The following is a 71,404-nucleotide window of genomic DNA, read 5'->3' as shown; positions in this document are numbered from 1 at the left end:
CATTTCATTACAATTTTAAAACTGTGATTCTGCTACTGTTATGAATCACAATGTAAATATCTGATTGCAGGATATCTGATATATCACACACACACACACACACACACACACCAAAGAGGTCATGAGAACTACTGCCTAGCTCATTGGATGAAGCAAGACATACCTCAGGTTTTCAGGGAAGGCAGGGGCATGCAGCCTGCTCTGTCGCTATGAAGAGGAGAGCCCAGATCTGCTTAACAGCCTGGAGATCACTGTAGGCTTAACCAGAAGAGCAGCAGGGGAGCCTCTGTCAGAACAGTAACAGAATATAAGGCAGAGCACAGAGATTGACCTAAGCTAGTCATTTCCAGGGTCTTAGCAACCTCTGTCACTAGCTCTCCGCTCTAACCGACAGATGAAACTCCCTGTGATCAACAGAGTCAGACTCCAGGCTGCCTCAAGCTTAGCAGGGCAATAGGTTAATATCAGCAGAAGCCTCAGCCCTCCTGCGCTCCCCGTCCTGAGCAGCAGTCTCCTGGTCCTTAAGATGAAGATTGTGTGGCTGCTGGATTTTGTTTCTTGTTTTTCCTGTCTCCTGGCTCTTAGTATGCTAACATTGGTGGATGGATGTGGAAGGGCTCTGGTTACAAATTGCATGCGTTATGAATGAGCGCCGGGGCTTTTATGACTCACTGCTGAATTTGAAAATGTTAATTGGTCACAGGCTAAAAGCTCCCTGGACAATTTTTAATCACTTCATTTTTACACTTTTAAGCGGCCAAAGGCTCCTGAGATAGCCCATTTCGAAGAGCTCGCTCGCAAGCCTTTTTAGAGGTCTGAGCTTGGCTCCCTTGGCCCCATTCCCCTACCACCCCTTACACAGGAAGAAGCCACCCATGTGACTTCAAAAGTCAGCCAGACTCTGGGTGTAGAGATGTGCACCTCTCATCCCAGCACTCAGGACACTGAGGCAGGAGAGCGGATCATGAGTTCAAGGCCAGCTGGTCTGGGCTACACAGAAAAATAAATCTCAAAAAAGGGGGGGGGGAGGGGAGTTGGTCACTGTGTCTAATACATTCTAGGAGGGTCATACTTCCTCCTGACGGCACTGGGCAGCAGACTGGAGTACTCCGCCATCTCCACAGGTCAGAAAGCAGACGCTTAGCCAAGTGAAGTAATGTGGCATCTCACTGGGTGGCACACGCCAGTGCCTACCCTCAAAGCTGAATGCTACCAGGAATCTAAGGCTTTTGACTCTCAGGCTGACTCGGTGAGAACATCGGCAGCCGCCTCCTCTCTCACCTATGTCTCTGCTTGGCTTAGTTGCCATTGCTAACGCCTCCAGTTGGTACCTGGGCCTCTCAAAGACAAGGCTGCCTCTTCTCATGTGGATGAAAGGTCCCATTGCTGGGGGTGTTGCTATGGCATCATAGGAAACCCAGGGACATGGGACAGCCAGGGTTCCCTCCCCACACCATCAGCTACTACTACCTCTCGGACCCAGGTGGATTTGTGAGCCTCTCTTACATCTGTTCGAATCATCTGTAAATCAAAATAAAGCGATGCCCACAATTAGGGTCCCGAGGAATCAGGTGATGACCCAGGTATGCTAATTAATGCAGTGCTTGACTTCACAATAGTTTGGAGGGTTTTTGGGGGGTGGGGGAGTGGGACTCTGAGTCCCCAGAGACTATTTCCGTAAGTCTGGTTAGCATGCAGGCCACATTCTAAGGGCAGTGATTCCCAGCTGTGCTTCTTAACTTTCTGAGGGTTCACACAAGCCAAGGGGGCACCGCAAGTCATGCCCCCAGGTTGGTTCTTCTGCCGCTTGGTGCCTGGGAAGAGCTATGCTGAGTCGTCTCCCTCCCCTTCGTATGTTCTCCCATAAAGGTCACGTGGCCCGCGCTGAGTACTGCAGTAGGAGAGCAATGAGGCTGAACTGAAATCAGCTAGAAACCTTTACTTCACCCCGACTATCTCGAAGTCCAGCAGAAAGACTGAAACCAGGGGCATCCTGAGAGCACCCCCAGAATCAGGTGAGACCTGGGCAACAGCAAGCTGGCTACAGGCGCACTGACTGGGCCACAGGGCTGAACTGGTTGAAGACAGCAAGCAGTAGAGGGCCATGATCCAAACAGTAGGTTCCTGAGCGCGGGCTCAAACCCTGCCTCTAACATGAAGTGGCGGTGTGACCTTGAGGCTTACTTAACCTTTCTGGATAGTGTTCATCTCCGCTGTAAAGGCATAGCCTGCCCTTATAGAAATTAAATGAGATCATGGGGTTCCTCCAGAAATCTACCCCTAATCTGCAGTGAACAAGCAGTCTCCTTAAAAGGACAGAGAGGTAGCCACACTTGGGAGGCAGAGGCTAGAGGATTTCTGACTTCAAGATCAGCCTGGTCTATGGAGTGAGTTCCAGGACAGCCAGGGCTACACAGAAACCGTGTCTTGGGAAAAAACAAAAGGGCAGAGAGGTAAGGATGCAATACAGAGCATGGCTTCCGGCCTGATCTATGCTGTGTCTCCAAAAGTCCCTGAGACACTGGGCTACCCACTAAGGAAGAAGATATGGGATTTGCTCTCCTATTGGCTATTTTCTGGCCTGGGCACAGCTTGGTGGGGCTTGGGGGTCATCTGATCCAAACCACTGACTGGCTCATTCTATAAACAAACATTGTAGGGTGATGTGGTTCAGAAAGTGACCACTCAAGCCAGAGCCCCACCACCCATGGATATGTCACCTTGGGCAGGGTGTAGAACCTTCCCATGTCTCCGTTTTCCTGCCTGCAGAATGGGGGTGGTAGAGTGGTGGTCAGGCCTGCTTTCTTGGCCTGTCCCAAGGATTACCTGCTCGCAGAAGGTATTCAGGGTAATTCCTGGCATTATTCCTGCGTATCACTGTTTTGTTTTTTAAAACTGTTTCAGGCTCTATTCTGTATGCTAGAAACAGAACAAAAACAAAGACATCCTGGTTCCTACCCCTAGGAACTTAGACTTCTAGAGATATTAGGCAAAGGCAGACACTAAACCAGTAACCTATCCATCACCAGGCCGCATACTCTATGGTGTTCTAGTTACTGCAGTTTGTGTGACAGTAGGAGTCCCAGCCTGGGATCGATACTGAGTAGGTAGCAGAACTGGTGCTCAGTCCTGGTGGTTTTTACTGCCTGTCCTGTGTTCTCTGCCAACCCCATGGCCTCCCTGTGCCATCTGATGGGGCAGGTTGTAGTTCAGAGAGGCCTCACAGCTTGTCACTAACTGATCTAGGATCTCAGAGAGACGCTAAGACAATGACCGTATTCTGATGCCTCATCCAGGCATGAGTGCTGGAATGCCTGGATGCGGATCAGTGGGGAAGGAGGGGCTTTGGGTGATCGGGGTCACCCTAGGAAATGCCAGATGTTCGGAGGCCCAGGGAGAGAGTCTCAGTGGGTGCATGAGTTAGATAGCATCCTAAGAAAAGTAACAATAAAGCAGCTGTGTGCCGCTGCTGGGGACCAAGCTGAGTGAGCATCCTACACATAGTCCTGCCATTCTCCATTGCATCAAGTAAGAAACTGAATGTCAGAGATACTCCCAGCTGGAGAGAGGTAGAGGAGGAAGACAAGGGGAGATCCTAGGAGCAGAATTTGAAGAAAACACAGGTCAATGACCGCTCTACTTTCTTTAGCACACCAGGGCAAACAACCTCTTCTGAAGACTAGTTTCAAAGTAGCCCTTCCTCTGTCCATCATCCTGTGCACTCCTCGGAAAGCAGGTATGCATGATCTGGAGACAGGAACAAGGCTGTAAGAATCCATTTAGCCCCTTTTAGCCCCTTCCCAAGGGGTTCTGGGCATGCTGGCAGCTCAGTGGGTAAGTTCACCTTTTAAGTCACCACAGAAGGGTGACTTAAACATAGTTAGTGGAAACAGTATCCAGTTTTCCTAGCAATATGTGTCCTTGTTTGAGAAGCCATCCTAAGAGGACTTCAACATTGCGAGCTCCTGAGGGGGCCCCCTTTCCTCGGGAAACAGGCCACCTGCCCGCCAGCAGCATTTGCATGCACTTAAGCCACACCTCCCAATAATGGTTGATGGAGACTCTGTAGCGGTCTTTCTTCTGGAGTTTCCAGGCACCACACCACCATTGCTCCCTTCTCCAGCAGGTCAATCATTCCCTATTACTTGGTAAGTTCAGAAAGTGTGGATAGCCTGGGCCTCTGCCTCCTTAGCTGACTGTCCCGGACATCAGAACTGTCTGGATTCTGTGCTCCTAGGCAAGAGGAGGACGTGGTCACAAGGACAGAGGCGGGGTATTTCCTGTCGTGACTCTCCAAGGAAGATAACAGATGCCTCTGGGATGGAGTCCTACGAGCTTTGGGCTGTAAGAGAACATTTTCTTCATTTATCGGCTGCTTCCATGAGCCGGCATCCAAGGCCTGGCCTGGTCTCGCCTCTTGACAGTATAGCCTGGCCAACTTGTGGCGTTCATTCACTCTGTTTGCTATGGGGCCTTGATAGGCAGTTCAGGCTAGCCTCAAACTGTGATCTTTCCTCCTCCGTTTGCAAAGAACTGTGATTACAGATACATGACACAACATCTAGCCCAGTATCAACTATGGATCCCACACTGATGGGGAAGACAGGGATCTCTTTATAATTTAATTGATTTCATAGGTTCACATACAAAGTCATGGGCTGCATCTGGTCATCTTCACTCAGATATGTTGATATATTACACCCTCATTGTTCCCGTATTCCATTGGCTCCCTGCACTCTCCCAGATCCAGCTTCTCGCTGCTTCGATATCCTGTGGATACTCTGTTACACTCTATTTCCCACCTCCATTACAATCTCTTCCTGTCTCTCATAATTCTCTCTGGTTTCATGACCTACACACACACACACACACACACACACACACACATACGGAAACACCCACACACACACACACCTGTAACTTTAAATCCAGGTCGTGCCTATGTGAGAAGATAAGGTCTTCGTCTGTCTGTCTTTCCCAGTCTGGCTTATTTCACTTGACATCATGATTTCCTACTTTACCGATTTTCCTGCAAACATCGTGACTGCACTTTACGGCTGTGTGACATTCCCTTATGACTCTGTACCTGCCTTTTCTTTATCCACTCATCTGCTGATGGATGTCCAGGCTGGTTCCATTTCCCAGCTAGTGCAAATAGAGCAGCGATCAGCATGGGTGTGCAAGTGTCTCAATATGAGTATGCAAGTGTCTCAATGTGGGTGTGCAAGTATATCAGCATGGGTGTGCAAGTGTCCCTTTGGTGTGTTACCCTGGAGTCCTTCAGGGAAATCTCCAAGAAAGAAAGAAAGGCATAGCTGGGCACTGGGGTACATTCTGGTTTTGCTGTCTTTGAGGATGCTCTGTATAGATTTGAATAACAGCTATGCAGGCTTATATTCCCAAGAGCAGTGAAGGGTTCTTCTCTCCCCACAGCTGTCTCCCACCCCCACCCTCGCCCAGTGTCTATCAGCATTTGTTCCCTTGATAGCAGCCATTCAGACTAGGGTGAGACCATCTCAAAGCAGTTTTAATTTGCATTTCTCTGGTAACGAAGGATATCGAATATGTTTTTCAACTATTGGCCACTTGTGTTTCTTCTCATGAGAAATGTCTGTTCAGTTCATTAGTCTGTGTACTGGTTGGCTTATTTAGTTTTTAGTGTTTATTTCTCCAGTTCTTTATATATCCTACATATTAATTCTCCCGTTGGCTGTATAATTGGCAGAGATGGTTTCCCTTCCCGTATGCTGTCTCTTCGCTCTGCTGATTGTTCTGTGTAATTCTGTTGGTCAGGTCAGCGCTTGCAATTATTTCTTGTGCTATTGGGATGCTTTCCAGAAAAGCCCTGCTTATGCCTGTCAACAGAGCCCTGGCCCCAAGTTTTCTAGGGGAATGTGTCCTGGATGGGTGGCTGAGAAAAAGGACATAAAGTATAGGGACAAAAGCCATGTCTGTCTTGTCCTTTGTCTATCTGCTGGACCTGAGACAGACTTCAGCATGCCTTGTGCATCTGCTGACAAGACACAGCACATCCAAAGGAAACACGTGACATGAGAGCAGCTGGCTCTCTCTGCAGAAAGGACTCAGAAGGCTCTGTGGAAATGAGAGCCTTTGAGCAGGGCCTTGAGAGCAGCTAAGATTTCCTCCAGGGACCTGGGGTAAGCCAGCAATATCAGAAGACAGAGCTTAGAGTAACAGTTGGGGTGGGGAGAGGTATTGATGAGCTGAAAGATGACATATATGTGGTGATCATAAATATGGATAACACAAAGGTGAGGGTCTGGAACATGGGTGTGTGAGCCTGGAAGGGGGACCGTTCGAGGGTGGAAGGCAGAATGTGAGAACCCTTGAGTTCTAGAAGCTTGGTACAATTGGCTTAGACTCTTAGGAACACACCAGTTGTGGCCCACTTCAATGGAAGGATTTGGCTGCCAGTCTGTAGTTTGGGCTTGAGCCTCTCTAAAGAAGTGAAAGGGATTTCTAGGGGTAACAAGAGGAATGGGACCCCAAAACTGAGGTAAGAGGTTAGGTTTGAGCCCTGACTTGTGTGATGAGTTTATGGTCTATCTAGTATAGGTCCAGCTAGGCCCACTTAGCCAAGGGATGGCAATCCTTTGAAACATGATGTAGGGTCGGGGGATCTGGCCAGGTTGGGGGTGAGAGGCTCCCAGGATGCCAGGACAGAGCCAAACTGGCATGTCTGGGACAGTAATTAGTTAAGTTGCTAGCTCTTAAACAGATTTCATTTCCAACAGAGATTATTCTGGTCAGAGACCTGTATTTCAGCAGGGTTCCTTGGGAACTTCTCTACTCCAAAGGCGTGGAGAAAGCTAAGACTCAGAGCATTAACTCAGATACTCAAGGCGTTCAGCACCAGAACAGCAGAATCATTGGGCCTGTTAGTCTGTTTGTGGCTCTCTGGGTTATGCCAATGGGGCTCCAGCTCTGAACCCAGGCCTAGCCACATCCAGGCAAATCCCTGTCTTTGTTTGTGCTTACTGTTTTTCCTTTTGGGGCAGTGGTAGGAACAGCACAAAGGTGCCTGTCGGTCAAGTGCTCTGCCAATATTCTATATCCTTTCTAAATCTCTTTTTAAAATGCCAAACTCACCGGGTGGTGGTGGTGGCGCACGCCTGTAATCCCAGCACTCTGGGAGGCTGAGGCAGGTGGATTTCTGAGTTCAAGGCCAGCCTGGTCTACAGAGTGAGTTCTAAGACAACCAGGGCTATACAGAAAAACACTGTCTCAAAAAAAAAAAAACCACCACCACCACCACCACCAATAATAATAGTAATAATAATAATAATAAAATGCTAAACTCTCCCTAGCAAGGGAGTGTGGACACCCCTGAGCTTCAGGAACCCTGATGTGGCTACTAGCCACCCTGCCTGTAGCAACTGGAGATGCAGGCTCCAGGAGTCTTCTGCCTGCTCCGTTCTGTTCCCATTGCTTCTCCCGTACTCAGTATAGACTGAAAAGCAGCCCAGGACAAGGACAACAGACTGTGGAAAGGGAGCTGTGCCCATCAAGATTGGCCTCTGGTAAGCTGTGACATACTAGGACTGAACTTGTAAAGTGAACCCTAATAATGCAGTTGGCACAGAGAACCATTAAGGTAACCCTCTGAGAAATCTTTTTCTGAAGCAAGCCCGACAGAGGACAGTGGGACCAAGGCAAAGGAGTTACAGCTAATGCTCTCAGAGAAGTCATCATTTGTCATGATAAATGGTTGCAGCACCTTGGAATGATAGACAAGGGCACATGGAATATGGAAGCCGTGGAGAGAGAACATCAGAAGGACAAGACTGTCCAGAGAGGCCTCATGGGACTGGAGAGTCAGCACAGCCAGTAGTGGGTGCGCCATGGAATAAGGAAGACCTGGTTTTGATTACTGGAACCCAGGTGTGGTGGTTTGACTATGCTTGGCCCATGGGAAGTGGCACTGATAGGAGGTGTGGCCTCATTGGAGGAAGTGTGTCACTGTGTAGGCGGGCTTTGAGGGATCCTATTGCTCAAGCTCTACCCAGTGCAGGAGAGACCCTCCTCCTGGCTGCCTGCAGGAGATAGTCCTCTCCTGGCTGCCTTTAGATCAAGATGTAGAATTCTCAACTCCTCCAGCACCATGTCTGCCTGCATGCTGTCATGATGACACTGGACTGAACCTCTGAAACTGTTAGCCAGCCCCAACTAAATATTTGTCTTCATAAGAGTTGCCTTGGCCCTGGTGTCTCTTTACAACAGTGAAACCCTAACTAAGAAGCTGGTACCAAGGACTGGAGTATTGCTGTGATGGGCCTGACTGTATTTTTGTTTGGAGGAATATGGATTTGGGGACTTTGGATTTGGAAAGCAATGGGATACTTTAAGTGGGGGTTAATAGGCCATCCTAGTAGGAATATGGAAGATATTGGTGCTGAGGGTATTTGAGCTCTGGGAGCCCGTCTCAAAAGGTTTTAGAGGAGAAGAATTTTAGTACGTTGCCTAGAGATCTTTCTTGTGATATTTTGGTGAAGAATGTGACTGGTTTTTGTCCTTGTCCGAAGAGTCTGCTTTAGTATTAGGTAAAGAGAGTTAGATTGATTGCATTGGCAAAGTAAGTCTTTGGATTTGGTTTTTTTGAGACAGGTTTTCTCTGTATAGCCCTGGCTGTCCTGGAACTCACTCTGTAGACCAGGCTGGCCTCAAACTCAGAAATCTGCCTGCCTCTGCCTCCCAGAGTGCTGGGATTACAGGTGTGCACCACCATCACCCAACTAAAGAAAGTCTTAAAAATGCCTAGTTTAGCCTTTATCCTGTAGTTCACTCTTTTGAGGAACATTTTGATCAAGTATAGCAAGCTTAGAAAGGAAAAATACATCATGCATGGTTCAAAGAGTAAAGGAGCACCAGGAAGTAGAGTGAAGCTAAATCTGGTGTTCAAAAATATTACATGGAATTAAGGGAGTGGTGACCTCAGGGCAGGATCCCACCTAGCCAAGCTTATTGTTCATGTGTTTGCAATTGAACAAGGGATAGTTATATTATGTTAGGTGTTATTATGACCTGGTTATTGTCTTCATTTAGACATAAGGAGATAATGATTATGTGTCAAATTGACAAAGAATGGATTGTGATGGCTATTCTAGGTTGTCAACTATATCTGAAGTAAACTACAACCCAGAACTTATAAAGATCTTGTGAAAAAGTAAAGAAAGGGTTAGGTCCAGGTGTGGTGGTACACGCCTTTAAGCCCAGCCCTCAGAAAACAGAGGCATGCAGATCTCTGAGTTTCAAGGTCAGTTTACAGAGTAAGTTCTAGGACACCCAAGCCTAGGCAATGAAGAATGTAATAGATTAAGGGGGATCATATTCCAGTCCCATCAAACAGAATTCAGCCACTTCATCCATGTGACTCTGGGTTTAGAGTCAAGAGTAGAAGGGATTACTGGGACAATTGATGCTGGTTAGTTGGAGCTAAGAAATTGCAGTGATTAAGAAGAGATTAGTATCATTGAGGTGAAATCTTCTGGGAAGTGCTTTCTGAGAGCACAGAGAAGCTGTGTTCCAGAGACAGACATTGTGCGGGCAGCTGGACTTAGTAATGTGTAAAAATCACCAGACAGTACTGGTTTTGCAGGCATGAAGGGGTCATGGAGAGCAGCTGAGGCTTGACACTGTAAGGGGACAGGAAAGGCCAATGGTGAAGGTGCAGCCTCAGTTGCAGTTGACAGCCCAGGACAGAAGGGGCCATGCAAAAAAGTTGAGGCATGGCACCATGAAGAGAGCCTAGGAGAAGCTATTGGTGAAGCATAGTTGCAGCAGAAGGCCCCAGTGTATTGGAGATGCCAGTGCCATGGGATGATCTCCAAGAATAGCAGTGGCAGTAGAATGGATCAACCTGAGCTTAGAGTGCTACAGAGGGCAGAGCTGGAGAAGTGACTCCAGCCCTTTGGTGGAGTCCAGAAGATCCTGTGTGGATCCCCGACATTGAAACAAGAAGCTGTAAAGTTGAAGTTGCCTTGGATACCCCAAGATATAAGAGATCCCAGAGCCATGGAATATCTGCTGAGGAAAGCTACTAACAGGAAGTAGAAATAGCCCAAAAGAAAGAATTGTATTGCAGTCAACAAAACTAAAAGGACTAGAACATCAGACATGGAGATCCAGAGTTTGGAGTCTAACCAGCTGGCTTTTGGTCTTGCTTTGGTCCAGTATTTCCTCACCATGACGTCTTTGGAAGGGTAGTATATATCCTGTGATGTTGGAGGTATGTGATTTGCTTTTTTACTTTATAGGGGATTGCAGTTAAGAGATTACAAGGATCTCAGAAGAGACTTTGAGCTTAAGACTTTTTAACATTGTTGAGACTGCTATAGACTACGGATACTTTTGAAGTTGGAGTAAATGTATTCTGCATTTTGCTATGGCTAGGTACAGCCCCATAGAGCCATGTATTTGAATAAGCCTATGGGGGCCAGGGAGTGGTTTGAATATGCTTGGCCCATGGGGAGTGGTACTGTTAGGAGGTGTGGCCTCATTGGAGGAAGAACTCTTAACTCCTTCAGCACCAAGTCTACCTACACACTGCCATGATGATAATAGACTGAACCTCTGAAACTGTAAACCAACCCCAATTAAATATTTGCCTTTATAAGAGTTGCCTTGGTGGGCAGTGGTGGCGCACGCCTGTAATCCCAGCACTTTGGGAGGCAGAGGCAGGCGGATTTCTGAGTTTGAGGCCAGCCTGGTCTACAGAGTAAGTTCCAGAACAGCCAGGGCTACACAGAGAAACCCTGTCTCAAAAAAAACCAAATCCAAAAAAACCAAACAACAACAACAACAACAAAAAGAGTTGCCTTGGTCATAGTGTCTCTTCACAGCAGTGGAACCCTAAGTAAGACACCACATAAGGCAATGGCTCACCAGCATGATGTGTATCTGCAGTCTCAGTGTTTAGGGAGTACAGACAGCCAGGTCTCTGGGGCTTGCTGGCCAGCTAGCTTAGTCAAATAGATGTAGAAGGTGTCTTTAGGAACAATATCTGTGGTTGGCTCTGGGCAACCATACTTCATATAAATACACAAACACACACTCCATACAGATATACACATAAACATATATACACATACACATACTCCAAACAGTTACACACATACACACACATACTTCTTACAAATACACACATATATACACATTCCATACAAATATGCACACTCCATATAATAAACACACAGGCACACTCCATATGGATACACATATTATATACATACATATACTCCAAATAGATCACATTCTCCATAACACACACACACACACACACACACACACACACATTCCATACAGATACACACAGAAATACAGACAGGCATACACATGCGCAGTCTACACATATACACATATTCCGTACAGATATATACACACATGCACACAAACTCCATACAGATATACAAACATACAAACCTGCACCTATATACACACCTCACACATGCCAACATGAAGGCTTCATGAAGGAGGAGGGGATGGGACAGGGCTTACATAATAAACAGAGAAGGGCAGAGAATTATCCCAGAAAATGGTTCCAGGGTGGCAAAAAACAGCCTTTGGGGGCTTTAGTGAGGAGATCGGGGTGTCTAGAGGAAGATGGACATTCAGGAGGTGACACTAATCAGAGGTGACGACCCAGTGGGGAAAGCCTTGAAGGATGTGTAAGCCTTTTTGGCTTGCCGCATTGAACAAAGGCAGTGGAGGCAAAATGGAGGTGTGTGCGCATGTGTGCATATTCACACACTCAACATGTGTGCATATTCACACACTCAACGTGTGTGCTGATGGAGAGGAGCCAAAAGAAATCAGGCTTGGGCTGAAGGACCACTTAGGACAGTGACTCTCAACCTGTGGGTCAAGACCCCTTTGGGAGTTAAATGACTTTTACAGGGGTCGTATATCAGACACCCTGCATATCAGATATTTACAGTAGCAAAATTACAGTCATGAAGTAGTAACAGAAATAAGTTTATGGTTGGAGGTTACCACAACATGAGGATCTGTGTCAAAGGGTCACAGTTTTAGGAATGGTGAGAACCACCGTGGACTTAGGAGGTGATGGAGATGGTCCAGAGAGCACAATAAAGTAACAGGTTCAGGTGGGGTAGGGACCAGGGACTACCCGGCCTTAGAGGAGAACTTAATGCAGAAAGCCACCGGTGTCTTCGTAGTTAAGGATGCAGACTTCGTGGTCCAGCTGCTTGGGTTCAACTCCAGGCCCCATCATTTTCCAGCCGTGGGATCTTGATCAAGCCTCTCACCACTCTGGGCTTCGGTATTTTGTCTATAAGAGGAATAGAAGGGGCTGGCGAGGTGTCTTAAAGAGCCAAAGGTACTTGTTGCCAAACCTGACCACCTGAGTCTGATCCCCGACGCCCACATGGTGGGAGGAGAGAATCAACCCCCTCAAGTTGTCCTCTGACTTCTGAAGGCATGCACACACATGCTAAATAAATCATCATAAACAATTATAGGGAAAGATAGAAAGAGTAGCTGCCTCTAAGACACGTTGCCAAATTTTATGTTCAAGGCACCCGGAGTAGGTTTCATCCGTTCGCCAAGCATCTGCTGGGTACCGACATCTTTCTCTAGGTAACAGATACAGACTAAACAAACGTAAACAAAATCCCACCCTCTAGAATCATACTGGAGAGGAGCGCAGAGACACGGTAAACAGAGAGCAGGGCAGAGACTCATTAAGCAAGATAAACAAAATAACATATTTGAACAGGTGTGTGAGCTATGAAAGAAACCCAGCAGGGGAGTCTGGAAAGCTGTGAGGAGTTTCAGGCCAAGCCCCCTCCCCACCCCACCCCGTGGGGTCTGAGGCTGAAGGTGTGAGAGCAGAAAGGGAGACAGAACAAGAAAGAAGCAAAGGATGCTGGGTCAAAGTAAAATTCAGGAGCAGATGCCCTCCCTGTTCTCTTCCCTCAGAGATGTTATTGCAGCCAGGATGATGCAGGATTTGGGAAGAGAGACTGAGTCAGGAGCCACAGAATGTATGACTGGAACCTTGGACATTAGAAAGGGGTAGCTAAAAGGTACCAGGGCTTCCTCGGAGAGGTTTTTCAGGGCACAAAGAGTGGGGTTCCCTGAACAGTAAGAGGGACCAGGAAAGGCGTCTGTCTCCCCCTGCTACTGAGGAGCCAGTGTCCTGCAGAGAGTACGCGCGTTATGCACATCCTAACCCCAGAAGCAGAGACCCAGGAGCTGGATGGGATGCAGGGCGTGGTAGTGCCTCTGTGCGAGAATAGTGAGATGGGTCGTGGCCAGGAGCTGGTCCAGGGACTTAGACTGACCCAGACTGACCAAGCATCCTCTGAGAAACGATGGTGTGTTGCCAGAGACTTGGGCCTTGCTGCAGGATGAAAGGGAAGTTTGTGGACTCGGTGACACACATGAGAATGGAACCTAATGACTTCAGCATCAAGGGTTCCTCAGAGAAGTCACAGAGGAATCTAGTGGCTCCTTCTCTCCCTCAGGAAGACCAGTGGCCAGCTTGGCACTGTGGATTCTGAGCGAATTCACAACGGAATGTTTCCTCGCTGCCTTATCCAGGCAAGGCTGGTTTAAGAGGCTTGGGATTTGGTGGCGGGACAATCAGGCTCCGCCTCTGCTCTATGGAGGAGAAACAGATATCAAGGGATAGACAGACAGAATAAACATTTATCTCTATCTGCTGATGAGACTGTTCCAGAAAGCACAAAGAGAAAGTCCTAGAGAAAGATGGCGGAAGGAGTTAGAAGACTGAATGGAGTGTGCACAGGGGACCGACCTCTCTGAATATGTACCTGTCTAAGTAAAGTCCCAAAGTGGGAGGAAGCCATGTCGATGTCTAAGAATATTTCTAGGTGTGGAAACAGCCAGTGCAAAAGACTGGAGACACAGGATAGCTGGAGAGAAGAAACCTCAGGAAGGTCACAAGAAAAGCAGTCAGCAGGGCCTTAAGATCCCCAGATCACATCAGGAGATTTGGTCGCATGGCTGGATCCTTACCTTCAAGGAATTATTCCGACTGCTCCCTTGAAAATCGACTCCAGGGAAGCATGAGGTGGCAAGACCCCGTCAGACTCCAGATGTTCCGTCTTACCATCTGTCTCTTGCACCATTAGCTATAGTCACACCTGCCTTGTTTCCCCACAGAAACCCAGCACCAAGTGTCCTTTCATGTGCTTGGGGACAGCTGATACTTATTCATTCGTTTTCCTTCATAAATATTTATTGAGCCAAGCATAAATACAAATAATGTCCCGGCCAGGCAGAAGGTCATCGTTTGATATTCAGGATTTCTAAGTTACCAGAGGCCGGTGTTGATGCCCTACACAGAATTGATGTAGCGATCTCATCCAGCATTTCACCAGAGACACCTGGTCTAGCACCTCAGGCCAGTCTCGTCAGTCCATCTCTCTCTCTCTCTCTCTCTCTCTCTCTCTCTCTCTCTCTCTCTCTCTCTCTCTACTTAAAATGGCAAGCAAATGATATCTCAGAACATCCCTTCTCTGACCACCCCCCTCCTTCCTGCTTTCCCTGGCCTCTGAAACTGCTCTAAGTACCTGTCTTAAAAAAAAAAATTGGTTGGTTGGTTGGTTGGTTGGTTGGTTGTCTTGAGATGAGGTCTCCCAAGCCGGAGTTGGCCTAGAACTGTCTCTGTCAGTCAGGCCAGCCTTGGCCTCACAGAAGCCATGAGTACTCATGTAAAGCCAGCTTCCTCCTTTCCATTTTGGTCAGGACCGATGCCTGAGAAATGACACTGCCCACTTTGGAGGGAGTGGGTTTTCTCTCACCAAAAAGTTAATCTAATCAAGATAATCCCTCAAACTGACTAGCACACCCCAACGGACTGAACCCCCAGCTCATACTAGATCCCATCCTCAGAGCAGGCCACAGTCTCTCACACATGGACCTGGAGATGCAGGGCTGGCTTTGCCCCTGACCTCAGCATTTCCTACAGCCTGCTGCCCAGGGGAGGCCCAGGCTGGGGAAGGAGCGGGAAGAAAGGACATCAAAGCCCAACGACCCTCCTGGCTCCTTCCAAAAGAACCTCAGACACTGCATCTGCCATGGCACCTTCTAATGTCACCAAGCTCACATCTGGGATGAAACATGTCTCTCCCGGCCTCAGCGTCCTATCAGCGAACGACCAACACCTTACTTACAAGTGCTGCGAAGAATAATCCAGACAATATGTGGTAGGCGCATCGTCAGCGCCTAATAAATTCTCACTGTCACTTGCTGTGCCTTCTTGACTTCCGGTTTCCTCTGTTACAAGATTATAAACTCCCGAGATGGATCTGTGTCTTATCCCTATATCCTCAGAGGCTAGCAGGAGACCCGGAACACTGCAGGTGTTTCTCAAGGCTGGAAAATGGATGTGAGTACGGCCTGCAGGTTTAAAGTCTCCCTCTCCTGGGAGGTTCTTATTTAAACGCATCTATTAGTTTCGAGTTTTCGTACATGTGTAGGCTGATGAGCACCCCGTTATCTCTCTTCCTCTCGCTGCTCTCCTTTGTCTTCCGTTGACAATTTTGCTTGCTTCTTTCTCGGTACATGAGTATACGCACACAGGATTGGACACAGCCACATAAAACCTGGGAACCCCAGGTGGGAGAAGACATGGCGTCTGTCTTTCTGTAACTGGCTTGATTTATTTAATGTCATTAGCTCCAGCTGCCTCCATTTTCCTTTGGGTGACTTGATCCTTTTTGGTGAATTTTAAATGTTCCATTGTGCTACACACATACACACACACACACATTCTAGATGACAGAAGGGATGGACATCGCATTGTTTTTGACTTGCATTTTTCTAATGGAGTTCAATGTTTTAAAACCTTTTGAGGGCTGTTTATGTCCTTACGCCACCTGTCAACTGGGTCATTTTATGTCTGGTTGTTTAGGTTTGAATTGTGCATAGTCTAACTCTATCTATCAGATGGATAGATTTCTCCCCCCCCCTTTTTTGGCCATTCCTTTACACAATAGTTTCCTGGGCTGTACAAAAGCCAAGGCTTTTAACCTCCTGGCATCCCAGTTTCCGGTTGTTGGCCTCACTGTGGGCCAGCACTGACTGGGTCTTTTTAGCGTCAGTCTGGCTGCTGTTACCAGGATCTCTCATCCACACCCACTCTCTGGGCGGGAGGCAGTGCGCTGGACAAGATGCCCTTGCTGCGTTCTACCCCAGAATGAACCTGAGTCCACGTTCCCTGCTCATCTGGTGCTGTCTGCGTCTCCCCACCGCCCGACCTTCTGAACAGTATTGAAACTGGGAGAGAATAAGAAAGGGGAGTCACAGAGAGCAGGGCAGGGGGTGCGAGATGGGGGTGGGGTGGGGTGGGGAAAGGATGTGTCGCCTCACTCAGGAAATGAAGTCCCGTCATCTTTGTTTGCCTTCTGCAAGAGGCCAGCCTCTGCTCTGGCCACCAAGACAGAAGACAAAACACTGGAACCTGCAGCGCACTCGGAGCTCTGGTTATCAGTCAGCCTGTCGGGAGATAAGCCCAGTTGAGAGCTGTCTGGGCTCCAGCCATGAGAGAGAACATAATTAAAAAGATGATGCTGGACTCGGGGAGAGAGGGGGTACGGGGTGGAGGGCTGGAGCACCTGACAATCTCACTGGAGACACAGACAGGACCAAGGCTAGAAGCACAACCTTCCCTAAGAAAGAGCAGAGTAATGTCTTTCATCAGACAGCTTTGCAAGGAGATGGCAAAAGGTCACCAGCCGTGGAAAGCTTTGCAGAGCTCAGACATAGAGAGGAAAACCCAGAGAGACCCCAGACTCCAACATGTATCTCACTCTTTGCCTGCCACGTGGCTACGTGGGAGGTCCGCAGAGACGTGCCACATCTCCATTCACAATCCGGAAGACTCAGCAGTCAGAAAGCCGGCCTGTGGAAAGGATGAAACAATTTGTTACTCTTCACTCAGTTGGCCAAGCAAGAATAAATTAGGTCCTTCCCATAGCCAAGTACAGCGTGTAGTTTTAAAAACAACCTCACAAAACCTAACACGTTTTACTTAACGGATAGAAATGTAACCTAGGAGGAAAACATGGGATGTGAGAGAGGAGACGGGATCAGGCATGCTGGGCACAGATAGTCTGCTCTCTACAATTCAGAAGAAAGAGAAGAAAGTTCCTGGATAAAAGACGGGAGTGGAGGGCTGGAGAGATGGCTCAGCAGTTAAGAGCACTGACTGCTCTTCCAGAGGTCCTGAGTTCAATTCCCAGCAGCCACATGGTGGCTCACAACCATCTGTAATGGGATCTGATGGCCTCTTCTGGTGTGTCTGAAGATACAGTACACTCACATTGAGATGGGAGTGGGGCCAGACTTGCAGGCAGTGTGGCAAATGCAGGACGCTGTGGAGACCCACCAAGCATGTTTGAGCTGCATGGCTGAGGGGTGGCACTTAGGCAGGGGCCCTGGGCTGGAAGCAGCCTGCTGACCACTGGCTTCAGCCAGGAAGGGTATATTTGACTCCAGGAAGAGCTAAGGTCCGGGAGGACATGGTACTTTGGGACCTAGGAGCTGGTAATAGAGAAGGAAAGCAGTGGATAGATTCAAGGGCTCTCCCCAGAAAAGTCCCAACCCTAGCCATGGCATGGGTAGGGGAATGGCAAGAAAGATACCCCCAGAAGCACGGCAGCTTCCTGATTTCAGGTGTCTTTGGCGGCTTAGACCCCTCATGACCCAAGTGATGACTGTAGTGACCTGGTCCTCTGCAGCCAGAGAAAGGGGACTTGAGGGCCTGTCCCAATACCTTTGTTTTGCAGAGAGAAATATGACGCTAGGAGATCAAAGGATTTACAGGGATGGGGTGAGAACTGAGTCCCTCATGCCCACCCAAGCAAAGACCATCGGGTGAGGGACGACAGGAAATTCTCCACTGTTTGACCAGACACTCTTCCACACTGGCCCTGACTGTGTGTGAGTGCCAGAAGGCTTCATAGCTTTCCTGCACGTGACAAGAAATGTCTAGTGACCATGGTCCCCTTCTCTCAAGATACTAACTCTGAAGTCCCATGGTGATGAAGAGCATGAATTTCCATTTTTTTAAGGCGTTCAAATGAGAAAATCAAGCTGCGAAGGTCACGGGCCTCTCCTCAGCACCTGACTGTCCTGTCTCTTGCAGACTCTGAGCGGAGCAGCCCCAGCATGCCTGGCCTGCTGAACTGCCTCACAGGGGCAGCCCTGCCTCTCACCGCATCCGACATCACCTCCTACGTCAGTGGCTATGCCCTGGGCCTGACGGCCTCCCTCACCTACGGCAACCTGGAGGCTCAGCCCTTCCAAGGTAAGAACCCCGTGTGGATTTCCTGGGTAAATTGCCCTCCACACTGAGCCTCGTGCTGTGCTTATGGGCTGGCGGACATGGGGCAAGTGTGTGACCTCTCTGTGTCTGCTCCCTCAGCCATAAAGTAGTGGGACTTCCGGGTCTGCCCCCAGAGGTTTAAGAGTGAAGGAGAACTGAGATTCGAGCGGAGATGTGGGCTCTGCGGGGGAGGGGTAGAGGAGCTGCATGGGTGGGAGATGTAAATATAACTCATCACTGGGGGGTTGCCCCCCACCCCCACCCCCAAACACCTCTCCTTCCCTAACAGGTCAGCCAGGGGTTAACTCTCTCAAACCCTTTCTTTTCTTGCTCGCTTATTTGTTTGGTTGGCTGGAGATTTTTTTTTTTGTTTGTTGGTTTTGTTTTGTAGACAGTATGTTACTATATAGCTCTATAGCTCCGGTACTAGATGGCCACAAACCCTCAGCAATCCTCCTGCCTACGTGCTGGGATTACAGACCTATGCCACTACATCCCACCAGGATCCCTTCTTAATGGAAGCAATGGAGTCTCCTCATGGCTACCCCATTCTCCCTGTCTCTGTCCCCAAACTCAGCCACCACTTCAACGCTGCCCTGGTGGCCAACACTACCTGATAGGAACCCACATGGGGACTTTATGCTCCTCAGGGATTCGGGTAAACAATTGGCCTCCCTCTTCTGTTTGAGGGAGCCTAGAATTGGAGACTGAAAACAGGGCCTACCGAGTGACCCCGGAGACAAAGTTACTGAGGAGCTTTGAGGCAGCTCCTTGGCTTTCCTCCTGCAGGAGGGACAAGTGTTCCCATTCTACAGATAAGGAAACTGAGTCTTTGGAGGACCAGAAGTCAGGGTTTGTGGAGGTCTCCCCATGGTCCCAGCACCATGCAGTTTCCATATTAGAGGGGGATGACTGGAGACATTCAGCATCACTTGGAAGCTGAAGAGAAATGCAGAATCCCAGGCTTTGTCCCAAATGAGCTCAAATCCAAATGCCATCAAGACCTCCCAAGCTGCTAGTACATTCTTCACGCTGCTCTAAAAAAAGACACCCAGGCCTGTTGATGTAAGCTGGTAATCCCTGCTACTCCAGAGCCTCAGACAGAAGGACTGAAAAATTCAAGGTCTAGCTGGGCTACGTAGCAAGTTCAAGGCTAGCCTGGGCAACTTAGCGAGGGCCTGTCTCAAAATAAAAACTAATCAGAGGGGGCAGAATGTAAGTCGGTGGTAGAGCACTTGCTTAGCTTGTGAAAGGCCCTGGGTTCAACCCTTGGCACCACAGAGGACAGATCGGGGATAAAATATGTGACGCCCATATGTGGGGCGTAGATTAGTAAACCACACCATGAGACTTGCTGTGTTTGCCTTGTCTTGTAGATGGAGTCACTAAAGGCTTAGAGATGAGTGCCAAAGTAGCCAAGTTAGGGAACAAGAAAGGCCTGGATTTGAACCCTTGTCTAGCTTCTCCACAGCCCCACCCTTTGTTGGTCCCAGTGGCAAACCTGTGGCCGTGAACCAAATTCACCACCCAGATGTGTACTATTAGGCCTAGACACAGCCTGTGTGACAGCTCTGGTTTTTATTTTCCTTGAAAACCAGACTTTCTGGCCCCAGCCACTCACACACCCAAGGGTAAGAGCTGGTGGGAACTGGACACAACTGCCCTCCTCTGCCTACTGCTACCCTCACCTGCCTACCCCCAGCCCAGATCTGCTCTGCCACGCCCCCTCAGGGCAGTAAGTACAACCCACCTGGCAGGCCCAAGGCCTGAAGAATGGTACTGAGCGCCCCGTGATGCCGGGCCCTTCTCTACCAGGTCTCTTCGTGTATCCCATTGATGAGTATACCACCGTGGTTGGTTTTGAAGCAGTCATTGCTGACCGTGTTGTGACCATACAGCTCAGAGACAAAGCCAAACTGGACAGAAGCTACTTGGATATCCAATCGGCCACTGTCACAGGTAAGAAGACCTCAGGACCAGACCATGGCGGAGGCTGCCCTGGTTTGGGCCACCTGAGCCAGAGAGCCTCGGGCACATGGTGAGGCATCATGGGGCGTGTTAGAGAGTTCTGAGCAACAGCCAGGGATGCTGAGGTAGAACTGTATGCCCTTGAGCCGATCTGCGAACTTCTGCGCACCTCAGCTTCACGGTCTCTAAAGCGGGACCTGATGAGGATTAAGAAGGGGCAGGTTACAGAACGCTCTGTCTCAGTGGCTGTGTGGAATGAGTCACACCAGGGGCTGGCTCCGATCCTGTTTTTTTCCAGCTTAGATAAGAGGCAAATCTTGTCTGAGGACTGGGGAGATGGCTCAACTGTAAGAGAGCTTGCTGCATAGCATGAAGACCAGTGCCCAAATAAAAAGTTGGGTGTGGTCGTCTGCACTTATGACCCCCAGCATTGGATGGGACAGAGACAGGGTATCCCTGGGGTTTACTGATCAACCATTTTAGCCAAAAATTCTCAGGCTCCAAGGTCTGTGAGAGACCCTGTCTCAAGAGAATAGTAGCGAGCCTGGTGTGATGGCGCACACCTTTGATCCCAGCAGGTGGGAGGCAGAGGCAGGTGGATCTCTGAGTTTGAGGACAGCTTGGTCTTCAGAGTGAGTTCCAGGACAGCCAGAAAGCCAAGAGAGAGAAGGGGGAGGGAGGGGGAGAGAGGAGAGAGAGAGAGAGAGGGAGAGAGAGAGAGAGAGAGAGAGAGAGAGAGAGAGAGAGAGAGAATATAGATTATATATAGAGAGAATATAACACACGAAGCCACCCAGCATCCCTCTGGCCTTGCACTCCCAGGTGCATGCACCACACACACACACACACACACACACACACACACACACATCTGTAAATGGAATAAATGATCAGACCCACCCAGAGCTAAACTGATGCATACCAAGAACTTGAGCCACAGTAAGTTCTGGAAGCCTAGCTAATGACTCCCACTAGAGAGGAAACCGAAGCTCAGAGACAGTGGCGGGTTCAAGGCCACATGGTGTGTTAGTGGCTTGGCCCATTCCAAGTAGGACATGATGAAGTAAGCACAGGATGCAATAGGATCGTTGGCTGCTCTGGATCCAGATGGAGCTGAAGATGTTAACGTGAGCATCCAGATGTACACTGAGGATGGTCCCTTCTGATGCGTCTGTTGTGAAGGGTCCTGGTGATGTCAGAGGAGGGGAAGGGAGTCTGAGTGGGAACCAGGGAGGTTCTCATCGGGGCAGGGCGGGGGTGGGAGGCTAGCCGATGGATGGGTAGGACTAGCCCAGTGGGACTTGGAGAAATGAGCCTTTCAGATGAAAGCAAAGTTCACGATGAGAATTGGGAGTGCTTCAGCTGGGGTCTGGGTGGGGTTTGCAGGGTGGGCATGCGATCCTCTGGTGGGGTGCTCCGTGGTTCTGAGTCTCCTGGTGGAAATCCACAACCTCCAGTGAGATCCCCGGGGTCACAGATCCAGGTCCAGAGAGCTAATAATTGGCTGAGCAGCTTAAACAAGGCAACCCTCCATGGTGGGCCTCAGTTTCCCCATTGGCAAGAGGAGGCTGCTCAAAGCTACCCCGTGTCAAGTTTAGAAGGGGGTCAGAGATGAGGTTTGAACAGCACCTAAAGCCAACCCGGCACTTAGGGAACTTTCCGGAAGACGAGATTCCTATCGCGCCGGGAAAGGTGACCTTGGATGAGGATCTGGAGCGGATTCTGTTCGTGGTCAACCTGGGGACCATTGCTCCCATGGAGAATGTCACCGTCTTCATCAGCACCTCTTCCGAACTCCCCACGCTGCCCAGCGGGGCTGTGAGGGTTCTTCTGCCGGCCATCTGCGCCCCGACTGTGCCTCCATCCTCTCCTCAGAGGTTTGGCTCCTCCAGCCAACAGCCGCGAGGGTAAGGAGGCTCTACCCAGACCAGGACCTGGGCAGGTGCAGAAGAAGGAGTCAGGGGGTCGGGCAGGGGAAGATTTGGGGCCTTCTTACTTTCAGAGTTCCAGAAAAATCTCCCTGAAAAGCCCTGTCTTGATCCTGGCAGAAGTAGAATTCTCAAGGGTTAATTTTCAATGCACCTAAGAGGGATTTTTTTTTTGACTACTTATTATGTGGTAAGCCCTATGACCGACCAAGTATTAGGGAAAGAGAAGAGAGAAAAACAACTTGATTCTTGCGGTTTAGAAACTCTGAGGAGAGCCAGGGTTGGTGGTATTCACTTTTAATCTCAGTACGCAGGAGGCAGAGGCAGGTGGATAGGTCTTTGTGAGTTCAAGGTCAGCTTGGTCTGCACTGTGAGTTCAGTTCGCCAAAAGCCAGAACTACATAGGTTGACACTCTGCCTCAAAACCGACAACAAAAATTGAAGAGAAGATATCATTATTGCCGTGCAACCATTATATGATTTCTTATGCATGGGCTTAAACACATAACTAATGGTGTACAAACTGTGGTTGGGGAGAGCTCCTTTAGGCTAAGAGGGTGAGGAAGGGGTCCTTAACCTGGTGTCCAGAGACCAGGTCAGGTTTCACTGACAGCTTGCAGTGAGGATGGGGTCCCAAGGGGGGAACTGGCTCAGGCAACAGGTAACAGATTGCAAGGCTAGGATAGCAAGGCAGATGGATGGGGCTGCCTTTTATCTAGAAGAGACTAAGGCAGCAAGAGTTATGTTCTTCTCCTTCTTCCTGCCTCCTCCTTCCCCCTCCTCCTCTTCCTCCTCCTCTTCCCCTCCTCCTCTTTTCATTCTCCTTTTCCCCTTCCTCCTCCTCTTCCCCTCCCCCTCATCCTTCCTCCTCCCCCCCCTCCTCTCCTCTTCCACATCCCCTCTCCTCCCCCTACCTTCCTCCTGAGCTGCTGGGGATGGAGCCCAGACCCTTATACTTGCTACACAAATGCTCTGCAGCTGGGGAAGCTACAGGAGTGCCACCAGGAAGCAGGTGGCAAAGGTGGACTGGGCAGGTATCACCAGCCCGTGGTCAGTTTGCAAGCACTGCCCACAGGGCTACAGTGTGGGTTTTAAAGGCAGAACCTTACTGGGACATTCTGGGCTGTAGTGGACCAGAGAGCCCTGGTGAACTAGCTGGCAGAAGTGACAGCTGGCAGAAGTGACAGCTCTGCTCTTAAGAATCTGTATCACCCCTCCCGCCACGACCCTCTCAGATGCCCAAATCTGACACAGGGAAAATTAGAAAGTCAGCTGATACAATGTTTGCTGGGCCATAGGAAGGAGAGGATTCCTGTTCACAGCCAGGGGAAAGGGAACTGGACTACAGAGCAGGAAAGAAGTTTGACGATGCTCGTCATGGGCCAATTATCCAGGGACCCAAAGAAGTGTTCCTTATGCCAGAGGAGACACAGCAAGTATGCTAGCGGCGGTGTTTGTGAGTGTAGCGGGAAGTGAGCACGTGGTGACGGATGTCCCTATCTGGCATGGAGTTAACCGCAAGCACTCCCTGAGCAGCAGCCACGCAGGCAGAATGGGTGAAAGCCAGTGTGAAGGTCACTGAGGTGTGTGACAGACCACCGACACAAGGCAGTGTGACGCTGCAAGTCATTCCTACCACAAGCAAGCAAACCTGGCAAGCTTGCCAGCTTTGCCAAATTCTAGCCCTAGGTAGGCCCTTGGGTGAGTCAGTCGCCTCTGCCTGCTGGGCCTCAGATCCTCTCAGGAGGGACGTTGAGCATTGGGATCCTCCTCTTGGGTCTGTGGTGAGAGTGACAAGGGTTGAGGCACTGGGTGGGACCCCATGCCTGCATCTTGACCCATCAACCCAGGTACTCCTTAGAGGTAGTTATAGCTGCTTTCTGTATCCAGGCCCTCCCCGGATGAATGAGATGGCAGAGGCCCTGGGATGGGAGAAGGCAGTGCTGTGCAGGCTTCTCATGCTGGCATGCCTCTGTCTGGCTTCCTCTGGCTTCCCCCTCCTCCCTCTTCCTCCCCTTCCCTCCTCTTCCTCCCTTCTCTTTCTCTTCCTCCTCCTCCCTCTCCCTCTTCCTTCTTCTCCATACCCTTTCTAGCAAAGACCCACACTGCTTCGGCACCCAGACGAAGGACTCCTATAACAGGCTGTGTCTGGCCACTCTCCTGGACACAAAGGTGACCAACCCAATGGAATATGAATTCAAATTTCAGCTGGAAATCCGTGGGCCGTGTCTGCTCGCAGGTAAGAGGGAGATGCCCAGGCACAAAGACAAGGCCAGGAGAGACAGGGCTTCAGACCCAAGGTCATCAGAGAGATGGGGGAGGGGGAAGAGCACACAAAGACCACCTAACCCAGATAGAAGTCAGAAGTCACGCTGAAGCACTCAGCAGCCGAGCAAGCTGTCCCAAGATAAACCTCTCCCCAGCTGAACCCAGCTCCATCAGGTGACTTCCCTGGGGAAATACCTTCTGGGAGTGGTAGGTAGCCCCGCCTTCTTCGGAAGGCCATGACTATAAAGCCAAGCTCTGGTTCCCACCTGAGGAATATTCAAACCCCTCCCCGTAGCCTAGCAACCACCCCAACGAGTCAGGGGTGGTGCCTCCTGCTTATAGGACATTATAAAATTCTCTGGGTAATTCTGACGTGTAAACAGGGCAGGCTGAGACCTGGGTAGGATGGTTCTCCTCCCAGCCAGCTTGGGTTTGCCAAGGGTACAGGGCATGGCTTCTTATCGGTGGGAGATTATCGCTGTGCAAGATGCCACTAAAGGGCACCCACAAAACAGATATCCCCCGTAGAGCACTGAGCTCTTCCTTATTGCTTATTAGCATTCAGGGCGCCCCAAGAGCAAGCGTCCCTCCCTGATCCCTGCTAGATCCTGTGGTCAGGAAGGAAGGACCGCTAGGCACCATCTTCCACACTGAAGGAAGCCAAGAAGGGTGCCATGCTCACACATCAACAGAGAAGTCCAAGTTAGGGCTGGTCTGTCAATCATTCCCAGCCAAAGTCTCATGCCCCCCCAACCCCCGCTCTGAGCTCCTTCCTCTCTTGTGCTCCTAAATCTGTTCCTCCTCTGTCCTGTCTTTTGTACCACTCAGGGGTAGAGAGTCCCACTCATGAAATCCGAGCAGACGCTGCCCCATCAGCACACTCAGCCAAGAGCATCATCATCACCTTGGCCAAAAAGCATACCTTTGACCGGCCAGTGGAGATCCTTCTCCACCCCAGTGGTATGGTATCCCACATGCGTGGGGTTCCGCTGCCCTTGTGGACCTGCCCTTATCTGCTGCCCTTGTCTAGTCAGTGCAAGAGTTGGGGGCATGTGGGAGATGGAGCGGGGCGGAAGAAACCAGAGACTTGCTCCCAGGGGAATTGTATCAATTTGGCAGAACCAAATGCCTAGCCCCGGGTGTCATCTTCCTGGGAGAACTTGAACCCCTAGGCTGCCTGAGGAGAAGAGCTTTTCCCTCAGTGAGTCATCTATCGCCTCCTCGAAAACTCACAAAATATCTGGTCCTGAAAAGATCCCCCAGGCACTTGGCTCAGCCCCAGCCTATTTACATAATGTATCCCTTACATAAGGGTAAACTGAGGCCTATGGAAAAAAAGTTGGTGCTAGGCTCCCTCAGCAGAGAAGTCATCCCCCGATCCCTGCCCATTCATATTCAGGGATGTCACCTTCTTCTCCAATTAGGAACCCAGCCCCACCCATGAAGAAATCACCCCTAGACTATAGCCCCTGCTACACCCCTCACACCCAGGCGAGTGCTGAGAATTGATCTCTTCTGTGCAGAGCCTCACAAGCCACACGTCCTGGTGGAGAAAGGGGACATGACCCTGGGGGAATATGACCAGCACCTGAAGGGAAAAGCAGACTTCATCCGGGGGACAAAGAAAGACACCAGCGCAGAGCGGAAGGTGAGCCACAGGTGGCAGAGCTGGGTGGCACTGGGAACTTGGTCTCACTGAACCATTGAGGGCACTTAGTTAGCCCAAAGTGGAGGACAAGACCCCCCCCCAGCCCCCACCAAGGTCACATCCTAAACTGGTGGCAGAGCCTAGAGAGGGAGCAAGAGGTGTTCCCTTCTGGGGTCCCAGACACCACATGGGGGAGGGGGTAGATGTGATGCTGCAGTCACCCCAGCTTGTTGCCCCACTAGGTCAGCATCTCCTGGTCCCCTCACTACCCATAAGCCCAGTGGGGCTTGCAGCTAACTACAGATGCCGCTTTGGCCTTATTTCTCCGGGTCACTCTGTTCCTACAGCCCCTACCTCTGCTAAGCAAGCTCCTCCTCCTTCCTCTGTCTGGGATCCTCATTACTTGTGGGTATCTCCTACAAAATGGATAAAGGAAAGACCAGAAAAGGGAGTGAAATCTCCCCAAGCCCAGCATGGAAGGGTGAGGAGGCCCTGACTGCAGCGAGGGCAGGACAGTGCCGAACCCACGACCACACACTGAGCCCCATAATCTCTCTTCCACACATGGTGCATATCCTGAACGTCTGTTGTGGTGGTGCTTCCCTTTCTACTGACTCATTTGCTGATGAGGAGTCTGGCGTCTAGTGCCCAGTGTTACCTCTAGAGTTAGCGCTGGGACTTCCGGGGCTAGAGGACTGGAAACACTCCTGGAACGGGGTGCGGTGCAACTGTGCTTAGCTGTCCCTTACCTTCCTGCTGCCCTCGATGGGACAGGGGACTGAGAAGGGACATGGACAGGAAAATGGGGGTAACCTGACTGCTTGTGTCAAACCCACTGTGGGACCCCAGTGGAAATTCCTGCTGGCGGAGACGTAGGGGACTTGATGTAGTCATTAAGCTAAGAGACAGACAGACAGACGGACGGACAGATGGACAGAGTGACATAGAAGAGAGAAGACAAGACAACGCAGACAAGGCACTTGTCTTCCAGATGAATTTGCTAGAAAGGGAAGCTGAGCTAGGTTTCAAGGACTAGGACAGATGCCAGAGGTTCCGCCATCAATTTCCCAGAACAAATGATGGTGTGGACGGGGTAAGCCCCACCCCCATCCCCAAGGCCTGGAGATGGCTGTCCTGGCTGCCAGACCTTAAATCAATTAGCTCTGGGAACGCTGTGGCAAATGAGAATTAATTTACCACCTTGGGTTAGTTATGCAAATAGCCCCGTATTCTCCCGAGTTCTGAGAAGGGGCCGTGATCAGGAAGCAGCTGCTCAGAACTGATGAGTTCATTGTAATTGGATAACGGCAGCTTGAGGAGCCGTCAGGGGATCCGGAGCCAAGCACCCACTCCGTCCCCCTAAAGGGCAAAGTCAGGTTGATGAAAGAAGCAGCCGCAGCTGACAGAAGTGGCTGGTTCTGCTTTGGGCTCTGTCCTTCAAAAAGCCAAGCTGGGCAGTGGCCTCTTGGCAAAGGGGCCCTGAGTGGGAGGGAACGGAGGATCCGCAGGTGAGAACGAAGTCAGGTCAGGGCATCCAGACGGTGAACCTCACCCAGAAAGGACGGAGATGAGCTGCCCATAGCTTATTTCCCAAAGAAAGCAGAACACCAGAACAACACCGAGTGAAGGAGGTGAAAGTCTAAAGAGAGACAGAGACTGAATCAAAGTAACCAAACTGATAGCAAAAGCAGATCAATGTCAAAAGCAGACAAGGCACACACACAGCATGGGACAGAGGAGAGACAGAGAGAGACAGGGAGAGGGGCAGGGAAAGAGAGAGAGAGAGAGAGAGAGAGAGAGAGAGAGAGAGAGAGAGAGAGAGAGAGAGAGAGGAGAGAAATGGAGAGGGAGAGTGCAATCCAGAGTTTGCTTTATTCATTCAACAAACACTAATTACCCAACAGACGCCAGGCTCGTTCCTGGTACTTAAAGGAACAGCCCTGGAAAGGATGCATTCCTGACCCCCAAGGACTTTATCTCCTAAGACAGGCAGACCCACAAGTGAGCAAGATTGGCTGGGAGAGGGGTTGGTACCATAGGAGAAACAGGACCAGGTAATATGATGGTAGGTGCTGGGCAAGTGCCCATCGGAGAACAAGATCCGGGCGGCAGAAGTTCCCCAGGAAAAAGGGTGGGCAGAGAGAACACAGGTGCCGGAAGTGTGAGCAGAAGAGCGGGATGGGGCGGAGACATTCAGAGCTGAGTGGTGCAGACTCCCAGGGCTTCATAAAGTAGAGCTTAGAGCATGGGGGGGTGGGGGGTGTTGCCAGCTGCTATGTGTACATGGACCCCAGGAAAGAAAAGGGAGGCCAGCAAGGGGTGACTGTGGGGGCGTGGCAAGAGAAGAGCCCGCCCCCAACTTGGGCAATGCCACAGAGACAGCAAACCAGATCAAGTTGAGGTGTCTGTCAGGTAAGGAGTGAGAGTCTGTGCTGAAGAATGGTCTGGGAGGAGTCTGGAAGAGAGAAACATTGTAGACAACTGCTGTGACTGTGGCAGACAGGTGAACGCTCATGCCCAGCGTCGGGATAGAGGGGAAGGGAAGGGGAAGAGGAGACTGGGAAATGGACACAGACCTGTGAAGATACAGCCTCGGGTGGAGGCAGTGGGGATGGAGGAAATAGATCCAATTCAGGGTGGACTGGGTGGAGAATCAGGGACAGGAGCCTGCAGCAGCATGTGGTCTCAGGGCAGACCCCCCCAACCCAAAGCATAAAAATGACAAAGGCCAGAGGGCAAGGGGGCATGCCGGACAAGTTGGGTGTAATCCTGGGAGCCGACATGATGGAAGGTAAAAGCTGGTTTCTACAAGCTACCTCTGACCCCCATGTGCACAGCCTTGTATGTGTGCACACACACAGCAGTCATAAGAATGTATCAATTCAAAGGTAAATAAGAGTAGAAACTGGACTAACGAGGGGTCCAGTGAAGTATCTGCTGTGGGAGTCCCATCACCAGCACTGACATAAAAGCCAGGCACACAGAGGTCAAAGGCTTGTGAACCCAGATATGCCCACATCTGATAGGTAATGACACATACATGTGTGTGTGTGTGTGTCTGTGTGTCTGTGTGTGTCTGTGTGTCTGTGTGTCTGTGTATCTGATAGGTATGGGTATATATATATATGCATGTGTGTAGGTATGTATGTATCCGATTTGATATGGGCATATATATTATATATATAAAATATAGGATATATGTGCATGTGTATGTATGTATTATGTATCTGATAGGTATGGGTATATATATATATGTGTATATACACACACATATACACATATACATACATACATACACATATACATATATATATACACATATACATACATACATACACATATACATATATATATATATATATATATAAAACCTATCAACCTGGTGACATCCAAGTTGAGAGATCCTTTCTCAAAAACTAAGGTGGAAGGCAATTGCAGAAGACACCCAAAGCTGACCTCTGGCCTCCACATTTACACATAGAAGGACACACATACACATACACACACACACACACACACACAGAGAGAGAGAGAGAGAGAGAGACAGACAGACAGACAGACAGAGACAGAGAGACAGAGACAGAGAGAGAATCAAACAGATAGACTGAAGCTCCTGTGCCTCCTGTATGGATCCGTCTCCTAACTGAGCACCATGGGGATCCTTGGAGATGCAGAAACCTGAGGTGCAGTGCAGTTGCTAGTGTGCTGGACAAAAGCACAGCGCATGCTGCATTCAGTGCACAAGGTGCCTGAGTCCGCCACGGCAACCACGGCAGCCACAGCAACAGCAATGACATTCAGTCTGCCAGGCCGCCAGAGTGGTCCATCACCACACGGCGATTCCACTCATGCCCTCATGGGTAATTCCTCATGGGTAAGGAAATTAAGCAACTATCTCCTGGAAGGATGGGGAAGAATTTCCAAACATTAAAAACAAGAAGATGGAGGAATTTATCCGTGGGAGAGATCCAGTGCGCAGGGGAGCCAGGCTGTCAATGAAGGTGAGCCAGAGACAGGCAACATCCCAGTGTGAGCTTGAACGATCATTATTCTGTTAATGGGTTCCCCCCTCATGTGCACTAATATAGCTCATCCTCCCAACCACTCTAAGAGGTGAGTGTTTTCACCCCACTGTACATGTGAGGGGACACCCAGAGGAAGCACTTACCTGATACCATACAGTTGGATGGCATCAGAGTTCAAATTCAGAAACATGCAAAGCTGTGTTTACTGTAGCAGCCTGTAACCCTTTAGTAAGCATGGGAGCCAGGGATAGCCAGCCTGGAAGCTTTTGGCATAGAGTATAAGTTGGCTCTAGCTTGGTGAGTGCTTGGTGCTTGGTGCTTGGTGAGTGGTGGCGGTCAAGGGCTAACATGAGTCCAAGGAATCGTTAATTGCCCAAGTGTTTTAGGACTCTTGCCAGAATGAAGTGACTAAATGTCTGTGCACCCTAGATCAGCCACCAACAATGAACTAAAGAAAAATTCAATTCAAGTGTCAACTAGTAAACCGCTGAGTTTGGGGTTACTTACAGGAGCACAGCTGACTCAAAGGCAAGTTGCCTCTCTGAAGAGCCCCTCTGAGTGAGCATGCACAATGACTCACCCAAGCTGCATCCTGGAAGCTCCCTATAGAACCTGAGCATGTTGAAGAGTCTCCTCTCCTCAGCACTTAATGCTTCTTCTAAAATCCCAGGCAGAGGTCTTGTGAATCCTGTAGGTTTCAGGAACCTCCTGAGACTTCTTGTGTTGACTTCCGGAACCTTGTAAGCTTACTTTCCTTCCTGGGTCTTGAGAAGCCTCCCTCCCATAGAAAGACATGTTTTAGTTAGGAGGAAACAGTTAGACTACACCAAATCCAAGAGTGTTCCCTTCTCCTCCAGACAGAAGTCATCCGGAAGCGTCTCCACAAAGACATTCCCCACCACTCAGTCATCATGCTCAACTTCTGCCCTGACCTCCAGTCTGTGCAGCCCAACCCGAGGAAGACGCATGGGGAGTTTATCTTCCTCATCGACAGAAGCAGCAGCACAAGCAAGACCAACATCCAGCGCATCAAGGTACTGTGTGTGGGACTCCGCCCCCAGGAGCCAGGGTCTAAGTACCTCAGCTGTGCTTTCCTCTGCCTGGCTTCCAGAGGACTTTCTGTTCCAAAAGGCCACTTGTTCAAAAATCAGTTTAAGTAGAGACACCTAAACTCAATTTGCTCCCAAAATAAACCCCTTGAAGTGATGAGAGCAGAGGCAGAGATGCTGTGTTTACAAGGCGTGAGGTCCTTCACGCTCTGCAAACGTGTGCTGCCAACCTATGCTGGATGAAGCACTCTCCCAGGTCCTGAGTGGGGAGGAGCACGGAGCAGGCGGTCATCCATGTGCTGTGAGCCTAGAACATGCAGGATACCGTGAGTGTGGCTGGTGTTTAATCCAGCTATCCTATTGTCACTGTTTCCACATGAAATGGCTCTCCAGAGTTGTAGTAACCTACCCAAGGTCACATACAATCTGCAATCAAACCAGTGGCTGCCTGACCGTTCTCTCATCTGACATCATAGAGTCACTAGATATAGCCTCTGCCACATATTAATAGAACCCAATAGAAATGATTAGGCTTGCTCTGGGTAGATAGCTAAGTCAGTGCTTGCAAGGGCATGAAGTAGATTCCCAGAAGTCATATCTACAAAATAATTTCCAGGTGTGGTGGAGCCCAGTTGTAATCTCTGCACTGGGAGGCAGAGGCTGGTGGACCTGTGCAACTCATTGGCCAGTCAGCCTAGCAAGCCAGCTCCAGTTCAGAGATAAACCTTGTCTCAAAAAATAAGATTGGGAGTGCCTGAGACAGTGCCCAGGGTTGTCACCTGCTTTTAACAGGTGTTTGCACACATGTGAATGCACACATATACACATATACACATGCACACAGACACATACGTACATACATGCATACATACATAGATACATACTATATGCACACAGACCACACATAGACACATATATACATACATACATACATACATACACACATAAATACAGAGATTCACACACATGCATACATACACAGATTCACACACATATGTCACACATTCATACATACACATATCACATACATGCACCCATGTGCACACACGAGTATGCACACACACATTAAAAAATTTTAAATTTAGTTATCCTTTTTCCCAAATGACTAATAGTGGGAAGAGCCCTGAATGCAACCTTCTTCGAAAAAGAAAACAAACAAACAAACAAACAAATGAACAAAAAAACAAACCAAGATACCAATATATTCACAGCCTAATGACTCTCGACTCACAAAGTTCACAGTCTAGTGTAGTGAGCCAACTTGACAGCCAGTTAGAAGACCTGGGAGTTTGGTTTGTTCTCTTTACTTTGGAAACTCCACAAAAAAAAAGAAAAAATGTGTGTGTGTGTGTGTGTGTGTAAATAAAATAAAATAAGATATAAAAATGCAGAAGAATGGTAGAGCCCTCTTCACCCACCTTGAAGCCCATGAAGTCCAGTCAGGAAACCACTAATCTTGTTATGGAATTATATAATGTTCCCTTTTATTGTGACTTCTGCAGGTGTCTGTCTCCCCATCTGCAGTTATGAACTCATTAAGAGAGAGAGAGGACTGTCTCATTCTCATCTGTCCCCGTGAGGCCTATCTCTGTACTTCTGCATAAAACTCCTCATTCTATTTATTGGACTGAGTAATAGACTGTAGCTGAGGGGAATGGGGGCAGGCCAAGGAAAGAGTGGGCTCTCCTGTCACGAGAAGCTATCCTGCTCCTTTATTTTTTTCTTACCCATGGAGCAAGCTCCGGTTTCCAGGGCAACAGCCTCAGCAAGGGGGCGGGGCTTGGGTGGAATCAATGAGACCAGCTATCCTTTTAGTTCCTCCTTGTCTTGAATAATGGCAGAAGCATCAGAGCTGAAAGCCAATATCCTTCTGACAGCATATGGATGTGAGACCAGACTGGTGGGGGGCTATCTTCTCCTACCCTGTGGGCCGCCAGAGGTGGAGGCTCGTGGGGAGCTGTCCGGGGTGCTGGAGTGCTGCAGTATATTTCCCCATCCTCTGTTCTGCAGCCACACTAAGACATCCTTTTGGTCACCCAAGAGTGTCCCAGCATTATAAACCTAAAACAGTCTTGGAAGAGCATCTCATACTATGTCCCTCATTTCTGGGCTAAGGAAATTAAATCCTTAAGAGGTGAAATGCTTTTCCCAGGATCACAGGGCTGCCGGTGGAAGGGCCTGAGCCTTCCAGATCTCTGCTCAGTTCTCATGCACTGCTCATGAACTCTGGTTTTCACAAAACTCTCTTGTTTGAGCATGTCATTTCTGCTGCATGCCATCGTTGAAGGAGCAATGCCAGGGTCCAATATCGATTCTGTCACAGTTGCTATGTGGCTTTGGACAAACCGATTCTCGATGCCTGGACTTCATCTTTTCTATGAAATGAGAAGAAAGGATGGATTCAGGGAGGGCAGATGTGTGTCACATGGTGTGTGTCGCGTGATGTATGTCACTTGGTCCTCCACTTCCTTCCCCTTAACCCAGGTAGACATCAATAACTGATCCTGTCTGTTTCCCAACACCCCCTCCCACCCCTGCTAAGCCTGGACTGTGTCTCTGTGTCCTTCTCATGCAAGCACTCCAGGAAGTTATTATCATTAAAATGAAATTGCTTGGGAGCCAAAAAAAAAAAAAATCCCCTTTGTGAATGGTCACCCTCCTCCGCCTTCAGGGCTTCAGACTGTCTTTGTCTGGTCCAACCTTCAGACCCCTTTCCCTGTATTGTCTCCCCCTGGTGTTTTCCTAGTTCCATTCACTGGGTTCAAGGTCATGCCCCTCACAAACATCTCTATGCTGGTGCAATTCATTTGGTTAAGCATGACCCTTTCAGAGAAAGGCGCAGAAATTACTCCGGGAAAGCCTTGCCAAGGATAAGGCTGGCTGGGCACAGGATGTTTGAGTCATTCACTATGGTCCATTGGGTAGAAGTTTGGGAGAAAGCAAGTCTTGGGGGTGGGGGAGGGAAAGCGTCAAAATGCAAACAGCCCGCGCCAAAGGGGAAAGGTCAGGCAATTTAATTTCCGGCAGCTGATCCCATTCCTCAGCCAGTGCTTGCTGCCAAAAAGCAGGGCTTTCAGATTCTAATAGGTGTGAGTGGAGACAATCCGTACGGATCAGCAGAGCCTCCTGCCAGCAGGAATATACATTAGCGGCTAATAAAAAATAAGCAGAGATTGACTGCCTCTGGAGAGACACAAAATGTATTGACACAGGCAGTACAGAGAGGCCATGGGACATTAGTGGAAGCATTTAACTAACGTGGGTGTTTGCAGAGGGAGACAGACGAGGAACAGAGCTGCAGGACTGTAATGTCTGCGTGGCACAGCAACTGCTGGCAACCAAAGGACAACTGTTTGCATCTGTATTCTAGAGTATTATGGTCTGCTTCCATGAAACCATGCTGAGATGCCAGGAGACGGGGAGTATGGATACCATAGGGGGGTGAAGTGGCGACCTTTCATCTCTGCCTCTGCACCAAGGCATGGCCAATACAAATGAAGAGATGTATTAGGGAGATTTGTTTTTCTTTTTATTATATTTTATTTTGTGGTCATTCTGGGGTATGGATGGATGTCAGAGGACAACTTGTGTGGTTCAGTTCTCTCCTTCCACCATGTAGGTCCTAGGGATTGGTGTCAGGTGCCATCCATCCAGACCCAGAGCTGTCTTTGTGAAAGTCAAACTCAAGACATCCAGGTGTGAGGACCCAGAACAGTGCCTTGGCTTTCCTGAGCCCCCATCCCCCTCCCTACAAGACAGATGCATTATTGCTAACACAAAGTCATTGGGCTGGTAATAGCAACCACTTACTGTTTCCTCTGTGCCAGGCTGAGGCTCAGACAGACCCAATGTCAAGGGAAGAATGGGAAGGTGGGGTCTCCACGCAGACAGACTGATCGTCACTGGGTATCTCTGGGATACAATGAATGCTCTAGATTGCACGTGAATGTTAACTGAAGGAAAAACACTATGGTGAGCACATCAAGGCTGCTGGGCCCTGATCTCAGCACTGGGCATCATCACTGGCATTTGTCATGCCTGCCACCTCCACAGCTTTCCTTGCTTGCTTGTTTGCTTCCTTTGTGTGTTTTGGTATAGAGTTGAGATACGTAGCCCAGGCTGGCCTGAAAGTCTCTGGGCATGAGATAGAAATTCCCCTACCTTCAACTCCCCATGGCTGAGCTTTGGGACATGCAACCACCATACAGAACCTCTTGATTTCCCTCTTTTTCTCCTTCCTTTCTTCCTTCCTTCCTTCCTTTGTTCCTTTCTTTTTTCTATCATGTGTATTACATGTATGTAAAAATGTAAGTTCATGCAGCTATACTCATGCATGTAGAGACCAAAGCAAGATACTGGTGCCTTCCTCCATCCATTCTCTACTTGTGCCTTTAATCTAGCATCTTGCCCTGAACTGGAAGCTCACCTTTTCTGCCCTGAACTGCTCGCCTTTTCTGCTAGGCTCTCTAGCCAGCGGGTTCTCATGATCTACTCCTCTCCACCCACCAATGTGAGGGTGACAGGTACCCACAGCCATGCTTGGATCACTGTTTGGATTTGAACTCTGGCCCTTGCATTTGCAGAGAAAACACCCTCACACCTCTCCAGCCCCACAACTATCGTTTAGCACTTGTATCAAGGTCTTCTGAGAGTGTATAGCTACAGATGATAAAGATCTCACAGACTCACGAGGTCAAGAGGCATGACTGAACTCTGACTGCAGAGTTTACTACCTGGATGCTCTCCCACCAATCATTTGCCCGCTGTGTGTGTCCACCTTCCCATCTGTAGAATGGGCATACCAACGGACCTGTTTAGTGAGGGCCAATTAGGATGTACTCGAAGTACATCATTTGCATCTAATAAATATGAGCCAAAGAGACCTCCATGGGATCCATCACTGGTTAAAGGCAGGATGATGTTAACACAGGTGCCTCAGATGATGGCCAGATATCATTGGATCAACCATGTGACCTCCCTTCAATGTCAAGCTTGCTTTGGCAGAGAGGAATGGGCAGACTCTGCTCTCCTCACCGCTGAAAGTCAGCAAGAGGTGATGGAACTCTGAGGCCATTGCGGAGTAGCCAAATAGAGAGGCATGTGCTGACAGCGTTGATGGGTCAGCCTCTAGTCGGGAACGGCAGATAGGGTGACAGATAGGTGGCTCCATGCTGGCACTGGTAAGTGGTGACAGAGTGACGGACCCTGTCTGAGTCCTGAGAATCCCTCTCTTGCCTGGCAGGAGGCCATGTTGGTGGCACTCAAGAGCCTCATGCCAGAATGCCTCTTCAATGTTGTTGGTTTTGGATCCACATTTAAGACAGTCTTTACTTCCAGTCAGATCTACAATGAGGTAAGGAGAGAGGAGGTCTGGGCCTGGGTGGGCGGTGGGCAGTGTCGAACCGAGGAAGGGGGAGGGCATCCTGGGGATCCCCAGATGCTCCCTACCCAGGGAGAACACAAATCACAGCTGGGCTAGCAAACTAAGGCAAAACCTTCAGAAATCCTCTGTCCCCAAAAATAAAGTCTGTGAGAACATGGGGGATGGAGAGCAGGGACAGGGGACAGAGGACACCTCGGTCATGCCTGTGACCTGCCACCCACCATAGCCTCTATCTCTTCAAGACCATGGGTTCATGCAAGGCTGAGTTACAGAAGTGGATGGTGACAGACAGGAGAACACTTAACTAGCCAAGTGGCTGCAGATGATGGTGGGGTCCTTCCGAGGCTAAGGCTTAGCTGCCACTGAGAACAAAAGCAGCAAACTGGGTCCATTCTGCCCAGAGCTGAGAAGAGGGGGAAAGGAGGAGCAGAAGAGAGGGCAGGAGAGTGGGAGGGAAGCAAGGACATGATTGGTTACTTACTACTAAAAGCAATTGGATGGGTTGTTTTGTTGTTTTGTTTTGGGTTTTTTTCTTTTTTTTTTTTTTTAGGTTTTTTTTTTATTTGGTTTTTTTCAAGACAGGGTTTCTCTGTATAGCCCTGGATGTCCTGGAACTCACTCTGTACACCAGGCTGGTCTTGAACTCAGAAATCTGCCTGCCTCTGCCTCCCAGAGTGCTGGGATTACAGGCATGCACTGCCACCACCGCCTGGCTTTGTTTTGTTTTTTCAAATAAAAGAGAAATACACATTGAGCCAGAGGTGGTGGCACATGTCTGCAGCCCCAGCATTAGGAAGGCACAAGTAGGAGGATCAGGAGTTCAAGGCCAGCCTGGGCTATAAGACACCCTAGCTCCAACAAGTAAGAATTAGATTGGTGGCCATTGATTGTTCATTTTTTAGATATAGGTAATCAAAAGGAAAAACATTTCAATCTTTTTCTGATCACTTTCTGTGCATTTACACACATTTCAGGTCAAGATTAGGTCTTCCCCGCTGCACACGACCTGCTTTGCCAGACTATCATGAACATGTTTACATGCCAGAAAACGTCCATCTGTGACATCATTTTAATGACTGCCTGGCCCACGGCACGGACAAGCTGGGATTTATTTACAAAGCCTGGAGACTGAGCTTTCCATGGTCCCCATGTTTTTCTAATTAGTCATTTTTTGCTTATAGCTTTCCCATGCATCTTTGCCTGTCTCCTGGGCATGCATTCAAAGCGACATAGTCATCGTAAGACTGGATGGTGACAACATTGACCATTGCTATTTTATTTTAAAGATAAGGTCTTGTGTAGACTAGGCTGATTCAAAGTCTCTATATAGTCGAGGATGAGCTTGAAGTACTGATCTTTTAGCCTCTGCCTCCAGAGAGGAGTACAAACAGGATTACAGGCATACTCCGCCACACCTGGTTTATGTGGGAATGGAACTTAGGGCTTTCCTGTATGCTGGGGGAGTACTCTACCAGCTAAGCCACGCCCCCGCCCTCAGTACAGACCATTCCTTCCAAGTCCCTGCCAAGCATGGATATAGGAAGAAAGTCTTCCTGAGCCCAGGACAGGAAATTGTGTCCAGAGGGAACCAACTCCTATTGCAATGCCATCTACCTGGTGCCAGTAATACTTGGGGAGTCAGGCACCCCAGGTCAGCCTAGGAGGGAGAGGGTCTAAAGCACAGCTGGGAAAGCAAGCTTCCTCTCAAAACACCACTGGCATCGGTGCCAGAGTCAGATACAATGTTCACATCTGAGAGGGCCCAGAACTGGGTTTTTCCTTCCCTGTCGCCTGCTTCCCTTACCAGGCAGGGAGCATTGTTTGTACTGAGGAGTTAGGAGCTCAAAATTCCACCTTTTTCAGAGGTGCTTATATTTCTGAAGAAGAATCCAGAAATGACATTATTTTTGTTTGTTTGTTTGTTGTTTTTGTTTTTTGCAGCAGGGTTTCTCTGTATAGCCCTGGATGTCCTGGAACTCACTCTATAGACCAGGCTGGCCTTGAACTCAGAAATCTGCCTGCCTCTGCCTCCCAAGTGCTGGGATTACAGGCGTGCGCCACCACCGCCCAGTTCTGAAATTACACTATTATCGTTATTCTGCAAATGGTGACATTTTAGGCATTGATTGGGAATAAATTACATCAAGTGGCTGACTATTCTCCCCTTGGGTGGACAGGGGTGTGGCTGAACTACAAGTCAGAGAACAGAGTTCATCTTGGGGTGGGAGTGGGGTGGAGGCGCTTAGAGACACCATGCCACCTGGGACCTGTCTGCCCCACTGTGGTCCTTTCCTGCAGGAGAACTTGGCCTTGGCATGTGACTGCATCCAGAGAATGCGGCCTGACATGGGAGGCACCAACATGCTCTCCCCACTCAAGTGGGTCCTCCGGCAGCCACTGCACCAAGGTCACCCACGGCTCCTCTTCCTGATCACGGATGGGTCTGTGAACAACACCGGGAAGGTTCTGGAGCTGGTGCGGAATCACGCCTCTTCTACCAGGTCAGCCCAGCCCGCAGGTCTATCTAGGGTCCAATTCTCCTAGGCTACCTGAGGTTAGGGGAATCCAAACCAGAACAAACTGAGCCCTGTGTCCGAGGGAGAGGATGGCGCCTACAGTTCCCAGAATGCCTTGTTTCCAGGATGCTTTCCAAGTTTGTCTTTTTTTTCTTTCTTAAGATGAGGAGTTGTCCATAGCTCTGCATGCGTGTCCACATGCAGCTTTGGGAAAGCCTGCGGATAGTGCTCATTGAGTAGTGCGTGTGTGCGTGCGAGCGTGCGTGCGTGCGTGTTCATGATAGCTCCTCCTCCTTAGCCTTTTGCCCAAAAACAGAACCATCTTCAAGCTGCCTCTGCTGGACCACGCTCTGTCTCTTATCCCACCGGGGACAATGATACTGAGTTGCCTCTGTCCCTGTCCCTCAGGTGCTATAGCTTTGGAATTGGACCCACGGTCTGCTACCGATTGGTAAAAGGTCTGGCGTCTGTATCCAAGGGCAGCGCAGAGTTCCTGATGGAGGGGGAACGGCTACAACCAAAGGTACACAGAAGGGCCTCCAGTGTCACCCAGTACTGCAGCAGCCGCTCTGATAAGCCGGAGGGCGAAGTCGAGGTGTCACTCACCCCAGACTGAGCTCTGCGCTGGGCCATTGAGCCTTTATAAAAGCACAGAGCCAATAGCGAAGATCCATTCCAAAAATCTAAGGAGGGGAGTCTTCTGCTGGCTCAGTTACCCCAAGCCTGCCGTGCCTTTCTCCTCTCAAGCCTTATCTCCTCATCTGTCCACATCCTCCTCACACATCCGTCTACTCTGTGTTCTCTCTGACCCTCTCCAACAGATGATCAAATCCTTGAAGAAGGCCATGGCCCCAGTGCTGAGCGATGTGACTGTGGAGTGGGTCTTTCCCGAGACCACGGAGGCCCTGATCTCTCCTGTCAGCACCAGCTCCCTTTTCCCTGGGGAACGGCTGATGGGATATGGCATTGTGTGCGATGCCTCCTTGTACATTTCCAATTCCAGATCTGTGAGTACCCCGATACGATACGTGGGCGATTGTCTGGGGAGCTGTCTCCTCGCCCCACCTCCACCCTCAGTGCATCCTTTCAGTCCCTCTTTAGGAAGTGCTTGCTCTTCATGGCCGGGTTTTTAAGGAGTTACAAACTCAATGCCTAAAGTGACTAAGTTAAAATGAATTTAGTACATCAAAAAACAGGAGCTGGGGACATGGGCCAGGAGCGAGAGGGCGTGGCCAGATAGCGAGAAGGCGTGACCAATGAGAGAGGGGCGTGGCCAAGAAGTGGGGGGGGGGGAGGAGCATGGTCCAGTTAGAAGAGGGCTTACAGCGCTAACATGAGGACCTGAGTTCTAGCTCTGTGTAGAAATACTAGGTACAATGGCATGCACTTGTTCTTTGGGCCTTCTCATGTATGTGTCCACACATGCATGCATGTCACCCCCTATGTGCACCCCCACACAAGAACATAAATACCCACCTGCTTGTAACAATAAACACGCATTAAAAAAATAAAATAAAATGAACGGGAAGCCATGAAAGACAGCAACCATGACTGAACCCCTCGTTACGGCAAAAGGAGCAGAGGGGAGTGTATCCAGCGGCCCGGGGTTTTCCTGACTAGACTGGGCAGCTTCCCTCCGTCCCACTGAAACGTTTCTGTATAGAAACACGGGCCATGTACGTCATCTGTTCATTCCTGTTGCACGAGTACGAGGAACCAGTTGACCCCAGGACCCACGTATTTGGGAAGCACCGTGGCACCCAGCAGTGCTGGAGACGGTGAAGGCAGGAGGATCTGACTCTGGGACTGGCTGGTCAGGCACTTGAGCCTAATGACAGACTCTAGGACACTGAGAGACCCTGTCTCAAAGCGATAGACAGTGCCGAGCACTGCTGACGATGACCCCAAGGTTGCCCCCTGGCCTCCACACACATGTGCATTCTCACATATGTGAACAGACATACAAACATACACGAACATGTGCTCACATGCGCGCACTATTTTTCAAAGCTCTGTTTATTTCATCCGAGAGACTGGCCATCTTTTCCCCTGCTGCTGGCGGGGTTGGGGAAGCAGTGCCTTCCTGTGCCGTTGGTGTGACCGTGACTCACTGTTACCTGCCCGGGAAGCAATCTAGAAATATCTTGTGACATTAGAAATACTCAGATCTTTCGATCCAGAAATGTCCCTCCTGGGATGCTGCCCCAGAGATGTAATAGTGATGTAATGGATTGACGACCACAGAGCTGATGGTGGAGACAAAAAGCCATGACACAAAAGTGGAACATTAGAAAGGCAGAGGGGAAGAGGTTAGCAGGCAGGACAAAATTCAATATACTAACAAATGTGCATGGTCTGATTTCTTTATAAAATAAATCATGCCCTCCAAAAGAATGCTATGTGTTTATGTGTGTGCATTTGTATTGTGAAGAATAGAATCAAAGGACACACAGTTTACCTATTAGGAGACAATGTCATTTAGAATTACATTTCTAGAAATTTGCAGTGCATGAAGTCAGTGCTTTTAAATAAGAAGGGATTCTATTCTCTCTCTCTCTCTCTCTCTCACACACACACACACACACACACACACACACACACACTTTTATTTTTGTTTTGTGTTGTTGAGACAGAACTGTACTTTGTAGCCCAGGCCGGCCCAGAACTTGCTATACAGCGCAGGCTAGCCCTGTACCACAGTTACATAGTCCTGGGATCCCAGATGTGAACCACAATATCCAGCTCCACGTTAGCCATCCCCTGATCAGAAGTTAGCCTCAATCCTCTAAATAAACACTCAAGCTCTCCTTCTTTATTCCGCCAGATCCTCAGAGGCGGCCTCCTACCCCAGCCCCACTCCACACCTTTGGCTGCCCACAGAAGTCCTTGCTGAGTCTAACTCCTCTCTCACCCTTCTCCCATTGCCAGGACAAAAGGCGAAGATGTGGCATGCCACATGCTCAGGAGTCCAGCAGCTCTGTCTTCTACCACTCTCAGGACGAGGGACTCAGCCCGGGCAGTGGAAACGGTGCCAAGAACTTCAATCAGGGGCAGAGCAAAGATGTCCATCCATGCGACAGAGAGTCCCCCGCCCATCACGGTGGGTCCTCTGCTCTGGAAACCATCTCTGGGACCAGGGTGTAGATATGATGACGCCCATTGTACAGACAAGGAGACAGAGACTGGAATCTCAGCCACTGGCTAAGATCTTGGATGCTAAAGAGTTGGTCAGCCTAGACCTAGCTGCCTTTGTAGAGTTTGATGCTATTCTTAGAGAACATGCACCAGCTATTTGACAAGGATCAGAGTTGGGGTGGAGGAGACGTAGGGTTAGGACAGCTGCTGCCCTCCAAGAGCCTGCTTTAGTCACAGAGGCACAGCTGACCTTAACTCTGATAAATCAGAGCAACAGAGACCTCAACAGGGGCCCCCAACGAGAGAAAAACATATCTGTTCAAGATACAGAGACCTGGGAGGAGGGTGTGAAGGTTGAGGGAAGGGAGAGGGGGTTCTTGGTATCAGAAGCACTCAAGCAAAGTCGTGAGGACGTGGCACATAGAGAGCACTGGTCATTCGCTACTTACCCAGCTCTAAAAGAAGGTGGGAGGGTCTGGGAAGATGGGTCAGTGGGCCAAGTGCTTGTTAAGAAAGCATGAGAATCTGAGTTTGGATCCCTAGTGTCCACCAGTACTGAGAGGCAGAGATAGGGGGATATCAGGGGCTTGCCAATCAAGCTGATCTGGCCTATGGGTGAGCTCCCATCAGGAAGAGATCCCGCCTCAATTCAGCAGCACATATATAAAACTGGAATGATTCGGAAGAAGTTAGCATGGCCCCTGCATAGAGAGGACAGGCAAATCTGTGAAGCATCCCGCAGTGTTGACTAAACTCAACATGAAATAATAAACAAACAAAACTGGGCAGGGGGGGAGTGGCTCTGCAAATCAATTAATTGCTCACCACAAATCAATTGTTCACCACACAAGCAAGAGGACCAGAGTTCGAATCCCCAGAACCCATTTAAAAGTAGTTGAGTGGAAAAACAATTGAAGAAGATCCCTGATGTCAAATCTGGGCCCTATCTACACACACACACACACACACACACACACACACACACACAGGAGGAAAGAACAATTACTGAGAAGATAGACTATGGCTAGACCCGGCAAGGCTTTGGATGTTAAGGGAGGCACCTGCACACATTTCTGTAAGAAAACAGGACCGTAAGACATCTCAAAGCAGGAAGCGGGCATTTGAGCCCCTTCCTTTCCCCCTCTAGCCTCGACCCTGATAACTCCCTTCTCACTACCCTTGCCCAGGTCTGGATGTCTCCCGACGGCGGAGGGCATACAGCACTAACCAGATCTCCAGCCACAAGTCTTGCTCAAGGACCACCACAGCCAGCGACCCCACTGGGACTGCCAGGAGATACCCACTGCGAAAAGCCAAGGTGCAAGACCTGGCCAATGAGAGCAGCTCAGAGAGCCAGCAGTGGCAGATTGATCTGCAGGTACCTAGGATGGGTAGGGTGGGAGGCGCTGGGAAGAGCCGGGCTTGGTGATGGTCACACACAAGAACAAGAATGGGTGTTTGTCACATGAGAGCATTGAGAATCAGGTAGAATGCAGCGCACAGCTCCAGCGGATGGTGTTAGTTTTCATTTGAAGTATATTTATTAATAACCCCTCAGACTGCGTCATCGCTGACTTAGTAAGACACCCCTCTATCCTTAGTGGACCTTCATCTGCCAACTCCTAATGATGCTTTCCCAATCAGGAGGCTCACTAGACACTGCCCAGTCCCTGCACACAGCACTTCCCCCTGGGGACAGGGTACCTGTATAGACCCTTGTCATTAGGCTTTGTGGTACCTGGTAGAGGAGGACATTTGGAAACCAGCCACCCTCACTTGCTACAGATGTGCCACCAACTAAAGGTCAAAGATGTAAGTCGACTTCCCCAGAAGTACACGGCCAGCCTGTGGATTTGACCCAGGAAGCCATTGCCCTCCAGACCTTTGCTATTTCTCCACCACACTGAGGCTCCTTCCGTGGCCGGACAGTCACTCAAGGCCAAGGAAACAGGAGTCAGAGCCACCAGAGGAAGGGCCACCAGTATCCTGCTAGATCCGCCCTCCATAACCTCAGCATCGTTGCTCTCAAGGCCCTGCCATGGGGGGTTGGTCTTAGGCATGATAGACTGTCCCCAGAGTCAGGAAATAAAAGCCACCCAGTTGAGACCACTATGCTAAACCATGTCACTATGCTAAATATTTTCTTCAGGACAGAAAGCATTGGGGATTTGTCCTAAGTATGTGGGTCAAAGCAGCCTGCCCATGGCCTCGTGTGTCCGCCCACTTCCCACAACCTCGTCATGCCTCCCAACTCCACGTATAAATGAGCCCACATACCACCCGGCCCCCTGGGGACTCTCCACTGGGCTTCTCCAGAAACCCCTGATGGGCTTAAGACATGTTAGTTAGTCTTGGAGTCAAGCCTACTCTTCCTCATTTCAGAACCTCTCTGAACTTCGACTGCCTCATCTACAAAATGGGGAGAATTGTGTGTAGATGGATGAGCCGCTATCCACCAGCAGATAGGGAGGGGGAGCTGACTTAAGGTAGAGGAGGCATTAGTGGGTATGGGGTGCGGTCCTGGCCCAACATCTGGCTGTAGCAGATGCTCCTCAACAGCACGTGTGTCCTCTGAGCACTCCAGGGAGGCTGGCTGCCCTTCTTTCAAATCTGCTCCCTATCCCTTCCTCCTCTCTCACCTGGCTTTCTCCTTCACTGTCTCTCCCCAGCACCTCTCTGTCTGTCTGTCTCTCTCCGTCTGTTTGTCTCTCTGTCTCTGTCTCTGTCTCTGTCTCTGTCTCTCTCTCTCTCTCTCTCTGTGTGTGTGTGTGTGTGTGTGTGTGTGTGTGTGTGTGTGTAGATTCCCAGAGACTGGATGGGTGAAAGGCTAGTGTGTAGATGACTCTGTTGCCATGGAAACTGTAGCAGAGTCCATTTCTCTCTGACCCAGCGTGGGTGATGCTGATGTCAGTAGAGACTATCTCAGTCTCGTGTGGGTGGAGGGGTCAGGGAGTTGTAGCTGGGTAACTAACCCCCTCAGAGGCACCCTAAAATTGGCCAGTCTCCTTTACTTCCATGTCCCGAGTCATAAGTCCTTGGCCTAGAGACAGAAAGATATCCCTCTTATGAGGTGGCAGACCTCCCATACATACTAATACATACGTAATAGCATAAAAGGGCCCCCAAAGTTTACTGATATCCCCAAATATCATTCCACCTGCTAAGTGGTTATGTCATTCCCTACTAGGACATGTGTGTGGTCTAAGAAACAGGAAAATTGCCAGGCAGTAGTGGCATACTCCTGTAACCCCAGCACTCTGGGAGGCAGAGGCAGGCAGATTTCTAAGTTCGAGGTCAGCCTGGTCTACAGAGTTCCAGGACAGCCAAGGCTACACAGAGAAACCCTATCTCGGAAAAAAAAAAAGAAGAGGAGGAGGAGGAGGAGGAGGAGGAGGAGGAGGAGGAGGAGGAGGAAAGAAAGAAAGAAACAGGAAATTCAATTTAGCTTAATGGTCTTCCATCACAAAAGTAATACATACTCAGCATTTGGAATTAAATCCTTCAAACAGTTCAGTTGGGTTTAAAGTACAAAGAAAGTCTCCCTCCCCTACAGCAACACTCACTTAATTCCGAGGACGTCTTTCTAGAAATACCATGCGCATACACATATATACAGAACACATGCATATTTTAATAGCTACTTATGCAAATTGTCCTCCAACATACCGTCTTAATGCCTTTTTTAAATACGTTTTGATCTCATTTGTTTCCTCTGGGTATATGACTGGGTAGGCAAGTGAGTGTGGACGCTTCAGCACCCATGTGGAGCTTCGAGGACAACTCCTGGGAGTCAGGTCTCTCTTTCCACCATGTGGGTACAAAGAACCAAACTCAGGATGTCAGTGTTGGTGCCAACTGGGACCAACTCACTGACCCTATTAATGCCTTTTGAATTCAATTTTATATATAGTGAAATCACAGTCTCTTTCTGAGACTGACATTGAGATCTCTCATACCTTTAAGGAGATTTTTGTTTCTCAAATATCTTCCCACAGTGATACGAAAAAAATCCTTCTTTTCAGTGTTGTGTAATACTCCATTACATGGATATACCATAACCTATACATTCTCCCCTGCTGATGGAGATGTAGGTTCCAGACCGTTTTTCTTTTTTAAAGTCAGACTCTCCCTGTGTACCCCTGACTGGCCTAGAACTTTATGCATAGACCAAGCTGGCTTCTAACTCAGAGATCTGCTTCCCTTCATCCTAAGTGCTGAGATTGAAGGCATGTGCCACCTCACCGAACTGTTTCCAGATTTTTACTCTGATTATCCATATTGTAACAAATGTGCACAGCTTGTACCTGTTTACTCTTTAACAACTACAACACAGACCATTGTAACCCCGTGCTTCCCAAAGGGTTGAAGTTGTAAAAGTAGGATCATTGTCTCAGCTCATGGACTTCAGTCTGGTGATATACAGCCTGTTGTCCCAGTCTGTCCCACTATAAGAGACCCTGGCATACTGGGCATCGACACTCATTTAGATATTTATCTGTCTCTACTATGGAATACATGTGACTTGTCTTAACTCACCACGGCTCTAAACATTTCCACTTGGCTAACTGATATGTTCAAGATACACCACTTGTGGATGAAGACCCTGCTATTCTAATTTTGACTTTTTCCCTCCAATTACATGCAAGGGAATTCTTTCTTTTCTTTGTAAGATCGGAATAAGAATCACTGTTTAATGAGTACACCTGGAGGGGGCTAATGGGCTGGTCAGTAAGTAGGGTGCCACTTGCAGTTTAGGGCCATGGGTCACATACGTCATGGGGACGGGATGTCTTCTGTGCTTGGAAGAAGTTTCCCCTGTGTGTAGCTGTGGGCATGTCGTTTGTGTTGTGAGGAGGAAGGCAGTCTGGGTAGGTTAGTAAATGTTGCTAGGATGTTAGTGTGAGTCAGCATGGTAGCCCTACCCAGTCTTGTAGCCTCTGCAGTGCAAATCAGGGCAGTCATGGTCCTGATATCCAGCCCTGGGCAGCAGTTCTGTGGCACCTAAGGAACCTGGCCTGGTGTTCCATCTCAATCCCTGGGTCCCATGATGTGGAAGAACTCCTTCCGCGTGTGTCCTCTGTGCACTGCATTACACACAAAAACACATGGTAAAGAAATCTTAAAATATTATTTAAACAAGCATGTGTTTTTACAGAAACCAATGGTTTGGTAGGACACAAGGGATCCTGAAATCTCAGGAAGCTCAAGCTATACCAAGAGCATTTTCTTTTTTAAAAAAAAAACAAGAACTTCGTCATACATGTTGCAAGGATAGTTCCCATCTACCCCTTGGCTTTCGGATGCTTGTTTATAACAAGCCCAAGAACAGATAGAGGAAATTATCAAAACAGACTATAATGTCCACAAACAAAGCCAAACACACATGCTAGCTCTGTAAGGATAGTATATCGAACCGATAAGCTACAGAACGCCCCACTGCATTCCGTAAACAGCACCGAGGTCTGTGGCATTTGGAAAATCAAAGTAAAAGCTGGTTCCTATCTCCTCACAGGAAAATACATTGCATATGAATCAAAGCCTTAAAACACACAAACAAAAATAACAAAACTTCCAGAAGATTTTCTTGGGGGTGGGAAAGACCTTTTAAGCACACCATATGGAGAGACATATGGGGAAGGGTTGATAATTTTAACTGCACACAAAAAAGGTTTTAAGCTTTCTGCCAGAAAAGAAAGTAGGTTTGGAATTATCCATGGTACATGGCTCTCTGTGCCTTGGAGTTGACCCGTGGCCTGGATTTTTTCTGGTTTCTGTTTCTCAAGGGTGGTGGGGACTAAGGCATGGGTCCCTGGGTCCCTGAGAGGCCTGACCTGGGGGGGGGGAGAAAGAGGAGGGAGCTGCTGTGGGGGGAGCAGAACGAGGCTCTTGCCACTATCACCTCTTCCCATGTGGAAGAACTCCTGTGTGTGTCCTCTGTGCACTGCATTACACACAAAAAACACATGATAAAGAAATTTTAAATCCTCCTCCCCCTCCTCCTCCCCTCCTCCTTCCCCCTCGCCCTCTTCCTCTCCTCCTTCCCTCCTCCTCCCTCCTACCCTCCTCCTTCTCGTTCCCCCTTCCCCCTTCCCTTCTTCTTCTCTTCCTTTATTCCCCCTCCTCTTCCTTCCGTCCTCCTAATTCTCTTCTTCCTCCCTCCTCTTTTTCCTCTTCCCTCCTCCTTCCTTTTCTCATCCCTCCCTCCTCTTGTCCTCCTCATTCCCTCTCCCTCCTCCCTCCCCTCCTCTTTCCCTTCCTTCCCATCTTCCATAACCCTTCCCTCCTTCTCCCTTCTTCCTCTTCTTCATCTCCCATCCTCATCCCCCTTTCCCTTCCTGCCATCCTCCTCTTCCTCCCCCTCCTCCCCCTTCTCTTCCTCCTCCTCCCTCCCTCCCTGTGCCCTTTGCTTTCCTCCTTAGCACCTACTCCACAGAGGCCGTAACCTGAGCCAGGGCCCCAAACTTCATGGCCCCGGAGCCCGCAGGCCCTCCCTGCTGCCTCAAGGCTGCCAGAGGTTCTTTGGCCAGGAGCCCCAGGTCTGGAGCCCTGTGAGAGAGCTGGATCGCGGTTCTAGCCAGAAGTCTGCCCCTAACAGCCGAAGCTCTGAGGACCTGAGTAAGTGACCAAGGTCCAGGATCCGAGGGGACAGGAAGGCTGTGGCCCAATTTCAGATGACAGGGACAGAGTACCAGTGCCTGTCACTATGTCTTTATGAAACTCTTGCTCTGAGAACCTTTCTGGGCCCACCCCATCTGTCCAGCCCCTAAGAAGCTTCCAGAAAAGCGGATCTGTCCCTTTCTGAGACAAGCCAAAGCCACCTGTGTGTTAGTACATTAGGAAGGATCTGTCCCTAAAGCGGGATGGCCTTTGTGTTTCCTAGAAGTGACTGTCCCCAGGGGAGGGATGACATTCTCTGCCAATGGCTACCTGTTTGGCATCAGTTTCAGCCCTCTTGTCCTTCCAGCCACAGAGCCAGCCCACTGTCCCTCGACCTTCGAACTGGAGACACCCTTAGACTTGGAGCCCATGGCTGAGTCAGAGGAGCATGCCAGTCCCTGCAGAACCGCCACTCCAAGCCCTGTGCTGGGCAAGGCCTTGGTCAAAGGCCTGTGCGACAACCAGCGCATGCAATGGGAAGTGAGTTTCGAGCTGGAGCCTCCAGCCCTGCAAAGGGGGGACACACAGAACGCTGACATGTGGAGCGAGACTTTCCACCACCTGGCGGCCCGCGCCATCATCCGCGAATTCGAGCATCTGGCAGAGCGGGAAGACGAGATCGAGCTTGGTGAGCGACCAGGATTGGGGTTGGCAGTAGTCTCTAGAGCAGCACAGTGCCCTTCCCACAGCCCAAGGCAAGCCCTACCCCTTTCCAAAGCCCCGCCCACACCCTAAGACCCGCCCCTTCAGAAGCCTAGTGCCACGCCTATCTCCCAAGATCCCTTCCCTAATTTTCGAACTCCCACCCACACCCAAAGCCCTCCAAGTCCTGACTCTGTCTTAGTAACCTAAGGGTAGCAGTCCTAGGTTAGCCTCGCCAACAAGCTCCACACTATTCACCGTTTCTCTCCTGCCTCCGACCCTTACCACTCCCCTGCTGAAGCCAAGTCTCCACCTCTGCACCACTAGCTGATTCCGGAGCCTACCCTCCGCCACGTCTCGCCCCACATTAAATGGAGCTTGGGCCTGAATCCACAACCTGCAGTGCCCTTCCTTCCCCGGCTCTGGCCTTCTCCATCTCTCTCACTCTCCTGGTGTCCCATCCTCCTCTCTTCCTGCCTCCTCCTCTCCTACCACACTCGCCCACCCCCATGCCCCCTCATACCCACATTTCTCTTCAGTGACCCATGTCTGGCTCTGGAGAACCAACAGCGGTAGGAGATCCTCTGAGGCTGAACCTTTCCCTCCGGGGGGACGGAAAGGGGGAGCTAGACCTAGCCTAGATCCTGCCCATGCTCATCAGCCCCACAGACGTCCCCACCACCAGCTGGGACCAGACTAGTGTTTGGCCCCACAGACGCCTTGGAGTGCTGGCTAGCGTAGACTAAAGTAGGCGCATCCTTTCCCAGGAGCACCTGACACTGGCTAAGAGGGGCCAACATTAATCAAACAATTACACAGCTAATTAAATAAGTCCTGTTCAGACACGCATGAATTCCTAGCCCTGTATAGCAGGGATGGGTCTCCAGCTAATTTAGTTCAGGAACTGGGGCAGTCTCTCCCCGGAACGTGCCTAGTGAAATCTCAATAGGACACACTTGGAGAGCAGAGATAAGTACAGCATTCCTTTGTTCTAAATTTATGCTTCATCTGCATACTATGTGATTCGTATTTTATTTGTATTTGGGGGTAATGCATGGTTCTCTTTTCTTCCCATGAATACACCCCCCCCCCTTCATTGCCCTGGCTTCTTGGACAGCCCTCAGAAGGCATCAAGGCAGCAAGAGGGTGTGAACTTCTGGGTCAGGTCATCCTGAGTCCTAATCTCAGGTTCTGACTAACTTGCTGTGTGACCAAGCATTGACTCTTTTTCTATGGTTTTCAGTCAGAGAGAGAGAGAGAGAGAGAGAGAGAGAGAGAGAGAGAGAGAGAGGAGAGAGGAGAGAATCTATCTATGCCTGTATGTCTCTGTGTGTCTCTGTGTGTGTCTGTGTGTATCTGTGTGTGTATGTCTCTGTGTGTGTATGTGTATGTATGTCTCTGTGTGTGTATGTGTGTGTATGTCTGTGTGTGTATGTCTGTGTGTATATCTGTATGCATGTCTGTGTCTCGTGTCTGTGTGTGTATGTCTCTGTGTGTGTCTGTGTGTGTCTATGTGTGTCTCTGTGTGTATGTCTCTGTGTGTGTCTGTGTGTGTCTGTGTATGTCTGTGTGTCTGTCTCTGTGTGTGTCTATATGTGTCTGTATGTGAATGTCTCTCTGTATGTCTGTGTGTGTCTATGTGTAACTGTGTGTCTGTGCTGTGTGTGTGTGTGTGTTTTGGGCTGTGCCACTTGTGGAGGTGGGGGCAGGTAGATTCCGGGTGTGTGTCTCTCTCATTGCCTGGGCCTTTTTGGCAAGGCTGTCCCCCCCCCCCCCCCCCCCCCCCCCGCCAGCAAGCAGCCTGGATCCTCCTGCCTCCCGGTTCCCCTGCATCTCCAGCACTGGGTTACAGGTGACTTAGCCACACTCAGCTGCTTCTGTGTGCTGGGGACACAACTCAGTAGTTCTTAGTGAGCACTCTCTCCCATGAAGCCATCACCCAGGCCACAGCTTTTCAATCTTCTCAGGGGGTGCAGCAGGTCCCATTAGTCTGGGAACCCACAAAGCCCTGTCACAAGGTTCCCATTAGTTACCTGCAAGATTCAGATATACAATACAGACACCACATAACACCTTTTAAATAAACACGTTAAAGGAGTTAGCTGTCTTTTATTCTAAGATAATGACTTAAGGTTTTATGTTAACATATCCTTGAGCTTGTGAAATGGTGTTTTATTTTGGTTTTTGTTCGTTTGTTTGTTTTTGGTTTGGTTTGTTTTTTGTCTTAATGTCTTTAATTAGCCCATAGGCAGGCCACTGATTTCAAGACCTACTTGATCCCAAAGATGGAGACTGCTAACCCAGCGTTCCTTTTAACTTCCAGAGTCTCCATGCCAAGCAAGACTTTCTGACCCCTGACCGTGACCCTTGCGCTTCCTCCCACAGGGTCCAATCGCCGCTACCAGGTGAACGCCGTGCACACCAGCAAGGCCTGCAGCGTGATCAGCAAGTACACAGCCTTCGTGCCTGTGGACATAAACAAGAGGCAGTACCTGCCCACGGTGGTCAAGTACCCCAACTCTGGTAATGTGCATGCGTGCTTGCGTGCCTGCATGCAGGGGCTGGAGCACTTCCGCCCACAGGCTTAGGGAGGGGCTGAGATACGGGGCAGGGTTAAGATACAGGAAAAAGCAGGCTCCCAACAGGAGGCTCAGCCACAGAGGAAGAGAGGAGCAAAATGCCTTTACTTCATTTTGTTCTCCTCAGGAGGGACAAGAAATGATCCGGTTCCTTGTAAGAAGCCCCAAAATGTCTAGAATGATGCAATGGGACAGATGCGCCACAGTGACAGGCACCCAGGAGAGCTTATTCCTCCCTGCCACACCCATCCTGATTTCTCCTAATGGGTTGTCTACATGGAGGGAAATCACGTGGCACATGCAGTTGCCTCAGCTGGAACACACCTATACATACGATGTTTTTCAAATTAAGGGTGTGAAAAATAGTCCATTCCTGAAGGAATACTTAGACACTCTTTTTGATAATATACTGTATTCCACTGTAGGGATATCCCATCATCCACCAGGCCCTGCCTGATGGCACAGGCCTGTCATCATGGCTGCTCAGAAGATAGAGACCTAAGGGTTGCAGGTCCAGGGCTACCTGAGCTACACACGCAGTTTTCAAGGCTAGCCTGGGCAACTTAGCAAGGCCTTGTGTCAAAATAAAAAATTAAAAGGAGAGTCAGGGATATAATTCAAATGTAGAGTGCTGGCCTAGCGTGTGGGACACCCTGGCTTTTTCTTTGGTGTTTTATGCTTGGTTCATGTTCTAAAGTAGATTTTAGATCATCCAACCCTCGAAGCAGTTCTACAAAGTAACTCTTATCGCCCCATCTTACAGATGGGAAACTGAGGCAGAGGAGGTTTAGTGATGAGGCTTGAGATCACACAGCAGGACCGGAAGATCTAAGCTTTTAATCGCAGTAGCCTGGTCCAAAGCCTGTGTTCTCACTCACTCTTCCATACTATTTATATTTATATTTGTATCTATATTTATTGCAACCTGGGACTGGCAAGATGGCGCAGCAGGGAAAGGCACCTGCTGCCAGGCCTGAGGAGCTCAGTTTGATCCCTGGAACCCACTTGGTTTAAGAGAGAACTGACTCTTGAAAGTTGTTCTCTGATTTCCACATATGCCCAGTGGTGAGCTGTGTGTGTGTGGCATCTATGTGCATGTGTCCATGTGTGTCATCTGTGATGTCCATGTGTATGTCTTTGGTGTCTGGTGTATCCATGTAGGACAGCGGTTCTCAACCTTCCCAATGCTGTGGCCCTTTAATACAATTCCTCATGGTGTGGTAACCCCCAACTGTTAGGATGACCACAAAATTATTTCCGTTTTTACTTCATAACTGTGATCCTGCTACTGTTATGAATCATAATGTAAATATCTGATATGCAGGCTATCTGATAGCTGACCCCTGTGGAAGGATCGTTCGACTCCAAGGGGTCCTGACCCACAGGTTTAGAAGCACTTGTGTGGGGACCACTTCTTGGGTTTTGGTTTTGGTAAGTCTAGGGCTTTCTCTTCTGAATTCCACTTTCTTGCCACATGCAAGATGTTGTCCTTAGTTGGCTAGTGGTTTGTTTAGTGATTGTCTCTTTGTTTGTTAGTGCCCAGGGCCTTGGCTTGCTGGACAAGTACTCTACCACTAAGCTACATTCTCAAGCCTGCTCTTCTTCCTCCTCCTCCTTTTCTTCCTCCTCCTTCTCCTCTTTTTCCCCCTCCTCCTCCCCCTCCCTTTCTCCTCCTTCTCCTCCTTTCTCCCCAGACCTCCATGAAGATGATTACAAGCCAGGCATGCCCGTCCTCACCCTTCCAGTCTCCTTCCCTTATCCGTGTTACCAAAATGATCCCTCATTCCCACATCCCGTTTCCAGCTCAGACCAGTGGCACTGGACCAGCCTCTCCACCAGCCATGGCCTCACTCCTGTTTCAGGGAAGCTACTCTCTCGCTCTCCCCTCCCTCTCTCTCTCCATCGTCCCCCACCCATCTCTGACCTTGTGGCTGGCATGTATAGTACAGAATGAGGACCCCAGGCCACTTCTTACTCCAAATCCTAAAGCCCCAGCACTCCCCATTTGTGTGCTAGGAAACAAACCCCTCATTTCTTAGCCTGTAAATAGCTCTGTAGTGCAAAAAAAAAAAAAAAAAAAGAAACTATCAAGTCAGGAAGTGCATTCAAGGACCCTTGGTTAAATAAAGCTAAAGCTTTCCCCATGCAGAAGGTCTCAGAGTCCTTAGAGTGTTAATTCATATCTAGAGGCTGGGAGAAGGGACTGTGGGCTTTGGCTTTTCCAAATGTATTCCCCAGTGAGACTAGAATTTTGTTTTTACTTGTGAATTTGTAGGTGCATGACGTGTGTGTGTGTGTGTGTGTGTGTGTGTGTGTGTGTGTGTGTGTTTATGTATGTGGCCACATATAAGGAGGCCAGAGGTCAAGTGTTGTTTCTTAAGTGCTGGCTTTTTTTGTTTGTTTGTTTGTTTGTTGTTGTTTTTTTATTTTGAGACAGCCTTGTTATCGGAAAGCTCAGTGTGTAGGCTATCTGGCTGGCTGGACGGTGAGTCTCAGCCATCCTCCTGCCTCTGCCTCCCTGCACTGAGATTATGGGTGTGTACTACCACACCAAGCTTTTTCAAGTGGATTCTGGGACTCAAACTCAAGTCCTCACACGCTTTACTGACTGAGCCATCTTCCCAACAACACAGCTCTTATGTTTAAGGAACAACTGACAGACTAGTGTCCTCTGAGAATGAGGCCTCCTCAACCCTCTCTGGAGAGTTGGCTCCACCCCTCTGCCTTCCCTTGGCAATGTCTGGGACCTCACAGACCTGTGTAGGAGGAGGGGGCTGGGACATGGGACATTTCACAGTATGTCAGCAGTTATATTTACCAGTATCCCCACTCTCCAGATAGAGAGACTCAGAGGGGTTCACATCCCAACCACCTAGTGAGGGATGGGGCCAGAGCTCAAACTCAGCTTTTTCTGGCCCCAAACTGCCTAGTCTTATGCTATGCCATGCTTGGCTGCCTTAGGTTAATTGAAAGGCAGAAGAACCATTCCTTCCTTGCCAAGGGCACTGGGGAAAGGGCAGGAGCCAACAGGTTCACACGCGCCTGATCCCCTGTCCTCCCTTGTCCTCCACAAAGGTGCCATGCTCAGCTTCCGGAACCTGACCCGACAGTGGAAGGGCTTCTCCCCTGGCCTTGGAAGGCCCCAAACTATGATCAGAGAGCACTCCTCGGCTGCAGGAGACAGCAAATTCCAGACCCTAGGTAAATGCCATCTCATGGTGACTCAGAAGCCGGGGCACCCCTGCATCCAAGGCCTCAGGGGCTGCTCTCTGAGTTGGCAATCGTAGACCCTTAAGCAAGGGGTGGGCAAGGGCAGGCCTGGGTTCCAGAGGATGACCATAGGCCCACAGGATCGGCATAACTCCAGCATATGGCTTTGTACAGAGAGCCTTTCTGCCTGGCTTTGCTGCACAGTGTTCCTCTCCCTCCCCCCTCCTGCCTCCCCCCATCACCCTCAGCTGCCTGCCCTCCAGCCTCAGGCTTCTCCCAGACACCAAGTTCTGAGAAACCTAATGAGCAGGAGAAAGCAATGACCAAGGAAGCCATTCCAGCTGCCCGGGGGTCCCACCATCTGCTGCTTTCTGTGTTCCCAGCACCGCCCTTTCAGCCCGCACCTGGCTGCCTGGTGCTCAGAGGGCTGTGGCGTGACCTTTGTGTGACCGTGAGCTGGTTGACATGCAGAGCTAGCCGCTCGGCATCTTTTACCCATGCCTGTCTTTCTGGCTTTCTGTAGATAGCCTGTACTCATCCCAACGCCTTCCTTACAACCCTTCACACACATGGGGGCATCCTGCTCTCCTCTGAACATGGGGAGGACACCAGAGGCCACACCCTGATCTTAGTCTGCCACCCACACTGTCAGAATGCTTCCTCAGAGGGGAGAGTTAGTAAAAGAAAAATGAGAACACTGGACGCTCCGAGCCGCTCTTCAGAATTAAGGACAGTGTCTTAGTCTCTCTGTGCCCCATATCACAGGGGACCTGCTGAGCCCAGCCAATGTGCTTATGGGAACTTTCCAGTCTAAGTGTTCCTTCTCTGGGACTCAGTCCTTGGCAGGCTGCAGCTTCCACTGAAATCACACACCCCTGACTTCCTATTATGCTGCCTTCACACCCCACATCTTTAGCTCCTCAGCTTACTGTATCCCTCTCTGTTCCCTAGCAAAGACTGCCAGTGGCCCATGCTGAGAGGTCACCTTTACATAGCTCTGTCCTCACAACTCAGAACCCCTCACACGCATCTTAAAAGATTTTCTGTTCCTTGGCAGTCTTAGTCAGGGTTTCTGTTCCTACACAAAACATCATGACCAACAAGCAAGCTGGGGAGGAAAGGGTTTATTCAGCTTACACTTCAATGTTGCTGTTCATCACCAGAGGAAGTCAGGACAGGAACTCACACAGGGCAGCAACTTGGAGGCAGGAACTTGATGCAGAGGCCATGGAGGGGTTGCTTACTGGCTTGCTTCCCCTGGATTGCTCAACTTGCTTTCTTATAGAACCCAGGACCACCAGCCCAAGGATGGCACCACCCACAGTGGGCTGGGGCTTCCCCCCTTAGATCACTACTTGAGAAAATGCCTTACAGCTGGATCTCATGTGGGCATTTCCTCAATGGAGGCTCCTTTCTCTGTGATAACTCCAGCTTGTGTCATGTTGACACACAAAACCAGCTGGTATACTGACCAAAAAATAAAATAAATAAAATAAAATAAAATAAAATAAAATAAAATAAAATAAAATAAAATAAAATAAAATAAAATAAAATAAAAAAGAGGACCAGGCCTCAGAGAAGTCAAGTGACTCACCCAAGGTCATGGATCCAGCATGCAATGGAATCAGGGCTTAGACTCAGGGTTTGGCTGTGAACAGTGAGGTTAACTGAGCCTGTGTTTACCTCCTGGTTACCTCAGTCATTCAGTCTCTCTGCCTCTAGTTCGTCCTCACACTGAGCTCTGTGGTGACGAGCCCCATCCCCTCATTTTGGGGAGAGAAGGGCTTTGCTGAACATGTTTGTATTTGAGCTTCTCTTCTATAATTTGGACCTCCCTTATGTCACACCATACTGCCAGACTGACATCCCAATGGTCGCCATCTTGATGCAGCATTGCCCTGGTTACGTTTCTGTCCCTGTGATAAAATGGCCTGAGGATGGCAATTTGGGGAGGAAAGGATTTGTTGTGGTTGGTGGTTCCAGATGGATGATGTCCATCTTGGTGACAAGAGCAGGGTTTCCCAGGCTTTCCCGTGGTTGGGGGGGGGGCGGGGACAGGAAGCTAGACGGTCATGCTTTCATCCACACACAGGAAGCAGAAAGAAAGAGAGCAGGAAGTAAGGTGAGAATACAAAACCTCAAGCCCCACCCCCCATAGTAACATACTTCCTCCAGAAGACTTGATTCCAAAAGGTTCCAAAATCTCCCCTCAACTGTCCCACGAACTGGGACCCAGTGTTCAACTCCATGAATCAACGGGGATGCTTCTCATTCAGTCCACCACGTCCATGGTTGTGAACCATGCTTATCATGCCTATTATACAGACAGGGAAAACTGAGGCTCAAAGCTTTCTAACGAGTTGGGGCCATGTCCTGGAGCCACTTGAAAACCTGGAATAAATATCAGTGGGGACAGACCTGGGGAGGAGGTACCCACCATACCCCATCCCAAAGCGTTCCCTCATTTGCCTCATATTCCTGTGGGGTCTGCAGTTTGAGGTCTCACTTAGTACTTGGTTAACTACTTAGCGAGTACTTGGTAAAGCACTAAGCATTATCTGAGTAGTGTCTCACTGACCTCTTCCACTGACTCCGTGAGACAGGTGTCCTTAACTCCAATTTACACTGGAGACTGATAGGTAACATTACCAAGGACCCATGGCATAGTGAGTAGAGGTGTTAGGACTTTGAACCCAGCATGGGAGCATGCAGGGAAGGGTAAGGGGTGCCCAGGCCCCACTGGCATCCTCTGTTACAGACCTACAAGAAAGCCTTACTTCAACCTTCAATAAAACCCCATCCCCCGGCCACGAGAAGAACACTGCGGCAGAAGGTAAGCAACCTGTTGGGGCTGACTCTCTTATTATGACGTGGAACGTGAGATGGGGGTAGGTGTCTCAGCACCAGCAGAGACATCAGTGCCCAGACCTTCACTGATGTCTCAGAACAGCCAGCGAGAGATGGAGAGGGCTGTCCCCCATTTTAAAGATGAAGAAGTTGAGGCTTAAATGGGGGGGAACAATTTTCCAAAGTCCATTTAGCAGGTTTTTATAGAGCTGGGGCCCCCATCTTCTAGCTTGGGGGGGAGGGCATTGTTCCCATCACACCCAGCATGGTATCTTCTAGCAGGGGTTGTCAACTCAGTGTCTAATCTGGAAATGGGGTGGTTGCTGTGAAACTGTCACCTGCTTCTTACCTATGTCTCCTGACCTGGGATGTAAGTGCTTAGCAATCAGTTCCCATCCTGGCGCCATCTATACATAGTCAAGCTTCCGCCGACTCGGAACCAGCTTCCCCAGCTGGGAGGTGACTCAGTGCACCTATCCAGACTCAGTCCTTCATTCTGTGACTCTCCAGGTCCCCCTCAAAACCTGTCCACCAGTACTCTGTCCTCCACGAAGGCCTCGGAGTCTCTCTTTGGATCTAAGTAAGTAGAATTTCCCCCTGAGAACATGATGCTTTCCTTCCTTTTCCTGATGTCAAAGGCAGGGCCAGTCTCACCTCAAGGATGCTAAAATGCCCTGTGGCCTAGAGATACCACAGTGTGCCAGGTCTCAAGCTGCCAAACTAGCCCTCCACAATTTCCAAGGTCTCTTTAAACAGAAACACCCTTGGGAAAGCCAATAAATAGTTACTTTTTTTCTTTTCCATTAAAAAAAAAATAAAAAGCTAACAAAAGCAACTTACAGAGGGTTTATTTGGCTTGAGGGCGCAGTTGATCATGGCCAGAAGTCCTGGACGCAGGAGCCTGAGACAGCTAGCTACATGGTACCTGCAGCCAGGAAGCAAGAAGAAGGATGCTCTGTTCATCTTCCTGTCTCTTTGCCATTTGGTCCAGGGCTCCAGTTCATGGGATGGTACCACCCACATTCAGGGTAGATCTTCTCTCCTTGGTCAGCCCAGAGAGTTGTCTCTTTGTTGATGCTAGATCCTGTCAACCTGACAGTATTAATAGCCACAACTATCATAGGAAATTTTCCATCACTGGACTCGGGAGGACATGGTATCCATAGATGGACTAGAAGCCCCGTTGTTGCTCAGAGACGAGTTAGGGCCACCTCTTGCTTTCTCCAGGCCTCCATTTTCTTGGCTGTCAAGTGAAGAGATTGGAGGACCCCATCTTGTTGGGTCCACCTTTCAGTGCTTTCTGAGTAGGCCCAAGAGGGCTGGGATGACCAGAGAACCTGTTTCTATCTGCACAGGTTGAATATCAACAAGCCCAAGCTACTGAGCCGAGCTACCAAAGGCTTTCTCAGCAAATCCTCGCCCAAGGTTCCAGAGGCAACCTCAGGCAACCAGAACTCCGACTACATACCCCTGGTGAGCTCCGGAACTCAGCTCCCTCCCCCGCTCCCAAGCTCAGCCCCTGCCCATGCCCATGCCCTCTTCCCAGGGAAGAATCTCTTGTCTCAACACCCAAAACACTCCTGAGCTTCCTAGAACTCCCCATCCAAGTAGCCACCAAGGCAGAGGGAGCTGTCAGGTGGGTATTAGCTGCAAGAAACTCCTCTGCGCTCTGTTACCTTTGCCTTGGAACTGTCCTACAATAGCCACATGTCTGTTTTCAGTACTTAAAACAAGCCTTGATGTGCTTCACAGTAAGTTAAAGTCATATCCTAAGGGCGTGCCCTGGCTTCGAAAGTAGCTCTATAAGTGTCCCAGTATGCGATGGGAGAGAGAGAAGCCTGTGTCTACAGCCCACTGCTTGGAGTGAAGGAACAAGGCAGGCAGGTCCTGCCACATCCGGTGGGGGGGGGGGGGTTCTGAGCTTGAGCCTCATAAGTCTGTGAAAGAGAGGCACGGTCTGGGTACGCCCCCTCCCAGCTCCCTCCGCTCACACCCAGGTACGTGCATAGCATCATTTGGAATCCCCAGATATCCGGGACAGCCAAGCACTTACACTTACAGTCACTCCGGTGGTGTTAGGTGAGTCAGGCTTAGCTCAGAGAAGATGACCTTGAATGAGATGAAGAAAGTTCTTCAGATAACGCGTTCAATAGAAGCCAGACAAGGAACCTGGCAATCCTACCCCTTGGGAACAGTGAGAGGAGAGGTTTGCTTTGATGGGTGTGACCCTGAGGCCTGAGTGTTGACAGAATGGTGTATGACTTCCGGAAGAAGGCAGTGGCTGAGCCAAGACCTGAATCTTGAGGAGTCGTGGCCAAAGGCCTAGAGAGGATGCAACTTGTGTCTAGAGGTTAGAGTCAAGGGGTAAGAGTGCAGGCAATTGGAGCCAGGTGGTGAAAAGCTTTATAAATCAGAGGCTGGACTGGGAAATTGATCTGGACCTTCAGAGCATGTGGAATCTGGACTTTGTGGAGGGAGGTCCCTCTGAGTGCCAGGCTTCGAGGCTGAGGCTGTGGGAGAGGAAAGAGAGGCGTGGCAGGGAAGGTGTGAGGAGGTCAGGCAGGGGAACTGCCAGGCCTTTTAGGAGTTGAGAGTGATCGGTCTGCATGCAGAGACAGGGACGAGCAGACTAGAGTCTGAAGGACAGGCCTGAAACTTCCAGTGGCTAAATAGGACCTGTACAGGGGAAGATGCAGGTTAGAGGCAGGAGAATGAGTGAATTTGGCTGAGAAAGAGAGATTATCTCTCAGTGCTGGAGGATAAAGTGAGGGTATGTCCCTCTGACTTGGGGTATCCTGAAAATGCCCCAGATGAGCAGAGAGGGCAGGAGGAGATGAACCAGCAGACTGTGTGGACCTGGGTTTTGTGTGGCCTGGCACTCCATGGGCTGAGAAGTTTGAGGTTCACTGTATCCCTGCCCGTAGGTGTCTCTGCAGCTGGCATCCGGAGCCTTCTTGCTCAATGAAGCCTTCTGCAAGACCATCCAGATCCCCATGGAGAAACTCAAGTGGACCTCACCCTTTTCCTGCCTCCGAATGACCCTTGTCAGCCGCAGCAAGGAGACTCTGAAGACCCAGAGTCCGCAGGACTGCGCCAGTCTCTCCTCCCCGCCCCCACCCTGTGAGGACATCTCCCTGAAGTCTGAAGCTGAAGACGGCTCAGACCCGGAGTCCAGTGCACTGCTGGAACACACGGGAAAGCTCTGGGCCACTGCGGTGGCGCTGGCGTGGCTGGAGCACAGCTCGGCTAACTACATCATCGAGTGGGAGCTGGTGGCTGCCAAGGCCAGCTCCTGGGTGGAGCAGCAGAAGCTGCCTGAGGGCCGAACCCAGAGCATGCTCAAGTCCACCGCTCAACAGCTGTTCGTGCTCCTGCGACACTGGGATGAGAAACTAGAGTTCAATATGCTCTGTTACAACCCCAATTATGTGTAGGGGACGGGGAGGGGGGTGATGGGCTGTTTTGGTTGATAGGGGAACTTTTTGAAAGACGTAGCCAATAGAGTATTGCTAGAAAGAGCCTTGGATTGGCAGTAGGTTGGGCCTGAATTTCATCCCAGCCTTGCTACCACCTACTAACTTTAGATGTCACTGCTCCATCAGGGCCTCAATTTCCCCTTCTACAAAACAAGAGGGTGAGATAGATTTTCTTTTTTAATAGACCCAATATTCTTCCCATCCAGATCTTCAAGAAACTCCAGGTCCTGCTACTCCTGGGGTATAGCGAGACACACACACACACACACACACACACAGAGGGAGGGAGAGAGAGAGATGAGTTTTTCCCTGGAGAAAGACCATGTTGGCTTGTACTAGGGATAGCAATGTCCCAGTCCGGGGCGGGGGGGGGGGGGGGAGGGAGGTAGGCAAGAAAACCCCATCAAAGACAAAAACCACAAGCTTGCTCTAAGCACCAAGAAACCTCCTCTGTCTATTGCATTGTGGGATAGACTTGTGTCTCCATGGTAACATCCCAGTGGCTTCAAATCCCACTAGCAAGCCAACTAGAGAACCATCATTCCCAAGACTTTGCAATCGATCCCACCTAATAGTTGAGTACATATCCCTGATATAAAGTCTGGCTTCCTGTCTAAGATGTGAGCAGGACCATAGGAGATAGATTCCCTTCCAGCCAAAACAGAAGATGGTAGCTGTGGTCTGCAAAATTAGTCTAGAATGGGCAAGTTCCCAGGAGTCAGTGAAGAAAGCAGACTTAAGTAATTTACACACCTTCTGTTGTTGGATAAAGTGACTCCCTCCGTCTGTATGGAGAGGCTAGAGGAGCACCACTGTGTGCGTTGCATTCTGGGATAGTGGAGTCTCTAGCCAGGTGACCACACCACATGGCCTGGCAGACAGAAAACCTCTCTGTAATAGAAAAACAGGGTTGGCTGCATGCAGTGTGTCTGGATGTGGAAGGGAATAAAAGAATCTTGAAATTTCAAAGCAGGAGTTGAGGGCAGGGGGCCTCCCCAATCTAAGAGCTCCATGTGACACCCCTGGAGTAGTGTCAAACTGCCTGGACATTGCCCCTCTCCCCTCAGGCTTCCCCACAAGTATGTCCGGAACTTACGAAGAACACTAGCCCGAATCCCTAGGCAGAAGTTATGGAGCCCATAAATCCATTACCCCTAAGGTCTTAGCTTCTCATATTTTATCTCCAAAAGTAGTCCCTAAGACCCTGACGTGAAACCCTACAACATTTCCTTTTTGGTGAGACAAATCTTGATTAAAGCAACCCATTGGGAGGGGTGGTCTTATGGGTTCTGAGCCGATGCACCGCCCCACAAAGATTCTAAGGGATATGCAGTCTGTATTAGGAGCTGGAGTAGGATGGTGGGGAGGCGGGCTGCTTCCACAGAACACCAGCTCAATGAAGAGACAAGTTGCAGACCCACCAGGATATGGACACTCTGCTCCCAGCCCGTGTGCCCTGCCCTGATCCTCCAACTACCCAGCAGCTTTCCCAGAGGCTCCCTTTTGAAGAGGCCAAGTCCCTTCCCTACGTCACTTTAAAGCCTCTACTTTAATTCACCCTCTGGGGAGAAACCACCTCACAGGCCCTGACGTCCAATGGGGCAGAATTCTTGAGTATTGACTTAATACCAGTGTCACCAAGAGGGACAAGGATCCTTGACAAGTCCCCTCTCCATCAAAACCCCCGACTTTTGCTACTCGGCCAGCAGCCCAAGCTTCCTCGGGGTGGCAAGGGTAGTGTCTATTCCTGGTCATCATGAGTGGAAAAACAGCCAGGCTGTGAATCAGAACATAAGGACTTGGGCCTCTGTCTTGATGCTTCCTTGGACAGCGAGGGCTTTTCCTTCTCCCAGCGTTCTAGAGTTAGTGAGTGCCCTTCTGCTAACACACCTCTCGGTAAGCATGGATTCTCTGTACTTCTGTGCGACTTTGAACATACTGTGTGTGTATCCCAGGCCCCCCTCTTCTAGCAATGAGCATGTTGGACTGTCTAGACAGCATCTGCCCGCAAACTTGATCCTGGACAGGACATTGGCCATGGCTCAGGGCAGTCAATCTCTCTGCCCACTGTAGAGTTAGCGCTCTGAGATCCCTAGAAAGATCTGCCCACTCATCAGCTGTTAGAGCTCAGCAGTGCGCTTGATGCCTAAGTAACTGCTGATTCCTGTAGCCCTGGACTCAGCACCACCCCATCCCACCCCCAGCCAGCACCATAGTACCAAAAAATACAAATACATCCCTTGGTTTTCAAGAACCCAAGGACTGGGAGAGGGCATATCCGGACAAGAAACATTTGTAAAAATTTTCCAGTGGTGACGGGATGACGTGCAGCCTCAGTAACTCACTGCCTGGCTCAACAAGCAGATGACCAAAAGGTTGGGCCTTAAGGAACACACAGGAGCCATAGGCAGCGAGCACATATATTGAGACGGGTACACAGGTCAAGAGGTGTCCTGCTGACCCTGGCATCTAGGTGAACTTGAATTCATCCTATTTAGCTCAGGTAAGCCGGCTTTGCTTTCAAGGTCATGTCAAAGGGACAGCAACGTCCCCACTGTGTGAAGAAACGACCCCTGAGACTGTCCAGACAGCATCTTCACTGCCTTCAGATTGAGGAGCCTATGCTGTAGTCCCAACCCAGCCACCCTTGTGCTCTGTGACTTCCGGAAAACTGCCCTCTTCCTCCAAGGCCTTTCTTACCTTTGTAGAATGATAGGAGTCTTTTAGAGGTGTGCTGCAAGCTTGTCACTCACACACGGAAACTTCTGTGTGACAAACATACTGGGGAACACCCCCTAGCCCCCAGAAAACAGATGTACGTAGATCAGGATGCTAACAGGTTCATGGTGTCACCCGTTTCCAAGGAGGTCACCAGTATGCAGCTCTCTTAAAGGTACCCAGCTGGAAAATGGTTGTTTTGGGGCATTTCCCTGACTTAGCCCTTACGGGGTGCCTGCTGTACATAAGGCCTGTGACGAAGCCCCTGTGAGCACACGGGCTGCTGTCCCCGTCCCTTTGGAATTTAGCAAGTAGTCCTGGAAGAGTTCCCATGACTCCCTCTGGCACAACTTGGTCCAGGGCTGGGTTTATCTTGACTGACCGTTCTCCAGACCCCATGGTCTTGCCTTCGGAGGGCACTGCCTCAGCCTAGCACCCTCTGAGTTCCTCAGGCACTGATCTGTGGATTTCTGAGTGCTCCGACATTCCTGCTGGTGTGGAGAGCTAATTGCAATGTCATCCAGAGTGCAGTACCCACCACAGTTGGTTTCCTGTGGAGTAGGGGAACGGCTATAACAGGATGCTCTATGGGTCTGCCTCCTGCCCTAGGTGGATCCTGCCTGTAAGGTCCAGCCTTGGCTCACACTGCACTTATAAATATGTGGTCTTGGCTTCCAATCGATCCCAAGTTTGAAGTCAGGTGTCCTCCATGGCCTGAGCTGGTCTGGTTACGGTGGACGATTGCATCAGCCACACCCAATACCAACCAACTCCTGGTGGTCCTCCTCTGCTCTTCCGATGAATGAGAAAGCAAGCCCCCACCCCACCCCCACCCCCACCCCGCTTGCTGGTTTACCCACCAATAAAAGTTTCTAGAAGCTTCCTCTAAATCTTGCTTGCACCCCACTGACCTCTTTGAGAAACAAAATTTCTCTACTGGCCACTGCCCTTGGCAGGGACCCTTACAGGGAGAGAGTACGGGAAAGGGCCTGTTGCATCTGACCACAGTGGCCTTCTCCCTAGAGACTGCCTACCCCATTCTCCTGCCTGATGACACCTTACACTCGTCATTTGGGGTTCTAAGTCCTGTTTCAACCCTAACATGCTGTAACATCTCAGAGCAATCCAGGCAGCAGTGCATTCTAAATCCTCACTGCCCTGAAGTGGGCATATGTTCATTGCTACTGCACTTGGGTAACAGGAACTAGGACCAGCAGCAGCAAGGAAGAGGCACACACCTGTATCCTAACACTGCTCTCTCCACTGAAAATACTTGGGACTGAATCGAACATACTTGGAACAGGGGCATGTGCAGCATCAGGCAACCTGACCCACAGAGATCTGTCCTCCCCGGGCCAGGGACTTGGTAATCATGCCCAACTAATCCAACAGTTCCTGACTGGGGAGTGTCCTGACCCCTTTGTCCACCTCTGGACAAAAAGTGTCCTGAGCTCTTTGTCTGCTCTGGCCTGGTGACTCTCGCCTCAGCACTGCCTCCCCATGCAACAATGCCTGTGTGCGATTTCCCCTGTGGACACTGCAGTCCTCTCAGACTCTGGACCAGCTCTCCTAGCAGGTCTTACAGCCACTTCTAAGGCAACGCTGCTGTCTCCATTCGTTCGTGTGGTAACACCCAGTGGAGTTCCAACTATTTGCTCCGGTGGCTTTGGCTCAAGTGGCATGGCCGGTGCTTGTCCCTGTCAGACAGAGCCTCAAGTGCCTACCTATCACGTGCTGCCCTGTATTTGTCTCTACTCATCCCAATGGCCTCACAGTGCCAAGACACTTCCTGCTTCTTGGAGAATACATTAGCACCTGGCTTGCTACCAGCCTGTTACCAGTTACGTTGATGTTGCAGAAGTCCTAGGGAACAGCTGGCTGAGTCCATCGCTTAGCCACGCCTACCATGGAACTGTGCGGTTATATTTTCAAAAGGATGGCTGCTTTGTCGTGGTAGCCCCTGTTCACCTACAGGCTTTCGGCTCATAAAACTGTTGTTGTGACAAGATTTTACCTGTGTCTGGTCCTTTTGTTCTCAAAGGCCAAACTAGCAGGACAGGGACCCGTCCCCCTTCCTTAGTGAGCTGTCCCTTCCTTGGTGAGGGTTCCTCCTAAGGTGACTGATGGTCTTGGTTTGCTGGGGTCATGGCAATGTTTCAAAACTGAGAAGTTGGTCACAGTTGCTTCCCCAGAAGCTAATCTCTTCCCCGGAGATAAAGATATACCGTGAGGGGACATAGAAGGGTTAATTGGGAGATCCCAGGAAACACTGGGAGAAGTAAAAAGTGCAATGGAATATTGTGCTATATTTTCTAGAGAGATATACAGAAATGTCTATTCACCCCAAGGTAAGAAAAAATCATAGGGGAAAAAATAGTCATTATAAGTCCAGCTTAAAAGGGGACCACTCCTCCACTGCTGGTGGGGTTGCAAGATGGTGCAACCACTATGGAAATCAGTCTGGTGGTTCCTCAGAAAACTGGACATGACACTTCCGGAGGTCCCTGCTGTACCTCTCCTGGGCATATACCCAAAGGATTCCCCGGCATGCAATAAGGACACATGCTCTATTATGTTCATAGCAGCCTTATTTATAATAGCCAGAAGCTGGAAAGAACCCAGATGTCCCTCAATGGAGGAATGGATACAGAAAATGTGGTATATTTACACAATGGAATACTACTCATCAATTAAAAACAATGAATTCATGAAAATTTTAGGCAAATAGTTGGAACTGGAAAATATCATCCTAAGTGAGGTAACCCAATCACAAAAGAATACACATGGAATGCAATCTCTGATAAGTGGATATTAATTAGCCCAGAAGCTCTGAATACACAAGGCACAATTAGCATAACAAATGACTCCCATGAAGAAGTAAGGAGAGGGTCCTGATCCTGGAAAGGCTTGATCTAACATTGTAGGGGAGAACCAGGACAGAGAAATGGGAGGGAGGTTATTGGAGAATGGATGGAGAGAAGAAGGCTTATGGGACATATGGGGAGGGGGGAACTGGGAAAAGGGAAATCATTTGGAATGTAAACAAAGAATATAGAAAATTATAGAAAATAAGTCCAGCTTAGTGAACCAATGAGTTTATTGGGGTTACTTATAGGAGCATAGGTGACTCAAAGGGAAAGAAAGGGGTGATTTGGGGGGGCACTAATCCACTGAAGAGTGCAATCTGCACCCAGAAAGCTCATGAAAACTCTGACCTTCTAAGGGTCCCTAGGCAACTGTTTGCCTGTTAGATAAGCCCAGCAAGGAAGGATCTTAGCAAGAGCTCCCAAGCCTCCCCATGCCTCCCTCGTGGGAGAGTGTTAGCCCACTCCCAGGGTGGACACTTTTGCTATGGTTTCAAGACTCCAGCCGTATCCAACCCAAAGAACATAACAGAGATGTTAAAGACCACTGGCTTAACATGTTGCTGCTTGGGTTACTACCATGGACATGTGTCCTTGTCCCACCAGGAATTCTGGGAGCCAAACTGATGAAAACCTTAAGTTTAAAAGAAACAAGGCATGTGAGTACCAGCGCCATTCAGACACTAGCTAGGGACCACCCTGAGGTACCGATTCCATCTGGGCCGTCACAGGTGCACCAGTTGAGCAGGCACGACAGCCTGAGAAAGCCGCCCAGTCAAACCAACAGAGATGTTGGCACTATCCAGTGGAGGACCCAAGCCAGATGTGCGCATGGTCTCCGAGCAGTGTTCATCTGCACTGCATGCTATCCCAGGCCTTCTGTAACAGAGAGTGACCTGGAAGGATGCTTACAACTGAGACGTTCTAACTTACGAAGGATAGGATACCTTATTTTCCTAGGTGACATAGTTTAAAATTAGCATGTTGAACTTTGAAATTGATTGTGTGTGTGTGTGTGTGTGTGTGTGTGTGTGTGTGTGTGTGTGTGTGTGTGTGTGATACAGGGACTGGGGAGTCATGCCAGAGACATATAGATGTAAAACAGCTTTGTCAAGGCCCCACCAACACGCAGAGGCCTGATTCCCTCTGTTTAATTAAACAACAGCCGTAAAATGTGTTTATTCAATAGACCACAAGCTACCAAACAAGCACAAGGCTCATTTGGACATCACAAAGCAACTTACCTGTTTTTCCCCCAAATTGGTCCCCCCACAGTGGTCAATATTGATTGCCAATGTCACAGGACCTGGAACCACCTAGGAAATGCATCTCTGGAAATGTCTATGAGGGGATCTCTAGATTGGCTTAGCTGACTGTGAGACTCACCCTCACTTTAGGTAGGACACCCCACGGACTGAGGTCCCAGGCTGCATGAAAGACAGCGAGCGGGTAAGCTAAGCACTGCCTTCCCTCAGCCTCTGCTTCCTGGCTACAGATATAATGTCATGTGACATTCACTGACAATTCACCCACCATGATCAATTGTATCCCCTTGAACTGTAGGACAGAAAGAACCACACACACACACACATTTACGATGCTTCTCGTCAGGGATTTTGGTCACAGCAACAGGAAACGTGATCAATACAAGCCCTTTGCAGATTGCAGGGAAGCAGTTGACTAAAATAGGAATTTCCCACCAGCCCCCAAACATCACTTTGAAGCACTATCGGTTCCCACAGGAATGCTAGCAGACTGAGCTAAAGCAGTCGGCGGCACCCTAACGGTACTTCACCCTCATCTCCTACTGGCCCTCCTGTAAAGGGAAGGCCAGGACAGCAGTAAGGACCTCCACGTTCCTCGCACTGCTAAGGATGTAGTAAAGGATAACAGGGACTCCTGGGCTCACTCCAGGATCTCTGTAAGACAGGAAGTGACCACACCCAGGATTCTGGGCCTGATAATAACCTGTTCCCTGCAGGGCACTGTTGCCCCTGTCACACCATAGCCTGAGCTCCCCTGAGCTCTCAGGTCACCCTCATCCTGGTCTATCAAGAGGACTCCAACCCCACCCTGTCAAACGCCATCATTCTACTGGAAGCCCCAGCCACACCCACGTACTGTGGCCCTTGGAGCACCCGGCCCGAGCACAAGCAAAGTCCAGCCACCCCTGATCTAAAAGCCTTGGAAGAAGAAAGGGCTACACATCCTCCAGTGCACAATGAGCCCCGAATCATCTTAGTGACATGTGATGCAAAGGGTCCTTTCCTATCCTAGGTGGGCATCCTAGAAGGTGGGCTAGACCCCACTTTAAAACCCAGCTGAGCCGACAGTAGGGAAGTTGTTTGCTATAGCTTTCTCAGTTGTCCTAAGACAAACCGGTCCCAGAAAAACCTCAGACCTTCCAGAGGGCAGATAAGTGTTCTTCCAGACGTTGGCACCTTCCCTGTGTACCCAGCATGGGTGAATACAGAACCACCGCCGGCTGGAAGGCAGGGGCTGTTTGCCAGGCCTCTTCTGCACCCAAGTTGGCAGTGCTATCCTGACATCCAGCAGAGGGCGCTGTGGGTGTGCTCTGCCTTCCCAGACCAGGGCTGTGCACAGCCCTGGATGTGGGAACTGAGGAGCAGGCTTAGAGATGGAGTCCTGCGGCCCAAGCTGTTCCTGACAATAGTCTTTCTTCTCTGCTAAAAAACAAGCACTTTGTAGCAGCCCAGAAGCCGGCTGACAGGCGCCATGTACAGGCTGTGTGTTCAGCCTCCAGGCAGGCTCACCTTGGCTGGGAAAGTAGCCATGCGCTCCTCGCCTGCCTGGCCCACCGCTCCTCCTCTCTTCCAATGTATTTGCACCAGTCCCCACAACCTCAGGCAATGCCTATTTCTTTCAGACAAGCTGCCCAGACTTTTTCTCAATTGTAACTTCATATTTTACTGGGGGTGAGGGGAAATAGTCTGTCTCTTCCATCAGACTAGGAACTTGTGTGTGTGTGTGTGTGTGTGTGTGTATGTGTGTCTGTGTGTGTGCGCGCGTGCGCGCGCGCGCGCGTGTGTGTGTGTGTGTGTGTGTGTGTGTGTGTTTGTGTGTGTGTGTGTGTGTGTGTGTTTTCAGAGAGCTCCTTCAGAACAGGTGTACCTGCCCCCATCAGATTGGAGACCTTCCAAGAGCAGGGATTTTATGTCCTCCATCAGACAGGAGCTCTCTGTCTCCTTCACTGGCCAGGATGACCTTCAAGGCAAAGCTTCTGCCACACCCATAGTACCTGTTTAAGCACTGGCTTCAGGCCATGACCTGCTTAGGGGCATCCTTTCTTTCATTCTCTCAAGAAGGGACATGAAATGACCCAAGTCCCACGAGCTTTGCACACTGAGTATAAAAAGTTAGGCATACAAAACATCACCAAATTCAAGGGGAGAAAAGGAAGGGACAGATGGAATTTTAAGAGCGGGGACCTTTGGTTAGTGTCTCCGTCTCTGTGAGCCCCCATGGGCCAGGCTAGTTGTCCCTGTAGGTCTTGTGTTGTCCTTAAGCCCGCCAGCTCTCACAATCCTTCCCCCACCCCCAACTCTTCCAGGACTCTCTGAGCTCTGCCTAGTGTTTGGCCGTGGGTCTCTGCATCCCGTTGTTGGATGAAGCCTGACTCTGACTCTGTTGCCCGCCTTTGGATCCCTTTCCCCTAGCTGGACTGCCTTGTCTAGACTGAGTGCAAGAGGCTAAACTTAGTCCTGATGCACCTTGATGTGCTGGGCAAGTCAGTATGGGGTGGGGGGTGGGAGAATGGAGGTGGGAGTGTGGGATTGGAGGAGAGGCTGTAACCAGGATAAAAAGTGAATGAATGAATGAATGAATGAATGAGAATAGAGACCTCCACTTCTTACACATACCACCCTTCACCCTTCCCTGACATATCCACACGTCACCCCAGACGCTGCTCAGATCCCTGCTGTCCTATGCCACCTGTTCTCCCTGTCTGCAGACGATGGGTTCACATCCAGCCTCCACACTGCAACCAGGGAAAGCACAAGCACCCTCTAGCGCTCCCACCACCTCTAGAGGGAAGGTCGGAACTCAGAACAGAGGCTACAGGACAGCTCAGTGAAGGGCTCTTAAGGAAGAAGCAGGTGGCAGGATGCTAATTAAGGTAGAGCTGTTTAATGACC

The 71,404-nt window shown here is 49.7% G+C and overlaps 1 protein-coding gene across 1 annotated transcript; it reads left to right on the top strand.

The window, feature by feature from the left end:
- The first annotated feature begins 18,177 nt into the window (after positions 1 to 18,177).
- Positions 18,178 to 61,623, top strand: Vwa5b1 (von Willebrand factor A domain containing 5B1). Its single transcript, XM_052175714.1, has 21 exons — positions 18,178 to 18,316; positions 20,150 to 20,293; positions 21,954 to 22,209; positions 24,324 to 24,469; positions 25,327 to 25,458; positions 26,022 to 26,146; positions 31,029 to 31,205; positions 36,463 to 36,573; positions 38,902 to 39,104; positions 39,528 to 39,642; positions 39,941 to 40,126; positions 42,048 to 42,219; positions 43,442 to 43,632; positions 48,674 to 48,869; positions 49,225 to 49,539; positions 51,939 to 52,076; positions 55,208 to 55,315; positions 58,101 to 58,175; positions 58,700 to 58,769; positions 59,545 to 59,662; positions 61,114 to 61,623. The coding sequence occupies exons 1-21, from the start codon at positions 18,178 to 18,180 to the stop codon at positions 61,621 to 61,623; spliced, it is 3,627 nt and encodes a 1,208-aa protein (XP_052031674.1).
- The last annotated feature ends 9,781 nt before the right edge of the window (positions 61,624 to 71,404 follow it).

The sequence above is a fragment of the Apodemus sylvaticus genome, chromosome 3 (assembly GCF_947179515.1).
Source record: "Apodemus sylvaticus chromosome 3, mApoSyl1.1, whole genome shotgun sequence".
NCBI classification, from domain to species: domain Eukaryota; kingdom Metazoa; phylum Chordata; class Mammalia; order Rodentia; family Muridae; genus Apodemus; species Apodemus sylvaticus.
The sequence above is the reverse complement of the archived record's forward strand: the minus strand, read 5'-3'. Positions and strand labels throughout refer to the sequence as shown.

Bases quoted from the DNA above. Each gene is read 5' to 3' on its own strand.
- Vwa5b1 (XM_052175714.1), top strand. From the start codon at position 18,178: ATGCCTGGCCTGCTGAACTGCCTCACAGGGGCAGCCCTGCCTCTCACC. The intron at 39,643-39,940 runs GTACACAGAAGG...CCTCTCCAACAG, and splicing joins GGGAACGGCTACAACCAAAG to ATGATCAAATCCTTGAAGAA. The intron at 49,540-51,938 runs GTGAGCGACCAG...TTCCTCCCACAG, and splicing joins GGAAGACGAGATCGAGCTTG to GGTCCAATCGCCGCTACCAG.